Raw genomic sequence first — 72,089 nt, 5'->3', positions numbered from 1 at the left:
AAGCAGAGGGGTGTAGGTGAGGTGAAACTGAAGCGAGCGACAATCTGCTGCTGCCTGCCCCGCTGAGTTAAAAAGTTCCCACGCAAGACTCACGAAACACTGTGTATCGTGAGTCTACCGTGGGAACGTTTTAACTCAGCGGGCAGGCAGCAGCATATTGTCAATTATTAACCCTCCCGCGCAATATACCCTCACCTTCCCTTTTATGAATGGGGATTTAGTTCCCCTTTCTTCGAGGACCGACCGGAGGTTCCGCTGTCACCTCTGCGGGCCGCCCTCGGTGAACGTTTTCAAGGACCTTTCTTCAAGGACCGAAAAAATGGCCGCTATTCGGAGGTTTTCGTTATTTGGATCTTCGGATAAAAGGTTGTGCACCTGTAGTTTGTTTCTATATATCAGAATGCACATTCATATAAAAGTAACCCTCAATTTGCACTTTATCAGTCTATTTATTCATGTGTGTATATATTTATACAATGGTATATGGACACACTGATCTGTTTTGTAATAAATGCCTACTATGTTCTGTGTGCTGAAGCAAAGCAAGAATTTCATTGTCCTATCAGGGACACATGACAATAAACTCACTTGAACTTGAACTTGAATTTGCTTTGAACTAATTAGTTACTGTTGGAGAAAAAAGAAACTGCAGATGTTAAGACTCTTGCATAAAACACAAGGTGCCGGAGGAACTGTGTGTCAAGCAGCATCTGTGGAGGGAATGGACAGGCAATGTCCATTACTTCTTATTTGAAGCAGCATTCACGAATGCTACTTGATCAGTTGAGTTCCTCCAGCACTTCGTGAGTTACTGTTGAGGTATCAGAATAATGACTTTTCAAATCAAACATAAAATATTACATAATGCGTTTCATTTTTAGACACACTAAGTATGGTTATTTTTATCATAATTTGCATGGCTGCATCTCTAAATGTTACAACATTATGCAACAAAAACATTGGCTTGAATGGAACTTTAAGTAAACAATCAAACTGCTATAAAGAGCCACACCTAAAGCTGAATGGTACACAAAATTGCTGGGGAAACTCAGCGGGTGCAGCAGCATCTATGGAGCGAAGGAAATAGGCGACGTTTCGGGCCGAAACCCTTCTTCAGACTGATGGGGGGTGGGGGGGGGGGGGAGAAGGAAGGAAAAGGGGAGGAGGAGGAGGAGCCCGAGGGCGGGTGGATGGGAGGGTGGGAGGAGACAGCTAGAGGGTTAAGGAAGGGGAGGAGACAGCAAGGGCTAGCAAAATTGGGAGAATTCAATGTTAATGCCATCCGGACCCAGACGGAATATGAGGTGCTGTTCTTTTCTACACTAAAGCTGAGTGGTTTTCTTCATCTGATTCTATTTGTTCCTGTTCTATATTTGTTTAGGTAATGAGTAATTCATGAAGGAAGCAGCTTCAGGGCAATTGGTGAGTACTGAGGTTGACTAAATAAAGGCAGCCATTCAAAGCAGCCAAAATATTCCATCTTCCCTTCTTTTGGGGAATGTTCACCCTTCTTTATTCCAGCATTTGGTTTTGTTTGGTTTAGAGATACAACACGGAAGCAGGCTCTTCGGCCCACCGAGTCCGCACCGACCAGCGATCACCCACACGTTAACAGGATCCTACACAGGGGCCAATTTTTACGTTTACACCAAGCAAATTGGTGCACGGTGGCACGGTGGCGCAGCGGTAAAGTTGCTGCCTTACAGCGCTTGTGGCGCTGGAGATCCGGGTTCGATCCTGACTACGGGTGCTGTCTGTATGGAGTTTGTATGTTCTCCCCGTGACCGCGTGGGTTTTCTCTGAGATCTTCGGTTTTCTCCCACACACAAAGACGTACAGGTTTGTAGGTTAATTGACTTGGTATAAGTGTAAATTGTTAATGTGCGGGGATTGCTGGTCGGTGCGGACTCGGTGGGCCGAAGGGCTTGTTTCCACACGGTATCTTTAAACTCAAGTTCAAGTCCAAGTTCAAGTGAGTTTATTGTCATGTGTCCCTGTATAGGACAATGAAATTCTTGCTTTGCTTAAGCACACAGAAAATAGTAGGCATTTACTACAAAACAGATAAATGTGTCCATATACCACGATATAAATATATACACACATGAATAAATAAACTGGGTCTTTGATGATACTGCCAGCCTTTTTGAGGCAGTGACTGCGATAAATCCCCTCGATGGAAGGAAGGTCAGAGCCGATGATGAACTGGGCAGTGTTTACTACTTTTTGTAGTCTTTTCCTCTCCAGGGCGCTCAAATTGCCGAACCAAGCCACGATGCAACCGGTCAGCATGCTCTCTACTGTGCACCTGTAGAAGTTAGAGAGAGTCTTCCTTGACAAACCGACTCTCCGTAATCCTCTCAGGAAGTAGAGGCACTGATGAACTTTTTTGATAATTGCGTTAGTGTTCTCGGATCAGGAAAGATCTTCAGAGATGTGCACGCCCAGGAATTTGAAGTTCTTGACCCTTTCAACCATTGACCCGTTGATATAAATGGGGCTGTGGGTCCCCCTCCTACTCCTTCCAAAGTCCACAATCAGTTCCTTGGTTTTGCTGGTGTTGAGGGCCAGGTTATTGCGCTGGCACCATATGGACAGTTGCTCGATCTCCCTTCTATATTCTGACTCATCCCCATCAGTGATACGCCCCACAATAGTGGTGTCGTCAGCGAACTTGATGATAGAGTTTGCACTGTGGTTGGCTACGCAGTCATGAGTATAGAGTGAGTACAGCAGGGGGCTGAGCACGCAGCCTTGAGGTGCTCCCGTGCTGATTGTTATCGAGGCTGACACATTTCCATCAATACGAACAGACTGTGGTCTGTGGATGAGGAAGTCGTGGATCCAGTTGCAGAGGAATGCGCAGAGACCCAGTTCTACGAGTTTGGTAACCAGTTTGGAGGGGATGATTGTGTTGAATGCCGAGCTGTAATCGATGAATAACAGCCTGACATATGAGAACTAAATTAAACTAAACAAATTCATCTATGAACCTGTACTTTTTTGGAGTGTGGGAGGAAACCGGAGCACCCAGAGAAAACCAACACAGGTCACGGGTAGAATGCACAAACTACGGATAGACAGGCACCTTAGCCAGGATCAAACCCGGGTCTCTGGAACTGTAAGTGCTGTAAGGCAGGCTCCCCCGACAAGCCGTGGTCACAAGTGGTGTCAAGAAATATTAGTTAAAATGAGTTGTATATGGTATATGGTTCTTCATTTGTCACGTACCAAGGTATAGTGAAATTCATTTTTGTACACAGTTCATTCTTCTTCTTTCGAGTCCATGTTGTTATAAATGTTGACATCGCTGTCATCGTCCATCCTGAAAAGGACGCAAGCTTCCGGCGACAATCAGTGGGAGCCGTCACTTGTTACAATAGACGATGGTGGTACCAGTAGTAGAATTAGCTCAGGATACTTCCAGTTCCCAGTCCCGCAACGTGGACGCTTCTGCTATGGGGCCATACAGTTCAGTACAAGTATAACTATAAATAAGCACTTAGATTCATATTAGATAAGCATCTCAGATAATTATTAACAAATGAAAAGATCTACCTATTTTAATATTACAAATGCATGTCATTTAATTTTTCAAAATGTGTAATAAAATGATCAATTCAACATATTGATTGGATCATATGGTAATAGGTCAGAATTTTATGACAAGATCAGACAAGACAAGATCAATTACAATGCCGTTTACAGGAGCTTTCTGTGCGCAAATTGATGCAAATGTTTTCTATGCTTCAATAGTGACTGCACATAAATACCTCACTGGCTGAAAAAGGTTTTAGGAATCCAACAAGCAAAGTAATACACTGGAGAACTGCGAGTTTATCTCTGAGGCCACAAGAAGGAAGAAATGGCAGCAAAAAGGAGATTTATTTATCTTTCTGCAGCTTGCGAATGTCAGGAAAATGGTGATAAATGAAATGTAAATCTGAGACTTTGAGGTTTAGTTTCCACAAGAGTCTCTGATAAATAAACCAAATTAAAAAGATAACACTATGGACCCCGTTGAGAAATGATATATGGGCTTGTATTTTAGGTCTGGATTCTTGCACAATCTACTCTCTGTGGAGAACACATCCATCAACATACTGTAAACTGGAGACGCAAGAGTCAGCACCTTAGTGGGAGCACACGGCCCTGAAGCTGCTGACGATGCTGCAACAGGGAAACGGGGAACTGCGGTGGCTGGTGGGGGGCCACCAAGAACAAAGGGGGGACCCGGCAGGGGGATGAGGGGGAGGGAGTGCGGCGGCAGGCAGTAGACAGGACAGTTCGATGAACCTTTGAAACTTTGTCGACACCAAAATGTGGTGACACTTGTGTACTGTCTAGGTGAGGTCTACTATAGGATTTTACCGGGTTTAGTTTAGTTTAGTTTAGAGATACAGTGCAGAAACATGCCCTTCGGCCCACCGAGTCTGCAAAGACCATCGATACCCACACATTAACACAATCCTACACACACTAGGGACAATTTACATTTATACCAAGCCAATTAACCAACAAACCTGTAGGTCTTTGGAGTGTGGGAGGAAACAGAAGCTGTGTATGTAATATATATATCTATATTACTAAAAGTCTGATCTTGACCACTTCCTGTTGTTCTGTATATTGATTTTAGGAAAAACGCTGCCACTTACGGCTGTGATTTTTGGCCGTCATACTCAGAGTCCCCCTCCGCTGTGCAGGATTTTCCCCATCGATTAAAATAAAAGAGTTATTAGTGTTTTAAAAATGTTGAGATTTTCTCTCCTGAAGGCCCTGCCCACTGCAAATGGCGGTTGGTGGTGGTTGGTTTGAAGTGAAGCACTGCAAATGGCTGTTGGTGGTGGTTGGTTTGAAATGCTGCACTGCATTGCACTGCAAATGGTTGTTGGTGGTGGTGACTGGACAAATTCCTGTTTGCACTGTTTGCACTGTATATTGATTTTAGATAAAACGCTACCACTTACGGCTGTGATTTTTGGTCATCTTACTCAGTCCCCCTCCGCTCATCAACGGAGTCCCACTTAGTCTAGTATATATATATATATAAGTGTGTGTGTGTATGCATGTGTGTATGTATTTACATACATATACTGTATATGTAGGAGCGAAATGGAAAGGCCATGCAGAGTTGGTATCCAACAGTATTCATATGCGCGCGCGTGAGCACACACACGCATTTATAATGTGTGTGTGCGTGTATGTATTTTTATACTGAACCTTTTTTGTTTATTACGGTGTTTAAAGAGTACTACGTTTACATATCTGTTGTGCTGCTGCAAGCAGTCATTTTATTGTTACATCTTGGAACATATGAGTATAAAACACTTGACTCTTGACTATGACAGCGGTGTTTTTGTGAGAACCCTCTGTGTGCAGCTGGTTGCTGTGTTTCCTTCACTATAACTATGGCCAGACCAGAAAAACGTTGTTATCTATAATGTGCTTTGGAATGTTGGAGATTACACAAGTAACGGAGAAATTGAAGCCGTTTTTATTTTGCAAAGCCAAGTATCTGGGCCGCAGCCCCCATGCTACATCTGGTCGGAGTGATCTCAGTTTTGTTTCTGTTTTTTCGATCAGTTTTCAATAGCTCTCTTCTGTGCATGGCTGTTCCTGCTCTTGAAGTTATTCCCCACATCACTGGATTGGATAATAAGCATTCCCCACTGCACTCCAGTCAGATTTTATCAAAATAAACTTCTTAAGGGCTGTTGCTCAGAACACACACAGAAACAGATTCGTATCAGTAACACTCAGCCTCATGGTTTCCTTTCTGCACTGTAAGCAAATGGGGTGTGCAGCGCGGTCCAACAAAAACAGGTCACTCTACGGACATCTCCCTCGCTTCTCTCCCATCTCTTCGCCTTCACATGCCCCACATCCCTGTCACAGCTGTGTTCAGTTACTAGAACACCCTGGCTGTACAACAAGGATACGTAAGATGTATCACACTTCCAGATCGCTCTCCTAGAAGGGGGGCTTATTATAACAGCCCTGCAAAACCAGGCAACAGGGAGAAACCATGCATCAGATGAGAGAGACCCAAGCCTGTGATTATTATTTAATTGGTGTAGGTAGAACAAATCTGTGGATCGCACAATAAATGCATCGAACGCGGCTATAAGAAAAGTTCTTGTGGCTAGTGCTTCGTCTTAATCTTTTTTCAACAAAAATAAGATGAAATAATGATTTGGCACCTGAAAAACAAAAGCCCTGATGTTCCTATCTTGTTTTCTGTTTCATTTCAAAGGAGGTTGCAATAGATGTGATGATTCCTACATCTCCTTCATCATTTGGTTTAGGTGTTATACCAATCATAGATCTATACATCATGGACACAAGCCCATCGGCCCACCTTGTCCATGCCAACAAAGCTGGCATATTGGGCTCGCCTCATATCCCTCTAAACCCTTCCTATTCAAATATCTGTCCAAATATATTTTAAATGTTCTTCTCTTCTATAAGCTTTCTCTGGCATATCATGCCAGATGCAGACTAATGTTTGAATCTAAAAAAAAGTTGTTCTTAAATCTCTCCGCTCTCACTTTAAGCCGATGCCCTGTAGGTTTTGAATACTCGATCCCAGAGACAATGAATGTGAGCATTCACTTTTTCCATGCCCCTCATGATCGTGTACATTTCAGTAAAGTCACCCCCTTCGGTCTCCCATGCTCCAAAGAAAGAAGTCTCAGTCCATCCAACCTCTTCCTTCAATCAAATCCACAAGCCCAGGTAACATCTCACTGAAACTCTTTTGCACCTTGTCCAACTTAATGGCATCTTTCCTGTAGCTCGGTGACCAGAACTGCATGCAGTACTCTGTGGGTCCTCACCGATGACTTGTAGTTAGATCATGTTGTCCCAACTTTTGTGCTCAATGCCCTTCCCAATAAAGACAAGCATGCCAAAGGTCGTCTTCATCACCCTGTCCACCTTGCTCGCCACTTTCATGGAACCATGCACCTTTACGCCCCAATCTCTACCAGGCATCTCCAGTTAAGATTATATAAAGGAAAAAATATTGAAGCAGTTATGGCTATATTGTTTACTAGACCAAGTGCAGACCCGTTGGGTCTGTTTCCCCAACGGCGTTTGCGGGGGGGGGGGGGGGTTGAGAAGAGGGGAGGGAGGGGAGGGAGGGGAGAGGAGGAGGAGGAAACGGGATAGATTTGGGAGGGAAAGGAGAGCGGGGTAGGGGGTGAGAGATGGGGAGAGAGATGTCGGGGAGGGGGGATGGGGAAGATGGGGAGGAGGGAGAGGGGTTGGGGGAGAGAGGGGAAAGAGTGGGGAGGGAGAGTGGAGGGGAAGGGGGAGAGAAGTGGAAGAGTGGGGAGGGAGGGAGGGGTAGGGAGAGTGATGTACCTGCCTTCTCTCCATACCCCCTGATCCCTTTAGCCAACGCAGCCGTTCCCTACCCGTAGCCCCCACTGGGGGGGGGCGGCATCACACACACTAACCACCCCCACACACAGTTGGAAAAGTGTATAAACACCGTTCCCTACCTGTAGCCCCCAGGGGAGACGTGGTCGTCGAAGTCGGGTCCCGGCCGTCTTAAAATAGCGTATCTTGAAGTCGTCGAAGTCGGGTCAGTCTCGGCAACGCGGGGGGGGGGGGGAGGGGTGGCGGGGCGGCATCACACACACGAAGCATCCCCACACACAGAGCCTTAAAAGTGTAATGCCCCAACGCAGCCGTTGCCTACCCGCAGCCCCCACGGGAGACGTGGTCCTCGAAGTAGACCCGTTCCCGAAAGGTCGTTTTTAAATGACGTCGCTTGAGGTTGTGCTGCGGGCGCCAGCAGCCGTTATGGTCACTGGCCAGCAGGAGGCGACAAAATGAGTGAGTGGGGGGGGGGGGGGGGGGTGAAGGTTTTAATGAAAAAAATGGACATAAACATAACGAAATGTAATGAGGAGTGGATAGCTGGAAGGGAAAGTGAAATGTCTACCGAAATGGCTGCTTGTATGGGTGAGAAGCCAGCAACGATGTATTTGAGCATTGGGCATTGTGACATCACATGATGGAACGTTCACCATTGGCTGGGGCTCCTGCATAGGCATATGTAAACAAATATGGACATATGTGAGCATTGGGCATTGTGACATCACACGATGGAACGTTCAGCAGGGGCTGGGGCTGGTGAAGCTTCTGTGGGTGAGAAGCCAGTTTAGTTTTGAAATATTGGGGGCGGGGGGAGGATTTGATTAAAAACGTGTACTTAAACACGACGAAATGTAATGAGGTGTGGATACCTAGAAAGAAAAGTGAAATCTCTACCGAAATGGAAAAGACGTCGGCGATTCTGCGTCCGGTTTCGGAGTCGCAGGGAATCAAAGGAAGAAATGCGGCCGGAAGCCGTACATGTAAATGGATCCGTTCTGATAGGACGTCCGCGAGCGTCGGGCATCGCGATTGGACGTCTGCGAGCATCGGGCATTGTGACATCGCACGGCGGGAACGAATCGAAAGGCAGGAAGGGATCCGGACGCCAGCCGGACGGATGGGGCGAGACTTTTATATAATAGATAGATAGATAGATAGATAGATAGATAGATAGATAGATAGATAGATAGATAGATAGATAGATAGATAGATAGATAGATAGATAGATAGATAGATAGATAGATAGATAGATAGATAGATAGATAGATAGATAGATAGATAGATAGATAGATATTGAAGCAGCCTGATTAAGTGATTTGGTATTTTTATTAATGCATTTATAATTTATCTACCCAATATGACCAAAGTCAAGAGACTCAGGTTTCGGGACAGACCTAGAACTCATAATCTTTCCACTGAGAACCGAGAACAAAACTAACACCACATGGTCTGTACCGGCAGTAGTGATGCCGACAAATCTGCCCCTCTCTTTCGCCCCATTTCGCTCCTGACGTTTGGAGGAAAAGCAGGACGTCTTTCCCGCACAAACTTCACGTGAACCCTGACCAAGAACATTTCATATGAGTGGAAGGAAAAGCAGGGGGTGAATCAGGCCGAGCCATTCAATAACTGATGGGCAGATCAATAGCGTTAATAAAATAAAGGTTCCAGCACTGAGCCCTCGAGAGTCCGTCTATGCTTGTTTCTCAACAGCAGGAGGGGTATTATAAAAGTAGTAAAACAAAGACGGCAAATAAGTAACAAATGTTTGAACCCAGTGACTGAATCAGACTTGGAGGAACATTGAGATTATTGCCAACTATCCATGAAGTGCACTCAGTGACTGCAAACTCCCACCAACCTCCCCATATAAACTCACTACTCTCACAGCACTGACCTAGATTTTAAGCTGCAAGAAATCCACAAATTCAATCAGGAATTGGAAATCTAAGAATGAGAATTACCACATCACTTAAATTAGTCCAACCAAATATTTCATTGTATATTCCTTACATTGCTTTTGAGAAATAATTGATTTTTACACGATTTTGACAGATAAATAGAAGAGCCTTAAACTGAGGGTTTTGCTGACTTTTAAAAATATACAGTGTGCGATATTTATGTAAAACAATGTGATGATTAAACGTAAGTAAAAGTGAATGTGGTGTTGATTAACTTGATGTGATATTTGCGTAGATGTGTCTTTCTCACTGCCCACTGCCCACTGCCCACTGCCCACTGCCCACTGCCCACTGCCCACTGCCCACTGCCCACTAATACTCAAACGGAAGTCTCAACCAATTTCAGATTAGCAAGTCAATGAATCCATAAAAGGAGCAAAAAGTGGTTTACATCAAACTTGTTAAGTCGTTGCTAATTTTACATCAAGGGTGTTTATTTGTCATATGCACCGGATATGAATAGAAGTGATTACATTTTTACTTGCTGCAGCTTTACGGGCACTTTACACCCAACAGTAACAATGAAAAGTATACGATAAATGATCAGTTATTCGGTGTAAACAGGAACATGAAAGTGCAAAAAAACGTAATAGTGCAAAGTCCGTAGTGGTTAGGTAGGTTTGTGGTAGAATGCCCAGAAACGAGGAGATTACAGAGTAGATAGACGGAACAGTTGTCTCAATCGAAAACGTCACCTATTCCTTCTCTCCAGAGATGCTGCCTGACCCATTGTGTTACTCCAGCATTTTGTGTCTGTCTTTGGTGTAAACCAGCATCTGCAGTTCCTTCCCACACAGATTACAAAGAGTGCCCTGTCCATCATAGGTACTGACCTTCCCACCATCAAAGTGATCTATAGGAGGTGCTACCTCAGAAAGGGAGCCAATGTCATCATATACCACCTGGGCCACACTCTCATTTCACTCCTACCATTGAGAATAAGGTATAGGAGAAGGTGTATATGAAAATCATGACCACCAGCTTCTTCCCAACAACCATCGGGTTCTTGAACACAATCCAACACTAACCTCAACTATAAACTACGGGGTTTTGTGCTTCATTTTTCTTTTGCACTCTTATTGGCATGATTAGTTTATTGAATTTTTGTTTATGTTTTATCTGAATATTGCTGTAAAAAGCTTTATGCAATACATAGATGCAGGAGAAACTAAACTAAACTGTAAATATTGTGTTTAGAGGTTGTTAACCTGCTGCAAGTAAGAATGTCATTGTTCTGTGGTCGGTACATATGACAATTAAACACTCTTGGTTACAGTTGTGCGGAATGGTTCAAGAACTTGTAGGTTGCTGGGAAGAAGCTGAAGGTCACCAGTCTCAGACTTCTGTACCTTCCTCCCAATGGTAGTAACGAGATGAGAGCATGGGCCAGGTGGTCATTGAGGAATGTCGCTCGGTTCCTCTTGGCCGCCAGTATTATCAATGTCCTTTTACGGACGATGGGGTCTTGGTCCATTGTAGATGAGGGTGTCCGTGAAATCTCCAGCCAGTTGGTCCACGCAGGTTTTGTGAACATGCCCAGGTACACCATCAATCCGGATGCTTTCGAAGAGAAGGATTCCGTTATTGGTGTCTAGACTAAGATGACAGAGTTGTTTAGAGTTGCAGGAGTCCATGAAGGTACATCATTGTTCTCTCTTTGGAAGCGAGCAGAGAAAGCATTAAGCTCATCTGGGCGTGATGTTTCACTATCACTTGACCTACTCGGGTCATCTTGTAGGAAGTAATGGCTTGCAAGCTTTGCCACTGTTTGCCACTGTTTGCAACAGTGCCCATCTGAGCCTCCAGTTTGATCCAGAAATGTCTCTTTGTATTCTCAAAGGCCTTTTGGAAGTCATAGCTGGATTTCTTGTATGACTCCAGATTGCTTGATTTGAACGCTGCAGATCTGACCTAGGTCCATTCAGAAGTCTGATAACAGAGGGGGAGAAGCTGCTCCTGAGTCTGGTGTTGCGCACTTTCAAGCTTCCACTGGATGAGAACAGGGTGACGAAGGAATGATCGGGATGGGACTTTTGGCTACTGTTGGCTACTTTTGCAGTGGGAAGTGCAGATGAAATCAATGGTGCGAAATCTGGATTATTGTGAATGACAGGGCTACATCCACAACTCTGCAATTTCTTGTGATCTTGGGCAGAGCTGTTCCCAAATCAAGCTGTGATGCAAGAATGCTTTCTTTGGTGTATCTGTAGACGAATTTCCTCAGTCCCCTCAGGAAGTAGCAGCGCTGGTGTACCGCCTTGACCATTACGCTATTGTAGTTGCTTCACAACAGATCTTTGGTAGTATTAACGCCAAGGAACTCGAACCTCTCAATCATTTCCACTTGCGCACCACTGGGACATGTACTCCACCATGAACTATCTTCCTCAAGTGGTAATTTTCAAGTCTTCCATGTTTAGAAACTTAATTTGTTACATTGTGAAGTGTCCGGATGTAATTTCCTCACTAGCTATAAACGATTTGATAATCCTGTCGAAATCCAGATTTCTCCTAATCCTGGTTGCCATTACGCTTTGCGGTAATATTGGGCTACGTGGAACGCGGGCCTGCGTAATTGCTCCATCGCTGAAATAATAGCGCAGAGGCAATTAAGTTGGGCTAATTGCATACCTGGCCACATGAAGAATTCCACTGCCTCAAGTCATGTCTCATTAACTCCCCTCACACAAAATTCCTGATCCAAACACAACACTTAAATTCAGCATCCCAACCCAGCCATAAATGATTCCCTAATTATTTGCTTCATAATACTTAGCACAGCAAGTCTAATTAATCAGCTGCTAAATGTGGCCGAGGAAACAGGGAGACATTGTTGAAACTGTTGAGGAATTTTTTGATTGGCGAAAGGGGAATAAAGCTCATTGGGCCTCCCGGCCAATTATGCCCGCACTCAACAGTTAAAAATATTAAACCCCTCGGGATGTTTGACGCTATATATTATGCACTTTTGAAAAGTCCAGCATTGTTAAGCGACAGTTTCATATACTTACTGATTGACACTTCTATTAACACATAGAACAGTACAGCAGGAACAGGCCCTTCAGCCCACAATGTCCATGCTGAACGTGAAGCTGACAAACTGATCCCCTTGGCTAACACGTAATCCATTTATTTCCAATCATTGTACATCTGCATGCTCATCTACAAACCTCTTGAATGCCCTACTTAGCCTATTTTGTATTTCTGTTTTCAGAAATGTCTATTCAATTTTCCGAGAGAAACAAGGTTTTAAATAGCTCTGTGGAATTTGTAATCGAGGCATTTGAAACATAGCGTGTCTGAAATTAATAACTGTAGAAACAAAGAACTGCAGATGCTGGTCAATACACAACAGGCCAAAAAGTGCTGGAGTAACTCAGCAGGTCAGCAGCAGCTCTGGATAACATGGATAGGTGATGCTTCGGGTCGGGACCCTTCTTCAGACTAGTTAATCACTCTGTTCCTGTATCTACGAATCAAAGTCTTCCTTCACTTCTTATCAAGTAATAATTCCAGTGAATTTAATTCTTCTTATCGAGTCCACACACAAGATTAGAAGTTGTTTAGCCAGAGCAGAGCACACTTTTCGGTATCTACATACAATGGTGTCTGTCTTGTCGCTTCTTGTGCGCGGTGGTGGAAAGATTGGTGGAAACAGGGCCGCGACGTGAACGCTCCCTCCTTGATCCCAGTGAACATATTTTAATTAACTTTTTGCTTTAAAAATAAAACTGATTTGATCTGTGCTGGAGTTGACTGATGGTGAAAAATGGCTGGGGAGAAAGGCTTTCGATTCCAGAGGAATTGAGACAATTTCCTGACGGTACAATCGGTATGCGCGATCCAGCTGGGTGCATGCAATGGGAAAAGAATCATGGCCTCATCAGGAGTGGATGGGATTCTAGTGTGGTCAGGGTGGGCATAAACTAGCTGGAGAGGAATGGAAACCAGGGGGTAGAATCAGAAGGAAGAAACGCAGAGCTGGAAATAGAGATAGGGGTTTAGGTGAAGGGATATTGAGAATATCAAAGAGAAAGGAAAAAGCAACAGAGGCAGCTCTAACCAGGGTACAACAGTTCGGTTCAGTTCAGTTTAGTTTATTGTCATGTGTACCGAGGTACAGTGAAAAGCTTGCGTGCTAACTAGTCAGCAGTGTATAGATACATGATAAGGGAATAACGTTTAGTGCAAGGTAAAGCCAGCAAAGTCCGGTCAAGGATACTCCATGGGACATCAGAGGGAAATAGTAGCACAGCTCTCTGTTTGTGGTTGGATGATTCAGGTGCCTGATAGCAGCTGGGAAGAAACTGTCCCTGAATTTGGACGTGTGCATTGTCACACTTCTATACCTTTTGCCTGATGGGAGAGGGGAGAAGAGGGAGTGGCCAGGGTGCGACTCGTCCTTGGTGGGCTGCTGGCCTTGCCGAGGCAGCGTGAGATATAAATGGAATCAATAGAATGGAGGTCGGTTTGTGTGATGGTCTGGGCTCCATCTAGAATTCGCTGCAATTTCTTACCGTCCTGGATGGAGCTGGTCCCAAACCAAGCTGTGATGCATCCTGATAAAATGCTTTCTATGGTGCGTCTGGAGAAGTTGATGAGAGTGTAGGGGACATGCCAAACTTCCTAAGCCTTCTGAGGAAGAAGATGCGTTGGTGTGCCTTCTTGGTCGTTGCTCCAATATGGATGGTCCAGGAGATGTTGTTGACTCTATCGGAATTGACTCCATATTGACCCCAAGGAATTTGAAGTTTTCCACCATCTCTACTTCGGCACCATCAATGTAAACTGGGGTATGTGTACTGTGGTCTATGTGTAGCTGTAGTCCATGAATAGGAGTCTGACGTAGGTGTGTCTCTTAGCCAGGTGTTCTAGGGATGAGTGTAGGGCCAGGGCCATGGCATTGTCCGTGAACCTGTTGTGGCAGTAGGTGAACTGCAGTGGGTCAAGTCCGCTGGGTAAACTGGATTTAATGCATTCTGTAACTAGCCTCTCAAAACATTTCATGATGGTGGATGTCAAGGCCACTGGACGGTGGTCGTTTAGGTATGAGGTCTTGCTTTTCTCCAGCACTGGGATGATGGTGGTTTTCTTGAAGCAGGTGGGTACTAGAACCAGAGTAGGGAGAGATTAAAGATGTCCGCGAATAATCCTGCTAGCTGGTCCACCCAGCTACTAAGGACACAGTCAGGACCTTTGTCTGGTCCAGTTGCTTTTCATGGGTTTACCCTCAGGAAGGCTTATCTAACCTCTGCTACCATGGGGAGATGCACAATGGAGTTTGAAGGACCAGGTGTCTCTGCCCTGTTGGCTTTCTGCTTGAAGTGAGCATAGAAATAGGAAGGGACAGAGCATCGCTACATAAAAATGTATTCACATATACAGTGGACGTACGAGAAAGTGTAAGGGTATTCAAAGATCTTTATCTGAGTGAGTGAGGATGGGTGAGTTGGCACCACAGATGCAAAATAAATAGATGAGTAAAAGTGGTAGTGAGAATCAGCCGTGATCTTCCTGGGTTTCGAGCAAGCTCGAGAGGCACTGACCTACTCTTTCGTGTGTCCTACACTGAGGGTTGGAGGACATCAGCTCCAGAATTTTACAGAACATCATTTCAACTTTCCAATCCAATATCTTCGCCATAAAACGGAATTCTGATAAATGTTCGTCCAAAAGCAAATTAAACAACATTTTGCAGTCTGATTGAGTTTTATCACCATTACATTCCTGAGTGTAATAAATCTTGGAATTTCTCCCAGGGCCTGAAGGCTGCGATTAGTTTGTCTGAGCGTTTGCGAGCCATTTGGTGATATTGTGGAGAGTATTAAAAGTGTGTTGGAAGCTCAGCTCCAGCTCCCCCAACAAATAATGCATTAAATCTCAAGGCCAAGGCACCCACACACGACAGACCCACAGAGTCTGGTTTTGAGAAGTAGGCTAATGAATTTGAGCACAACTAGCTGGAACACTCCACAGACAAGGGGGTGAAAGTTGGGCTGCATTTTATCTAGTTTTAATTTATTCATATCAATAAATATAATTTACATCAGTCTTATTTTAGTCGACCCCCCCCTTCCCATTCCAATTTATGAAACTCCCTCTTCATTACCACGGCACATTGTGTAATCTTCCACCACACTACAGGCCAGCAACAGCGAACATACATCCTCGTCTGCAACTCGGTTGACGGTGAAGATAAGCTTGTAATCACTGAATGGCCTTCACATGTGCTCTTATAGAGGTGTATACAATCATGAGGGGGATTGATATGGTGAATGCACAGGGTGTGGGAATCAAGAACCAGAGGACATGAGTTAAAGGTAAGAGGGGGGACATTTAATCGGAAAATTAGGCGCATCTTTTTTGCTCAATAGCGTGGTGGGTAAATGGAACGAGCTGCTGCAGGGGGTAGGAGGAATTGGATTTAAACATTTTGATGGGCAAATGGATAGGAAAGTTTTAGAGGGATATGGCCAAAATGCAGACAAATGGGTCCAGCCTAGCTGGGGCATTTTAGTCGGCATGGACAAGTTGGGCCGAAGTGCCTGTTTCCAATTCAATTCAATTCAATTCAATTCAATTTATTGTCATTTGGACCCCTTGAGGTCCAAACGAAATGTCGTTTCTGCAGCCATACATTACAAACAAATAGACCCAAGACACAACATAATTTACATAAACATCCATCACATTGATGGAAGGCCAAAAAAACTTATCTCTCCACTGCACTCCCCCCCCCCCCCATGTCAGAGTCAAAGTCAAAGCCCCCGGCGGGCGATGGCGATTGTCCCGCGGCCATTAAAGCCACGCCGGGTGATGCAAGGTCGCGCACCGGGTCTTGGTGTTAGAGCCCCCGGCGCGCGCTCGCAGAGTCCCGCGGCCATTCCAAGCCGCGCGGGACGATGGTGTAAGGCCCCGCTCCAGGAGCTCTTCAATCCCGCAACTCGGGCGGGAGAACTCGCCGTTGCGGAAGCCCCGAAAAGCGGTCTTCCCCCAGGGACCCGCGGGCTCCCGGTGTCACTGTCCGCCAGACCCGCAGTTGCAGCCACCGAATCTCCGGAGGTCGGGCCGCAGCAGCGTCCACCACAGCTCCACCCGCTCTGGACTCGACCAGCTCCGCGACGGTGAGGTGAGTAGTCGGCACCACAGCCCCCGGTCTTCCTGTTGGAGGCCGCTCCTCGTTGCAGCCCCAACGACAACGGAGACCCGACAAAGAAAAGGTCGGGTCTCCCGTGCAGGGAGAGATTTAAAAGTTACCCCCTCCCCCCCACACCACCCCCACCCCCCCCCCCCCCCACACACATACCCCAACAAAAAATAACAAAAACCACATAAAAACATAGACATAAAATAATAAAAACGCAGACGGACTGCAGAGGCCGCTGCTGACGAAAGTCGCGCCGCCCACCGTCCATGCAGTATGGCTCCATGACTCTCTAACTATCAGAAGGGTTATGGGGAAAGCACTGTATACTAATGCCATCTTATTCTCTCTATATTCATGTCAAATCACCCATCCAACCTCCCACTTAGTTAAATAATTTAATTTGTCTAAGAGTGTTTCATGTAATCCTCATTAGGAGAAAAAAGTCTGATGTTACAGAGAGAAATGGAATAGATTTTAACATGGTTGTAATTTTTGGCATTAAGTATTTAATGTAAATTAAGAATTTGTTGGTCGACAAAAATGCTGGAGAAACTCAGCGGGTGAGGCAGCATCTATGGAGCGAAGAAAATAGGCAACGTTTCGGGTCGAAACCCTTCTTCAGACTGATGTGAGTGTGGGCGGGGGCGGGAAGAAGAAAGGAAGAGGTGGAGCTTGTGGGCTGAGGGAGAGCTGAGAAGGGGAGGGTAAACTAGTGACTACCTGAATTTGTTTCTGGTCCCATTACAATCATTTACAAAAGTTCTCAACAAGCTTTCTGATGCACTCTTGCACAAAATGTTATCACTCCTTGATGTGCAGTTGGCTAACACAGAAGAAATATCTCAAAATATTGTTTAATGAGCCTTGACCTGATACTGGGCATTTAGTTGGATCACATGCTCACACTTGCAACCTCTGACTGTTCTCCCACACTTAATCATAAGCACAGCTTTGGAGAAAGATCAGTGCTAATACTTTATATTATGTTCCAGTTCATTTGTTCACTCGGAATGTAAAATTGGTAATTATTTCAGAGAGTGGAGAAGAGGTTTGCCAGAATGCTGCATGGATTTTTAGGTGGCATTAGCAACAAGGACAGGTTGGGCTAACTAGTATTGTTTACTCTGGAACGCCAGATGTTGAGGGGAGACCTGAGAGAACCGTATACAATTGTGGGAGGCATAGATAAGGTAGACAGTCAGAAGCATTTTCCCAGGATGGATATGTCAGAGACATTGGGCGGCGCAGTGGTAGAGTTGCTGCTTAAAAGTGCCAGAGACCCGGGTTCGATCCTGATCCAGAGCTGCCTGTAGGGAGTTTGTACATTCTCCGGTTGACCGCGTGGTTTTTCTCCGGGTGCTCCGGTTTCCTTCCATGCTCCAAAGGCGTACAGGTTTGTAGGTTAATTGGCTATGGTAAGTTGTAAGTTGTCCCTAGTGTGCAGGATAGTGTTAATGTACGGGGTGATCATTGGTCGACATAGACTCGCTGGAACAAAGGGCCTATTTCCACGTTGTATCTCTAAAATCTAAAGTCAAGACTAAATGGCAGAGCTTGAAGGCGAGAAGGACAAAGTTTAAAGGAGACGTACGGGGCATTTGTTTGTACAGAGGGTCGTGGGTGCCTGGAAAATTTATGGTGAGAGGGAGAAAGTTCAAGAGTCAAGAGTTTTTTTTGTCAAATGTCCCAGATAGAACAATGAAATTCTTACTTGCAGCAGCACAACAGAATGTGTAAACATAGTACTCTGTAAAATATAATAATGAGAGAGAGAAAAAAAAGTCCAGTGTGTGTATATATAAATACACACACGCACGCACGCACACACACACACACACACACACACACACACGAACACACAAAAAAACAACAATCAAACAAACAATAATAATGATAATAACAATGAATGTGCAGGCCTGGAGCACACTGCCAGGGGTGGTGGTGGATGGAGATCTGATAGTGGCATTTAAGAGGCTTTTAGATAGACACATGGATATGCAGGGAATGGAGGGATATGGATCACATGCAGGCTGAGGAGATTAGTTTAACTTGGCATCATATTCGGCATGGGCATTGTGGAATGAAGGACGTGTTCCTGTACTGTTCTGTGTCTATATCCCTTCCTCCGTCTAAACATGCCAGGGCAATGGACCCAAGTGATTGAGGCATTTGAAGAAACTTCCAACATTCACCATTGGCCAAAGGGCCTGTTCTTGTCCTGTACTTTTCTATGTTCTATGTTTATTATTTAATGTAGTGGTTGGGTTTCTTAACGTGTGAATTTCTCATGATTCTGAAATTGCAAGTTAGCCAGTTAAGAACAAGGCATGAGTGGTGAACATTATGCATTCTAAATGACAGCAGGGAGAAGTGTATGGGTCAGTATGGGAATGGGAAGGGGAGTTCAAATGGTTAGCAGTTGGGAGATCCATTAGGCCTTGGCAGACCGAGCGCAAGTGTCTGGCAAAATAATAGTTTGACTTCTGTCATTGGGAAAATGCTGGAAATAATCATTGAAGAAGTGGTAACAGGACATTTAGAAAATCACAACGCAATCAGGCAGACTCAATGTGGTTTTATGAACGAGGAAACATATTTGAAATAATGCGGAAACAGGCCATTCGGCACCGCAAGTCCACACCGACCAGCGATCACCACGTACACCAGCACTATTTGAGTTTTTCAAAGTGGTAACAAACAGCATCGATCGGGGTGAGCTACTAGATGCAATATAGTTGGATTTCCAAAAGGTGTCGGAAAATATACCATTTCTGCTTCATGTAAATGCAACATGTAAATGGTATCAGCAAGCTGGGAAACTCTTGGAAGAGTTACTGAATTTAATTTATTTTAAAAAAGTGTTACTTATCCACATAGTTTGATCTTTCTTTAAGGAACACATCAGTGACTCCTATGTTCGCTACACATTACATCCACATAGGCAGATTTCGATTGGGCAAGGAACAGGAACAAGCAAAGAGGGCTAACAGTAGAAAATATATTAAAGTCTTAAAATTTTCCCAGGGAAACACTAAATATTACAAAGGCAGCCTTTGTCTCCTTCTTAAATAAGTGGTTTCTTTAGATTTTATTCTAGCAAATATTGGAAAATAAGTTGTAGTGGCCAAACAGGCTACAAATTAACTAAATTGAATTCATATGTTTCTCCAACAATCATCTGTTTCCTATTTGCTCTGTGCTGGCATAGTCTGGGCACATACTGTACAATGACAGTACTTCAGCAAACCCTCTCATTGAGACCACTGTGACAGTAAAAAGCCTAGTACCAATTTTAAGAATTTATGGTCTCTGCTGATGTGGACCACTTAATGTGGAAACTAGGGGCCGGAATGGGATTTACTAATTATTCAAATTGCCATTGAGGTTCGAGAGCAAATGGTCCAAATGAAACTAATCCCATTTGAAAAATTAGTCACATCAAGGCCCTAAAACAACGCCAATTTGAAATTTTTATTCGAAAGTATTTCATCAAGTTTGCTTCGTTTGTTATATGAGGTTTTCCAATTGCAGTAATTTTGTTATATGTTTTGTTTCAATTCGCATATAAAATGTTAATAAATACATTCTATAAATTCTATGCAGAAAAGTCAGTTGAGTATGGAATTGGTAACATTTCCATTTGGCTGGGCTCTGTGGAGTTGGTTTAGCTGCAAGATCTTCACTACTAAAGGGTGAGAGTGGGATTGTAATCAGATCCGTCTGCCTGAAGGCAGTGTGAGTGCAGTCAATCTCTCCAACATCACTCAGCTGTCCTGATCCACCTGTTTCAGAGTTTAATGCACACCTGGTTTCAGGCATCCTAACCACCTCTCTGAGACTCAATTTTCCTCATTATCCCTCGGTGATGATGCTCTCATTTACCATTGAGCATAGAGTCGTAGAGTCATACAGCATGAAAACAAGTCCTTCGGCCCAACTCATCCATGCCGACCAAAATGTCCCATCTAAGCAAGTCCTGTTTTAATTTAATTTAGAGATACAGTGTGGAAACTTCGCCCTTCAGTCCATCGAGTCCACGCCGACCAGCGATCGTCGTATACTAGCACTATCCCACACAATGTGAACTACTTAAAGTCCAGGTGATGACAATAGACAATAGGTGCAGGGGTAGGCCATTCAGCCCTTCGAGCCAGCACCGGCATTCACTGCGATCATGGCTGATCATCCACAATCAGTACCTCGTTCCTGCCTTCTCCCCATATCAAGGGATATGGGGAGAAAATCATCATTCCGTGCTCTAGATACAAAGAATCTCAAAGGCCCTTCTGCCCTTCATACGTGACTGTCAGCAAATGCATGGTTTGGGAATAGCTCCATCCAAGACCGCAAGAAATTGCAGAGAGTTGTGGACATAGCCCAGACCATTACAGAAACCATCACATCACATATATAGTCTTTTCACAAAATATATAGTCTTTTCTCTTATTGGGTAGCACAGAACAAAAAATATTTCACTGTACCTCGGTACATGTGACACTAATACACTAATACACTAAACTAAACTAAACTAAATATGCATTCGCTTCTTTAGCTTCCTCTGGCTGCTCATTCCAGATATGGACTACCCTGCGAGTGAAAAAATGCCCCTGAGGTCTGTCTTAAATCTCTCCCCTCTCACCTTAAGCCTCCGCCCTCTAATTTTAGAATCCTCTACCCAGGGGAAAATAGTGCTTCCAGCATTCTGTATCCTCCAACGCTGAGCAGCCACACGGACAGCCGAAGCCGATCTCTGTCCGTTCCAACTTTGACGGAGCATCGATGGAGAGAAGGAATAGGTGACGTTTCAGGTCGAGACCCTTCTTCAGATTGATGTCGGGGGAGGGCGGGAAAAAGAAAGGAAGTAGGAGGAGACAGTAGGACTGTGGGAGAACTGAGAAGGGGAGGGGAAGGAGAGAGAAAACAAGGGCTATCTAAAATTAGAGAATTCAATGTTCATACCACTGGGGTGTAGACTACCCAAGCGAAATATGAGGTGCTGTTCCTCCAATTTGCGCTGGGCCTCACTCTGACAATGGAGGAGGCCCAGGACAGAAAGGTCAGATTGGGAATGGGAGGGGGAGTTGAAGTGCAGGGCTACCGGGAGATCAGGTTGGTTAAGACGGACTGAGCGGAGGTGTTCAGCGAGACGATCGCTGAGCCTGTGCTTGGTCTCACCGATATGGAGTTGACACATTATATAGTGGATGCAGTAGATGAAGGTCGATCTATGCCTCTCATTATTTTAAATACTTCTATCTACCCTCAAACTCTGCCAATACCTAGAAAACAATCCAAGTTTGTCCAACCCCTCCTTGTAGCTACTACTGTCGAATAAAGGCAGTATTCTGGTAAACCTCTTCTGCATCTGCTCCAAAGCCTCCACATCCTTCCTATAATGGGGCGACCTTGGTCTGTGAGGTCACCAGCTGCTCAAAGGATGCTAGAAAAACATCAAAGGTGAACTAAGTGACATTTCACATATGATAATACATTATCAATCAAACATAAGATAGATCTGATCAGTCGGAAGATAGGCCGCGACCCAAAATGCCACCTATTTCTCCATTCCAGTGATGCTGCCTGTCCTGCTGAGCACCTCCAGCATTTTGTGTCTATCTTCGGTTTAAACCAGCATCTGTAGTTCCTTCCTATACGATCAATCGAACATGCTGGGGAAAATAGCTCTAACTGATCGGGAATTATCTTCCCAACTTCTAGAGAACACGATTCAACCCTGCGAAATATCAGTCAGCCTCATGTTCCCAAATTTCCAAGGCTTGCTTTTGCTGAAAATTAAGGAAGCGCAGAACATATCTTAAGTCTTTAATATTCTTGGCATAAACACAAGGCGGTGCATTGTTTGGGAAGCAGAAAGGGTTTCCTCATCACCATCTAATGCACTCAAGAGCTGAAATCCAGTAATGTGTTTGATTGAGAAGTCAAGGCCAATTTAATCTGTGATTGAGATTCAAATAAAATAATGTCTCCTACAGGCAGGTGGTAGAAGCTATAGATCTAAACATGGAATGAAATAGAAATATTTTATAATAGCCTCATGATACATTCTTCCCCCAGAAAGGAATGAATTGAATTTGGTTACTCCAGTTTTTTGTGTCGACCTTCGATACTCCAGCTTTTTGTGTTTACCTTCGAATTGAATTGCTGCTTTGTTTATAGACACAAAATGCTGGAGTAACCCAGAAGGACAGGCAGCAACTCTGGAGAGAAGGAAAGGGTGACATTTTGGCTCAAAACCCTTCCTCAGACTGAGAGTCAGAGGAGAGGGAAACTAGAGATATTGTATGAGGGGTACAAAGAGAATGTAGGTGTGACAAGTTGCTGCTTTGTTTGCCTGGGTATGAAATTGTACACAACTCATAATTATCCCATTCACTGCTGGCGTCTACCTTTGAAAGTGATTGCTAAATCAAGAGTTACCAGTGAATTGGATGATTATGAATTTTGTTCTTCTCACACCACACATTTGTGGCATCATTGGTGATTTTGCCTCATTGTATTAGATGGTAGTCCGGTTCATCCACTATTCCCTGCTTTTCAAAGTCAGTCTTGTGTTTATCCACAAGCTGTTTGTCCATGTTTCAGCTAACCAATCTGTGCACAAGTGCTGTATATACTCAACAGGTCAGGCAGCAACTGTGGAGAGAGAAAATGCTTAAGTCAATGATCCAGTGCATTTTTTTTGTGGAGAAAAAGATGCTGGCATATATATCAATTAAAAGTAAATTAATCAATATTTGTTTCCCATTAATATACCCAATGTTGAGGACAATTTAAATTATAATATTATACATGAATACAATCGTCGAGCTCAAATACAATAAGTAGGGTAAAGAGAAAGATACAATATGCAGATGATAGTTCTCAGCATTGTAGTGCAACAGTTCCAAAGAAAACGTCAAATGTTTGCAATGAAAGGAGCTATCAGAAGCATGAAAACAGAAGGGAAGAAACTATTCCTAAGTCTGATGGTGCATGTTTTCAAGTTTCTGTGTCTACTAGCGATGGGAGAGGGGAGAAGACGGAATAGCGGGGGTGGGAGTGGTGGAGGAAACTGGAGCACCCGGAAAAAACCCATGCACTCACAGGGAGAAGTGACAAACTCTGTACAGACTGCAGCCGTAGTCACGATCAAAGCCTGGTCTCTGGCGCTGTAAGGCAGCAACTCTACTGCTGGGCTATCTGCCACCAAAGTGATTCCTATTCTCCCATCCCTTTAAAGTTGCCCCATGAGCTATTATAGGAGCTAAAGTTGCTAAAGCTAAAGCTAAACTTGCCCCATGAGTGGCTCAAGGACCACGGGAGGTGGGCATTTAGGAGCGACCCAACCTGCGATGCCTGCATGGAATAAGTAGCATTGCATGGGCTTGCTCTCTGCAAGGGTTGTACAGGTGAGAGGTTAAGGAGATAGGGAAGCAATTGATGTATTTGAAGGCTTTGGAACGGGTTGATTGTAGCTCTGGGAACATACAGCAGCGGTTATGGCTGAACGGGATGTACTTTGCCTCAACGCAGGCAGCAATATTTCACATGGGCTCACGTTTCACTAAATTTTCTCGAGGATTTCCCCCACCGCAGTTTCCTTCCTCCAATATTTAATCTTGTGGTTCTTCTTTAAACTGTCCCGAGGGCTTGAATGGCTCTGTATTATGTTAACATGAAGTGGATTCTGTTCTTGAGGTTGAACCTCGATATTTCTTTCAGCTGGTGTTCAATGACTGACTGTAGAAGTTAGTTGGTTTCTTCTCACCATTTGAACACCACTTTTGTCAACATTCTCGTTATTTATATTCATTCCTTACTATTTCAGAGATTTAAATGATTAACTACAAAGAATTATTATTTTTCTCTTGAAATCACTGTGTTATTGTAGCTATTAACTTCTGCCAACTAGTTTTAAATTTCTAGTCATAGGGTCATAGAATCATAGAGTCACACAGCGAAGAAACAGGCCCTTTGGCCCATCTTGCCCACACCGGCCAACATGTCCCAGCTGCACTAGTCCCACCTGCCTGCATTTGGCCCATATTCCTCTGAACCTGTCCATTCAATGTACCTGTCGAATTGTTTCTTAAACATTGCAATAGTTCCTGCCTCAACTGCCTCCTCTGGCAGCTCTTTCCATGCACCCATCACCCTTTCTGTGAAAAAGTTACCACTCAGATTCCTATTGTTTAAGAAAGAACTGCAGATGCTGGAAAAATCAAAGGTAGATAAAAATGTTGGAGAAACTCAGCGAGTGAGGCAGCATCTATGGAGCGAAGGAATAGGTGACATTTCGGGTCGAGACCCTTCTTCAGACTGATGCTGCCTCACTCGCTGAGTTTCTCCAACATTTTTGTCTAACTCAGATTCCTATTAAATCTTTTCCCCTTCACATTACACCTATGTCCTCTGGTATTTTCGATTCCCGTACTCTGGGCAAGTTTTTATAAATTATCTCTGCCAGGTAATTTTATCATGATAAGGCCAAATGGTTTATCACTAGAAGTATTTTATCACCAACATAGCAATGTCATTGTGCAGTCAATAATGTGTCAGTATCTCCAGGAAAACTGTAAACAATTTGTAAAAGGCAGTGAGGGATTAAATGTGGAAGGAGATTAGTAACTAATTTCTGAGAATGGTAGACACTGCCTGGCATATCACAGTTACCTGACCTGACCCACCATCAAAGGTATCTACATAGGAGGTGCTGCCTCAAAGTGGCAGATAAGAGCATCAAAACCCATACCACCCTGGCCACCCTCCATTCTCACTGCTACCATCGAGAAGAAGATGCAGAAGCCTGAGAACTGATCTACAGGTTCAATAACAGCATTTTCCCCACAATCATCATGTACTTTAACGATGCACAACATTCACCACTACCCTACCTCAGAAATTACTAAGGACTTTGTTTTGGTTGCATATGATTTTATATTTATCTTAACTTTTAATATTTATTCACAGGGCTTGGACAATATGTGTTGTGCTTCCATTATGGTCCATTGCTGGGACACATTGTAAAGACTCCAGGATGTTTACTTTAGAGATACAACATGGAATCAGGCTCTTCGGCTCACCGCGTTCACGCCGACCAGCGATCATCTGTAAACTAGTTCTAACCTACACATACGAGGGACAATTTAGGGAACCCAGTAAATGTACAAACCTGCATGCCTTTGGAATGTGGGCAGAAACCGGAGCATCCGGTGAAAACCCACGCGGTCACCTATACCAACTCCATACAGCCAGCACCTGTAGTCAGGATCGAACGCAAGTCTCTGGTGCTGTAAGGCAGCAACTCTACCACTACATCACGGTGCCTCCCCAATGTGATTGCAGTTACATGTAGGCTATACAAGGTTAGGACAACAGAGTTCCTTCTCTGGATCTTTGTGAACCAGATGGCCTTTCGCAAGAATCCGATAGTTTCAAGGCTACTGTTAATGAGACTGGCGTCGTTTTATATATAAAAAAGTCAAAATTTATTTAGTCCCTGGAATTTAAACTCCCCAGCTGCAGTGGTGAGATCCAAAATCACATCTCCAGATTAGCGGACCAGGTCTCTGGGTACAAGTCTGGTAACTTAACCGCTTCACTGGCTTATAACTGTGCAGTGTTTATCCCAGGCAATGCAGAACTGATTTAGAGTGAAAGAATATCACATTCTGATTTTATGACTGAGTGAGCTGATATGCTTCTTAATTTTTAAGGGAATGCATTCTGCGACGGAACTGAACTGAACTGAACTGAACACAATGCCTTTGCTTTATCTTCATTTATCTAAGTGTGTGATCTTCCCTTGCCATCTCTGACTGGGAAAGGTGCTGAGATTTGCATGATGGATACTCCTGGGCCTATCTTTCCTCCCACTGACCATTATGTTCTTGATCACAACAAAACACAAACTAAACTAGGAACTATAGACTCTCTTTGGTTGCACCAAGTACATTGGGCTTTTTTTGCACTAGAGTAGGGTAATTAATTTATTGATTTATTTTTGATCATGACTATTGTGTACATTGACCATTTAAGCTGCTGAAGTGAGAATCTCATTCTTCTGTTGTTGGTCATATGGCCATGAACCATTCTGGACAGGCTCTATGCTGGTGGGGGGAAGGTGTGGAAACCCAAACGGCACAGTGGCGCAGTGGTAGAGCTGCTGCCTTCCAGTGGTGGAGTTGCTGCCTTACAGCGCCAGAGACCCAAAGGGCTTGATACTTTGCTCGGGTGCTATCTGTGAGGAGTTTGTACGTTCTCACTGTGACTGCATGGGTTTCCCCCGGGTGTACGTCCCAAAGACGTGCGGGTTTGTAGGTTAAATGTCCCCTACAAATTGTCCCTAGTGTGTAGGGAGTGGGTGTGAAAATGAACTGTAGAACTGGTTAATGTAATAGGTAGTGAAGGAAGGGGCGGTGGGAAGGGGGGGTGGGGGGGAAACGAGGGGAGGGGGAGGAGAATTATCATCTGATTTATGTTCTCCTTTCACCTTTGACTCCTGATTTGTCAGTACAGAAGATGCTTAGACTGAGTTGTACCTACAGTTCTACATTGATTTTGTTCACCAATCACATCCAAATAATTAATGCACCATGACAATGCTTTCAAACTTGGGTTACAAGCTGTGCTTCATAAGATTCTTATTAAGCAGGGCTGAGATCAATTGAATTAAACAGTAATGGGACAAGTTTACAAGACTGCTGGATAAGATAAAACAAAAGTCAGTTATTGTCAGTGAATGGGCCAGAATGATACTTGGTTTGCAGGGTTTATCATATTTCTGATGGTGTTCAACAAACTATAAGTCCATCATGAGAAACCAGTAACAGGATATAAGGGTCCTGACCCAAAATATCACCCATCCTTTTTCTCCAGCGATGCTGCCTGACCTGTTGAGTTACTCCAGCACTTTGTGCCTATCTTTGGTTTAAACCAGCATCTGCAGTTCTTTGTTTCTACGGGATATTTGTTATTTGCTTTACCCTATGAGGCGATTCCTGTTGGTTTTATTAGCTTTTATTGGCTGGATCGTAATTGTTTATGTGATGAAGGTGTGGAAAATGGAAGAGATGTTTTGCCAGAAGATTGGTTGTTGATGTGATGTAATGTTGTGGTTCACGAGGAAACTGCTTGGCTTAAGGTCTGTGGTGTATCTAGGTACTTTTGCCAATCCTCTGCAAAGGGCAGACTTACTGCATAAACATTGGGCACTCAAACTCTTCTTACTCTCCTGGTGGAGATAATGGCACAAATATCTTCAACAGATTAATGCTCCTATAATTAATATAATGATCAAAAGATTCCGGCAAATGACTGAGCTAGGAATCTCATAGAACATAGAACAGTGCAGCACAAGACCTTTGGCTCACTGTCATTATCGAGCATAATACATGATCAGCTAATTACCTCTGTCTGCAGATCAAGTCACGTCAACTTTATTTGTCACATACACATATAAGATGTGCAGTGAAATGAAAGTGGCAATGCCTGCGGATTGTGCAAAAACTACTGAACAGAATAGAACAGAACCAGTATTTACATGTTAGAAATATTTTTTTACAAAAGACACAACACAACAGTAAATTAGTACAGTAAATTAGTCCCTGGTGCGATAAGAGTTTAAAGTCTTGATGGGCTGTGGGAAGAAACTCCGTCTCATCCTCTCTGTTTTCACAGCATGACAGCGGAGGCGTTTGCCTGACCGTAGCAGCTGGAACAGTCCGTTGCTGGGGTGGTAGGGGTCCCCCATAATGTTACTGGCTCTGGATCTGCACCTCCTGGTGTAAACGTCCTGCAGGGGGGCGAGTGTAGTTCCCATAGTGCGTTCGGCCGAATGCACTGCACTCTGCAGAGCCTTGCGGTCCTGGGCTGAGCTGTTCCCAAACCAGTTTGTGATGTTGCCGGACAAGATGCTTTCTACAGCCCCAGAGTAGAACCACTGAGGGATCCTCAGAGATAATCCATATCCCTCCAATCACCGCATATACTTATGCCTATCTGAAAGCATCTTAAATGCCACTAACATATCTTCCTCCACCATGGCCCCCAGCAACAAGTTCCAGGCACCACCATCCTCTGTGTAAATAAACTTGCCCTGCACATCTTCTTAAAACCTTGCCCTTTCTCCATGGACTCTAGTGTTTGACATTTCCACTCATGGAGAAAAAGGTCCTATGTCTTTCATAATTTTATCTAAGGTCTCCCCTCAATCTCTGATGCTGCAGAGAAAACAATCCAAGTTTGTCCAATCTCTTCTTAGAGCTAATGCCCTCTAATCCAGGCAACATTCTAATAAACCTCTTCTGCACCATTTCCAAAACCTCTATATCCTTGTTGTATTGAGGTGACCAAAGCCTCATACAATACCCCAAATGCAACCCAACCAAAGTCCCATAAAGCTGCTACAAAGTCTCGCAAGAAAACTAGGGACTGAGATTAGTTCAGTCATGAGTGAATGCAACACTGCCAATCCTGCCTTGTTCTCAAACTAAGATCCCATCTATTTCTCCACTGATCCAAAGGCACTATTTCAAAGGACTGCCTTTTCTAATATTTATTTCCTAGCAGATGACAGTGAAATAAATTATTGACGATCATCACAGTGTTGTGAGCGGGAGATTCCTCTGCACAAAATGGTTACCCCTTTCGTAGGGACGAGGAACATCAGGGGCCGGATTACACAAAACGACACAAAGTGCTGGAGTAACGCAGTGGGTCATGCAGCGACTCTGGAGAACATGGATAGGTGACGTTTCGGGTCAGGACTCTTCTTCAGACATTGTCATATCTGCCTCTTCCAGGCAGCATGTTCCAGTCACCACCATTCTCTGTGTAAAACAAATTTGCCCAGTACATCTCCTTTAAACTCTACCCCTCTTGCCTTAATGCTATGGCCTCTTGTCTTTGACAGTTTCACCTGGGAAAAAGGTTCTAATAGTCTATCTTTTCTATGTACCTCCTAAAATGTGTATACTTCTACCAGGTCTCCCTCCAACCCCTGATAGTCCAGAGAAAAGAATGCAAGTTTGACCAATCCCTCCTATTGCTGTTTAAGAAGGAACTGCAGATGCTGGAAAATCGAAGGAACACAAAAATGCTGGAGAAACTCAGCGGGTGCAGCAGCATCTATGGAGCGAAGGAAATAGGCAACGTTTCGGGCTTCGGCCCGAAACGTTGCCTATTTCCTTCGCTCCATAGATGCTGCTGCACCCGCTGAGTTTCTCCAGCATTTTTGTGTACCCTCTCCTTTTGCTGCACTAGATCACTGTTCAAAAGTACACCATTAGATTGCATAGACACTGGGAATACAAAAGACACAATGGAAATGCAAATCTTTTTTATAGCGGAGACGCAGCAGTTGCAAACACCACCTTTTGGTTTTTGGAACTCAGCCAATGACTTGTTGCTGTTCTTGGATATTCTCAGCCTGACCACTTCCTTTGCACAGCTCCCTCCTTCCCCAACTCTGAGACTGCCCAGGAGGTCCTTTCTGGGAGAGATGTCTCCGAATGCCAAGTTCTCTCTGACCACCCTCCTCAACAACACCACATCCACCTTAAAAACACATCAATCAAGCCCTATATTATTTCATCACTTCATCGCCAGAGGTTCCTTTAACCATAAATATTCCATCCATTTTTAATCACCTTATTTCACGTACTCTACAAGTTTAATGGATCAGTGTTGGCCCTTGAGCTCTGCTGTTCGTGGGAGAAGAGTTCCTTTTTTTCTCTGATGAATGGTGTAACTGCCCACAAACCCAGGTCTGCTGTGTATATTCTGACTGGCTGAAGATGCAAACATAGACAGTGCACCAGACCTCCCACTTCCAGAAGTTTCAATGGGATCATTTTGCTGGGTTCAGGCTGTGGGATTTGGAATAATGGAGGAAATCAGTGCATCTGGAGAAAACCCTCATGGTCACAGGAAGAAGGCACAAACTCCCTACAGACAGCACCCAAGGTCAAGATCGAACGTGATTCTCTGGCGCTGTGAGACTGCAGCTCTACCTGCTGCGCCACTGTGCCATAGCTTATACTGAAAAGATCAGTTTTGGATTGAAGAGGTTTTCAGTGTATAGGTTATACATCCTTGCAAAAGCACCAAGAGAATTGGCTTGAAGAACTGGTTTAAAGCAGTATTTTTCAGAAATATTGTTGCTACCCCAAAGCTTATTGTTTCCACAGAGATAAACTGGAGTTTGACTTTGGCTGTATCCTAAAGAGGTTGTTGACAAGCTAGTCCTGCATTGTTATTGAGAACGTGATTTCCATTGAGTTCCTCTGTGCTGCGGGTTCTGTTTGTGGATTCCTGAACCCGAATCTTCTGGAGCAGACACCTTAGTATGCAGATGTGTAGAGACCTAATGTCAAGAATGTCTTGTTTTTTTTTTGCACAATCTTCCTTCTTTTGGAAATTGATGCGTCATTTAAGTATAATTTTGTTTCTTGTGTATTGTCTGAATCAATGTGATGTTGCTACAAGCAATGGTTTTCAATGCACCCATGCCTCACCATTCTTGTACATATGGAAAAAAAACCCCATGAATGATCTAGTCATAGAGCTAGAGAGAAAGGCCCTTTGGCCCATGTTGTCCATGCAGACCAAGTTGGCATACTAGGCTGGTCCCATTTGTATAGGTATTTTGAGCTGTCTTTGCATTGAGAATGAATGCGTGTGAAGTTAATCGCTAGGTTCCATGATGACAGCCTGTTTAAGGTTCTCGTGATTCCTAAATACCTGTAGCATGTATGTTTCGAGATGTGATGGTGAGATACAAGGAGCACTGGAGCTTTGGAAGAGAGGACAGGAGTAGGCTAGTCCCACCATTCAATGAGAGGTGGTGGACTTGTGAGCGACCTCTATCAAACATCTTGTTCCACATTTCTTTAACATGGTACCAGTGATGAACAAGAGTTTAACATTCTCATATTTAACATTAATACTTGGCCTGATAGTAACCACTGTGTGTGAGGAACCCTTTAGTGTTATTTTATTTTGCGTCTTTCCAAAAGCAGACAAATTTAAATTCCTGCGTTTATCTCTGATCTTCTGGTGAATTCCTGTTCCCATTTTGAATCACATACCCAGCACGTAAACCATAGGCATGGGTTTGGTGAGTGAAATTGTTCGATTTTATAACATTTCGTGGTGTTACAATTTGAATTTAGTTTTATTTGACTCATAAGTTCATAAGGTCATAAGCGATAGGAGCTGAATTAGGCCATTTGGCTCATCGTCTACTCCGCCATTCATTCGTGGCTGATCTATCTCTCCCTCGTAACCCCATTCTGCTGCCTTCTCCCCATAACCCCTGACACCTGTACTAATCAAGAATCTATCTATCTCTGCAATAAAAATATGACATGGTCTCCTAAGCCTTCCGTGGCAAAGAATTCCACAGATTCACCACCCTCTGACTAAAGAAATTCCGCTTCATCTCCTTCCTGAAGAAAAGTCCTTTAATTCTGAGGCTATGACTAGTCCTAGATTCTCCCACCAGTGGAAATATCTTCCCCGTATCCACCCTATCCAAGCATTTCAATGTTTGGTAAATTTCAATGAAGTCCCCCCTCATTCTTCTAAACTCCAGTGAGTACAAACCCAGTGACGTCAAATGCTCATCATATGTTAACCCACTCATTCTTGGGATCATTCTTGTAATCCTCTTCTGGACCCTCTCCAGAGCCAACACAACCATCCTCAGATATGTTTAGAGATACAGCACGGAAACAGGCCCTTCGGCCCACCGAGTCCGCACCGACCAGCGATTCGTGCACTCTAACAGTATCCTACGCACACTAGGGACAATTTACACATACACCAAGCCAATTAACCTACATACCTGCACGTCTTTGGAGTTTGGGAGGAAACCGAAGATCTCTGAGAATACCAACGCATGTCACGGGGAGGACGTACAAACTCCATACAGACAGCACCTGTAGTCGGGATCGAACCCGGGACTCTGGCGCTGCAAGGTAACAACTCTGCCGCCGTGCCTCTTTAAAAATAATTCAAATTGCAGACTGTGCCCGAAAATTGCTCACAATACTACAAATGCGGTCTTCCCACCACCTTATAGAGACTCAGCGTTACATCTATGGTTTTGTGTCCTAGCCCTCTCGAAATAAATGCTAGCATGCATGTTAGCACTCATTGACCGAGTAGCTAATTGTTCATCAAGGTTGAAACATTTTGTTGGGGTGAATGGCAAGTTTGGTGGGACTTAATTTCCCAAGGGGGTTCTGAGAACATAGCAGCTCCAAGCTGGGTGCGTCGTGGGCCAGGCTAGCTAGCAGTCCCACAGAATGGCAATCATTGTTCTCCATACCTCTGGGATTATGTTGACTTTGTATGTAACTCCGTTGCCAAAGAAAACACAACCAGAACAATTATGTCAAAATAAATCTAATCCAAAGTTGCTGAATAAGCATTTAGAAGGCGTTGGGTAGGGAACAGAGAGTACCCTAACCCAGATAGAACATCCAAACGGAGCAAGATGACATTATCTCAGCAGCGTTAGATGCCAATAACAGACATTTTAACCATCCAAATAATGTCTCAGTTTTCCACTGATTTAAAAAATGTTCCTGGAAGGATATCATTTTCAGAGAGAGAGATAGCCAAGAGTGCAGATTATGATGTTAGTTTTAGTTTAGTTTACAGATACAGTGTGGAAACAGGCCGTTTCATTCACTGAGTCCACGCCAACCATCGATCAGTCTACACACTAGTTCTATGTCATTCGTCACGCTGCCTAAAGAAGGGTCTCGACCTGAAACATCACCTATCCATGTTCTCCAGAGAGGCTGCCTGACCTTCACCTGAGTTTAGTTTAGAGATACAGATAGCTAGCACTAGCACTATCCTACACACTTGGGACAATTTACAATTTACAGAAGCCAATTAACCTACAAACCTGTACGTCTTTGGAATGTGGAACTTTAAGAGCTCTGACCTGGAGAGTAATATATTGAGTGCTCAAAGTTGGTCAAGGGCTAAATTGTTTCTTTTGTCTGATACAGACATGACAGACAACATTTTGTAATAATTCCTGTTAAATGCCCCTATTACGAAATCCATGATTTTGGTAATAGTGACTGTTGTCCTGTGAACGCAGGGTAGGCTTTGAGGAGTTGGGACAGGAGTTACATATCTAATGGACCATTGCCCAGTTGCAATGTTTACAGATCCTAAACTTGTGACTCATGCATCAACCAAGGGTTACGTAGAGTCATAGAACTAGTTCCCTACAGCAGGGAACAGGCCCTCCGGCCCACCTTGTCCATGCCGACCAAGTTGACATTCTTGTCCAGTCCCATTTGCCTGCATTTGGCCCATATCGCTTGTAACACATATGATACGATACGATAGAACTTCATTTATCCCAGGAGGGAAACTGATCCACCAACAGTCATAAAACCCAAAATGCATGAAACATGAAATTAAAGTGACGAGTGGAAAGGATTGGGGGATGTGCAAAGATTGGGGAGGGGGACGAGGGGAGGGGAGTCAGTCTACCTCATGACAGAAGGGGGCGGAGTTGTACAGTTTGATAGCCACAGGGAAGGAGGATGTCCTGTGGCATTCTGTGCTGCATCTTGGTGGGACCAGTCTGTTGCTGAAAGTGCTCCTCAGGTTGGCCAGTGTGTCATGGAGGGTGTGAGCTGTATTGTCCAAGCTCCGCATTTCAGATATACCAGACATGATTTGAATGACCAATCTGGCATCACCAAAGTTATTCATGGTGCCTTTGCCTGTTGCTGAAGCCATGTGTTAATGCTCCTGGGTAACATCAGTGCAGATATTGGCCTCCCAAGACATGCTTGGCATCAGGTTCACTTTCTTCTGGATGTTTCTGGTTTTTACTGATACGCACTGCGTTTTCCCAATCACCATGGGTTGCTGGAATTTCTCACGGAGTTCATATCATTGGGTTGTAAGCTGCCCATGTGGAATTTGAGGTGTAACTCCTCTAGTTTGTGTGTGGCCAGACTCTTGCAATGGAAGAGGTCACGGACCAAAATGTCAGAATGGGAACAGAAGTTGAAATGGTTAGCGACCCGGACATCCACATAGTTAGGATGGCTAAACACACTCTGAGATCCAGGTTCCCGTTTAGATCGGAAGACTTACACATGCAGCGGGATGGGACATCCATGCTAAGGTGGAATAGTGCTCCGAGCTGCAATTGAAATCGAGTAACGCTAATGCTTTCAACCGCGGTAACTCAATCTATATCATTATCATCGGCATCATTCCCACAAGAAGCTTTAAACAAGACGAGAGAGAGAATAATTTCCACAGCAAGCAGAGTAGTCCTTCACTGTAATGAAGTGTTTCTAACATAAAATTGTTCAAACAAGCGTAGCAGGTACCAAACGTACAAGTTTTTCTTTCATTCTTTCAATGTGTTATTTGAGAAAACTATCCATTGTTTTGCTTTGTGCATTCCTTTTAGAACTAAGCTCTTGTAAGTGGGTGTTACTGAGATATGCCTACTCCCTGGAGGTGATATTTCACACTGGTTAAATAAAATGGCTATTGCACATGTGTGAAACTGGTGCAGGGGGGCTGTGTGTGATTTTTCCATTGGTTACCCAGAGAAGTTGTTGCTTTTATTAGACACTCTCCCATGTACCATTTTGTATTCTTTAACTTGTGCGGATGTCAGTGTGTAAATGAAGTCAAGAGCCAAGAGTGTTTCATTGTCATATGTACTGGCAAGGGAATGAAATTCTTACTTGCTGCAGCTTTATTGGCCCATTATTGCAATTACATACAGATAAATATACAATAATCAATAATACAACAGACTATTAATTATCAATACTAGCTAACCAGACCATAGTAGTGCATGTTACCCAGAGAGTGATGAATCTGTGGAATTCTCTGCCACAGAAGGTAGTTGAGGCCAGTTCATTGGCTATATTTAAGAGGGGGTTAGATGTGGCCCTTGTGGCTAAAGGGATCAGGGGGTATGGAGAGAAGGCAGGTACAGGATACTGAGTTGGATGATCAGCCATGATCATATTGAATGGCGGTGCAGGCTCGAAGGGCCGAATGGCCTACTCCTGCACCTATTTTCTATGTTTCTATGTTCATAGTCCAATTAAATGCACAGGAGATCATAAGTGCTGAGGTAGGGTTGTGGTCAGTGTTGTGCAGTGTTCAAGAACTTGCTAGTTCACGATTTTCAAACTCCAGGTTCTTCTTCCCAATGGCAGCATTGAGATGTGAGCTTGGCCAAGGTGATGTGGGTCTTTTATGATATTAGCTGCCCTTCTGAGCCAGGGCCTCCGATAGATCCTTTCGACGGTGGGGAGGTCAATATGTTGACTGGATAATGGACCATGATGACTGGGCAATGTCTACAGACTCGATGATGATTCCATGCCTCCAGTGTAGTGCCTTGGCTGTCCCAAGGAAATGCAATTCAACTTTTCCTTCGGCCTACCTCCCTGTTCCTCCAGTGAATCATTAAGTTAGGGTCTGCTTCCCTGCTATGGTGGACTTTAAAAATCTCTCTGCTCCAAAGACGTACAGGTTTGTAGGTTAATTGGCTTGGTATAATAATTGTAATTTGTCCCTAGTGTGTGTAGGATGGAGTTGGTGTGCGGGAATTGCTGGTCGGCGTGGACTTGGTGGGCCGATGAGCCTCTTTCCCCGCTGTATCTCGAAACTAAACTAAGCAAAGCATTGAAACAGCAAACAGTTCCCGCGGTGCCTTGGCCAACGTTCCTCTCTCATTAACTGGTGATTGATAGCACTGGGCTTTACGGGGGAGAGTGTTGGCACGCAATGCATGCCAAATTTGCCAACCTATCAGTCATCTTATGCAGTGAAACTATGTCAGTGAAGTTCTGTGAAACATTTTCACATGATAAGCTGCTGTACAAATGTGTCCTTTTGATTCATTAACATTTTAGATTATTTCAGACTATTTACATTCTATATTGTTCATAATGTTATTGCTTCAGAATCGCACGGGCAACTAAAATTATTCTGTGACTACATTTCCTGGAATGTAGTTCTTGGACATGGAGTTATTTGGGTTAATACCTGCCCATGCATGTCAAGCCTTTCTCATGCTATAGGTTCAATCATCAGGGTGGTTCAGTGGATAGACACAAAATGCTGGAGTAACTCAGCGGGACAGGCAGCATCTCTGGAGAGAAGGAATGAGTGATGTTTAGGGTCCGGACCCTTTTTCAGACTAGAGTCAGGGGAAAGAGAAACAAGAGATAGAGTTGGTGATGTAGAGAGAGATCACCATCTATATCTCTCGTTTCCCTTTCTCCTGACTAGTCTGAAGAAGGGTCCTGACACAAAACATCACCCGTTTCTTCTCTCCAGAGATGCTGCCTGGACTCCAGCATTTTGTGTCTATCTTCGGTTTAAATCAGCATCGGCAGCTCCTTCCTACACACAGGGTGGTGCAGTGGTGCACCTGGAAGAATTGCTGCCTCACATCACCAGGTCCCGGGTTCAATCCTGACCTCGGGTGCTGTCTGTGTGGAGTTTGCACATTCTTCCTGTGGCTGCATGGGTTTCATCCAGGTGCTCCCATTTCCTCCAACATTCCAAATATGTGTGGGTTTGTAGGTTAATTAACTTCTGTAAATTGCCCCCAGTGTTTATGGGGTGGATGTGAAAATGGGATAACATGGAACTGTTCATTCTGGCCAAATTGGAGATGCCAGGACACCAAAATTGAGTAAAGGCTTCTGGGCTGCTAGGCCATTTGGTCAATTTAAATGTGACTGCTGCAGAAATGGGACAAGCTGCAGAATAGTGCCAGCTTGTCTAGCGCCTAGATAAGAGTTGCAGGAAGAGAATGGAACATCTGCAGATTCTGACAATTAGGTGTAAATTGCATGAAATGGATTGGATGAATGCAAACCAGACACACATTGTAAATATTGTTGCAAAGCTTTACTTTGCTAGATGTTGATTGTGTTGCGCCTTGTCTGGGTTTCTTGAATATCCAGGCTCATGGTGCATAATTCATCTCTGTTAACTTGCATCTAGAAACTTTGTCAGATACATTGTATTAGTCACTGTATTATTGGGTTAGGGAAATGTCTGTCATGTACTGTGTTAATCGATATCTGTAATTGGACTGTATAGAGACCACCCCCATGTGGTTCGATCTTCGATCTTCGATCTTCTGGGAGAATGCTTAGGACTGCGTGACCATTTGGAGTGTCTCTGCTTGCACGAGGCTAGGAGGGCTTGGCCAAGCAGATGCAAGGATCGAGCCCACGGTGGTTAGGTATAGTAGTGGGGAACTGTTATTGTGTTTTTCCAAAATAAAGTTTAGATGCGCAAGTGCTTGACTCAGTATTTTATTGACTGAAACTAGACTGGGGGGAAGCTTAGAACGAGCTATTTACAGAACTAGTGTGAATGGGCGATCGATGGTGGGCTGAAGGGCCTGTTTCTGCTGTATCAATCAATTAATCAATCAACCAATCAATCAATCAATCAATCAATCAATCAATCAATCAATCAATCAATCAATCAATCAATCAATCAATCGATCATCCATCTTTCTGGGGGTGAGGACCACAGCCAAAGAGTGGCTGCAGGACATGGTAGTCAAAGTGGCTGCAAGCAGTCTCTGGTTTGGCCTGTAGTGTGGCACAGAGGTGAACCATCTGACACCCATCCAACTCAGCTGTAAAAGGTTAAATATGGTTAAACAATCTTTCATTGATAGTTGTTCTTTTTGCAGTCGTGTGTTCAAGTCATTGTTTGAAACTTTCATTGTCCTTGCTTTGCTTCCGACTTCACAAGCTGGAGAATGCCTGTTAATTATCGTGACCATGTGGAATCTATTTTAAAATTTGCCTGTTCCACCACCCACACCCCATCTATAAGATGTACTGCACCCACTTGCCAATGTTTCTTTGAAGGTACGTCCCAAAACAATGACCACGACCTCCCCAAAGGACAAGGGAATTGGGGTAGGCCACCACATGCAGTTCTCTAACTTGCAGGGCGGCATGGTGGCAGAGCGACAGAGTTGCTGCCTTACAGCGCCAGAGACCAGGGTTCGATCTCGTCTACGGGTGCTGTCTGTACAGAGTTTGTATGTTCTCCCCGTGACCGCGTGAGTTTTCTCTGAGATCTTCAATTTCCTCCCACACTCCAAAGACAGACAGGTTTGTAGGTTAATTGGCTTGGTGTAAGTGTAAATTGTCCCTAGTTTGTGTAGGATAATGCAAGTGTGCAGAGATTACTGGTCAGTGCATACTCGGTGGGCCGAAGGGCCTGTTTCTGCATTGTATCTCCAAACTGAAAAAATCAAAACATACCTTCCACATTTGGAAATTGGTGGACACTGCCAGGTCCATCACATGTACTGACCTCCTCACCATAGAAGGGATCTATTGAATTGAATTGAATTGAATTTCCTTTATTGTCATTCAGACCTTTCAGTCTGAACGAAATTTCGTGCCTGCAGTCATACATACAATAATACAATAATAGACAACAGAACAGACAGTAAACACAAATTAACATCCACCACAGTGAGTCCACCAAGCACCTCCTCACTGTGATGGAGGCACAAATCTTATGGCTGCAGTCTCTTCCCTCCTCTTCTCCCTCTGCGCTGAGGCGATACCCCACCGGGCGATGGTAAATCAGTCCCGCGGCTCACCGAGCTCCGCAAACGGGCCGGTTCAAACACCGCGGCCCAGGGTGGTCGAAGCTGCCGCCCTCCAGTCCAGCGGACGCAGCTGTTGACGACGTCGTCCACTGGCCTGCCGCCGAACCCCGGACTCAGGCCGCCGCCGCCAGAACGCCGTCTCAGCCACCGGAGCACCGTTCCAGCCCCGAGCCGGGTCGCCCTCACGTGAGCGTCTCAGCCCCGCGCCAGGCCGCCCCCACGGGAGCGCCGTTGCCCTCGAGCTGGGCCGCCCCGACGGGAGCGCTGTTACCCTCGAGCTGGGCCGCCCCGATGGGAGCGCCGTTTCCCTCGGGCTGGGCCGCCTCCACGGGAGCGCTGTTCCACCCTCGAGCTGGGCCGCCCCGACGGGAGCGCTGTTCCACCCTCGAGCTGGGCCGCCCCGACAGGAGCGCCGTTACCCTCGAGCTGGGCCGCCCCGATGGGAGCGCCATTTCCCTCGGGCTGGGCCGCCTCCACGGGAGCGCCGTTACCCTCGGGCTGGGCCGCCCTCACGGGAGCGCCGTTTCCCTCGGGCTGGGCCACCCCGACGGAAGCGTCTCAGCCCCGCGCCAGGCCGCCCTCACGGGAGCGTCACAGCCCCTCACGGGAGCGCCGTTCCAGCCCCGAGCTGGGCCGCCCTCACGGGAGCGAGCCCAGGGCGAGTCCTGACAGGCTCTGCCTCCGGAGCCTCGAGGTCGCCAGCTCCGCCATTAGGCCTCAGCGCAGACGGAGGCAGAGAAGGGGGATACGACAAAAAAGTCGCATTCCCCCGAAGGAAGAGACAGCAAGCCCCGTTTCAACCGCCCACCCCCCCCCCCCCCCCCCACACATAAACACAACCTAAAAAACCAAAAACTTAGCTAGACAAAACGAAAAAAACAACACAAAAAAGTAAAAACAAACGGACTGCAGGCGAGCCGCAGCCGTTCACCAGCGCCGCCACTTCCGGAGGTGCCTCATCATGAAAGCAACCAGCTTCATCAAAGGCTCACACCACCTGCTCTCATTTCACTCCTACCATCGAGAAGAAGGTCAAAACCATATCCATTGGTTTCAAAATAAGTTTCTTCCCAACAACCATGAACATTTAAGGAACATTTAGACAGTTACATGGATAGGACAGGTTTAGCGGGATATTGGCAAATCACAGGAAGGCGGGACTAGCATAGATGGGACATGATGGCCAGTGTGGGCAGGTTGGGCTGAAGGGCCTGTTTCCACTGTAAGATTCTATGACCCATGAACACTAAACAGCACTAACTAAACTATGAACAATGGACTGTCTTTGATTGCACTAAGAACTTCGAGCTTTCTTGCATTGGTATTGGGGTTAATAATATATATATGTTTTTGCTTAATTCATATAATGCATGAGTATTGTGTTCAGAAGCCTGTTATGCTGCTGCAAGAAAAAAATCCATTGTTCCATTGTCAGTCTATAAGACAATAAAACACTATTGACACTTGACTTGAATTATATATCCCAGTCTTTCATTGTTGTTGGGTCCAAATCGATGACCTCCCTCCCGACAGCACATGGCAGCTTGTTCACCACAATGACTGCAGTCGTTTGTGAAGCTTGCTCACTACCATCTTCACAAGAGCGGTCAGTGATGGGCAAAGACACAACTAAAACTTGGGGGATCGGAAAGAATTTAGCATTCCGACACTAACACCATTCTGACACGCTAGTATTCGCGCGACTAAGTGGCCAATAATGGGATTGAGGAAAAAACTGTTCTTGTAGGACAATTTCCAGACCATTGGGGTGGTGTTTCTCAACTTCAATGGGTCTTTTGTGGGCCAAGCTGAAAGCCATATATTATCCATAAATCACATCGTTAAATAGTTCGCCGTGCCAGTAATTTTTGGTTTAATTGAGTGATGGTGTAAATCCAGCAAATGGCCCATGACCGTTGATGGAACAGGGCTGAGGGATGAGAGGTGGCTTGTATCAGCTTTGCTGAGGCTAATAGTGGAGAAGCCTATGTATGGCAGCAAACACTGAGGCAACACAACTCACACTCTGTGGCTACTTATCTGCTCCCTGGAACCTTTGCATATTAACCATGGTGCGAGCCATTAATGGCTCATTAGACTCATGCTGCCAATACTATTTTAGCAGAACAATATAAATGTTGTGAAAATGCTATAATTGACCCTGTATTTAGAACATAGCGGCACAGCTGTAGAGTTGCTCCTTGCAGCGATACAGAGAATGTGGGGGTGGAGTTTCACTCACTTTAAAGTGGCTGCCAGGGACCTGAGTTCGATCCTGACTGCGGGTGCTGTCAGAACAGAGTTTGTACATTCTCCCTGTGACCGCACGGGGTTTCTCCGGGTGCTCCGGTTTCCTCCCACATCCCAGGTTAATTGGCTTCTGTAAATTGTCCCTAGTGTGTGTAGGATAGCGCTAGTGCACGGGGTGATCACTGGTCAGTGTGGACTCGGTGGGCCGAAGGGCCTGTTTCAGGGCTGTATCTCTAAAGTAATTTTCATGCAGATGTGGTTCACAACTGGCAACAATCGGGTCACATTTCGGCAATGGTGCAAAATAACCCAACAATATTTGCCTCAGTAACTCACTCCATCCACAATTTATTCCAATCATGTATAGCATTAGATTAAACAATACTCCACTATCATATTTCTAGGGCAGCGTTTTAATTCAAAAAGCATTCCTGACTCTAACCTCAGAGGAATGATGTGCGCGGTTGCCATAACAGTACAGGCAACCTTTATGCAAAGGTTGGCACATTATAAACTAATCCGCTGGATAAAGGATTTGAGGCAGATGCAATTGTGGTGTGTAAAATGAAGTTAGATTAGAAGAGAAACCAGGTCAACCTTTTTTACAAAATTATATATGTATTCATTGCATTGGATGTGGCTTTCCATCCTAATTAGTTATTATCTACTCTTACTGGACTAAACTGTGCTGATTATAGTGTGACGGATCGAGTGCGTCATGTTTGGCAGGGACATTGTGGGCCGAAGGGCCTGTTCCTGTGCTGTGCTGTTCTATGTTCTAAGAATAGACACAAAGTGCTGGAGTAACTCAGTGGGTCAGTCGGCATTTCTGGAGAAAAAGGATGGCTGACGTTTCGGGTATGGACCCTTCTTCAGACCCGAAACGTCACCTATCCATTTTCTCCGGAGAGGTTGCCTGACCCAGTGAGTTACTCCAGCATTTTGGGTCTATCTTTGCATCAATTGCATCTGCCTCTGTGATATAAACCAGCAGTTCATTTAATTGCATCTCTAATCGCATTTCCTTGACAGTCAAGTGAAAACGTGTTGGAAAACTTTTCATATCTGAAATATAATTTGGGAAGATTAACTGTGAATTCAAGGGGGTGTAGATGGAGTTCCCACACAGAGTGGAGCCCCACATCACGCTCTCCCTGCAGATCTAACAATTTCTCTGAAAGCTTCAAGTCCTGGAAATTGTAGAACAAAATTGTAGCCACATTTTTGGCAGCATTTGATATGCAAAATGCACCAAATTTCTGATAAGTACCTGTAGTCTCATTTTCTGAAGGACACTCTGTCCACCAACATGTCACGGATGGCAGGAGAATATTGAAAATCCTGCATGCTTAGATAATCACTACACTATTGTTCCACTGCTGGTGGTTTTATAACAAAGCAGATGTGTCCATCATCTTACTGTTCTAAAGCAGTGGACATTTGCCGGAGACAAGAAACTGCAGATGCTGGAGCCTTGAGTAAAACACAAAGTCAACAGGTCAAGGCAGGCATCATCTGTGGAGGGAATGGATAGACGACGTTTCAAGTTGGGTCCCTTCTACAGACTGATGGAGTAGGGGGGAAGTCATAGAGTCATACAGCGTGGAAACAGGCTCTTTGGCCCATCTTGGCTACACCAACCAACATGTCCCATCTATACCAGTCTCACCAGTCCACGTTTGACCCATATCCCTCTAAACCTGTCCTATCTATGTACCTATCTAAATGTTTCTTAAATGTCGCCATAGTAGCTGCCTCAACTACCTTCTCTGGCAGCTCGTTCCATACACCCTCCACCCTTTGCGCGAAAAAGTTGCCCCCCAGCTTCCTATTAAATCTTTCCCCCCTCACCTTAAACCTAAGTCCTCTGGTTCTCGACTACTCTGTCTAAGAGACTGTGCGTTTACCCAAATTATTCACCTCATGAGGAAGGGGAAGAAATCTGTGGGAATTGTTTGTGTTTGAGGACTGACTGATGCCGTGCTGATTACTATCCAAAATCTGGTTGGTAGAGACCACAGTAGGCAAGAGAGAGATCTCTGCTGAGGAAGAGGTCTGACCAGACATATATCTCCTTCGTTCAGTTGCGCTGGTATTATTAATCTCTGTCCAGCTGAACTGAATCCTTCTGATGCGCAATAGAGCAGGGAAGATATTAAAGAGCTTGGATTTCTGATTAAATAATTGGATTTTTCTGAGCAATTTGCACAATGATAGCAGATCCCTTTCACTGCTTGCATAAGGCATTCTACACACTCACCGCCACTTTGTACAACATGAGTCAGACTTCCCTACTGAGTATAGAAGTTGGTATAAGACATTGGTGAGGCCACATTTAGAGTATTGTTTTCAGTTTTGATCACCATCTAATAGGAAAGACGTTGTCAAGCTGGAAAAGGTGCAGAGAATAGACACGAAATGCTGTAGAAACTCAGCAGGTCAGGCAGCTTCTCTGGAGAAAAGAAATCGGCGACGTTTTGGGTCCAAACCCTTCTTCAGACTCTTTTCTCAGAGAGGGTGAGGTTAGAGTAGGTTCGGAGAGTTGAAAAGTTAAGATGATTGATGTCCCACCGGCAGTTAGAAATGAAAAGGTCTAGAGAGAGTAGAAGGCCAAGAGGAGGGAGACCACTGGCGACAGGAGAAGGGTTCATCACTGGATGCGAGGAAGTGATATCTGGCTGAAGGAAAAGGTGCATTATTAAATAAAAAAACTTAAAGTAAACACAAAGTACAGTCAAAGCAATTAGCACAACCAAAGTTACAGGTGTACAATTACCAACAGGTAATAATAATAATAATACATTTTATTTAATGGGCGCCTTTCATACATCTCAAGGACACCTTACATAGTAATCGGAATAAAAACATATAATCGGAATAAAACAAGTAATTAAAGACATCACAGTGACACAAATTAAAAACAGAATTAAATCCAAAAACAGAAAATCAAAAACACAGTGTGAAAAGAGAGCAGCGGCAGCCAAAGCGCGCCAGCGTCCACTCTCTCTTCACGGCAGCCATCTTGGACACAGACCTACAGGACTACAATTTGACAAAAAAAATCATCCCCCCACAGTGGATAGCACTGTGGAGGAAGGCACAATGTCCAGTTCCCACCTCATGTTCACCCCAAAGTCAGGCCTATTGAGGCCACCGCAATTGCCTGTACGGAGGCCCGATGTCCCTGGCTGTTCTCACCGGGTGGTCTTGCCCCGGCGTCGGGGGAGTCCTTTCGGCGGCTGGGCCACCTGGAATGGCCGCTTCTTGGTTGGAGCCCGCGGCTGCCGAAGCCGACAAGGCCGCGCCGGTTTGGCGCTCCCAGGCTCCAGATGAAAAAGTCGGCGCCGCCTCTACGCACGCCGCCTCTCCGCTCCGCAAACCCGCAGCCCGGAGATGTTGCTCACGGCGGTCCAGCTCGCCAGAGCTCCAGCGCGGCGACCCAGGCAAGGCATCGCCCGCTCCGCTCCAGCGCTCCAATGCTGTGCCGCCACCCAGGCCGAGGTGCTGGGTGGTTCCCGCCAAGAAACGGTACTCCAAGCCCGCAGGTAGGCCACGAGGACGGGTCGACGGGCAGCCCGGAAAAAAGGCTGCCACACCGACCAGGTAGGGACCTATAAATAAAGTAACACCTACCCCCCCACATTAAAAGACCATATCCCCTACAAACAAAAAAACAGGACTCACTAAAAACTATTAAAAAAAACGAATTTAAGACGGACGGCTGCTGGCTAGCAGCCGTTCACCAAGATGGCTCCTCCTCCTGGAGGTAAAAGTTGAACACTTTATTAACTTATGTCTCAGTAAGAGAATTTTTTATTTTAATGTAGGAAATAATGCCCTGGCATTTGTAAAGGAAAAAAAAAACAATTAATGGAAAATAGTGCTCTTAAACAGACTGTGCTCAACTCTATCAAATTTATTCTTCAGTGGAAGAACCTGTGCCTGTGTGTAGATAATTTGTGGTGGGCACACGTCTTAGGCTGAAGGCCCAGCCAAGAATAAACTAGTCAATGCCATCTAGAATAGGAAAAGCAGTACTGTGATACGAGATACCATAAGTCAGCAAGTTAGTATTTCCGTTCTCCAATGAATGGTTTCAAGATGAACGTATTGTTCCGTCGGTTCCAATAGAATACAGTGAATGCACAGTCACATTAATTTAATCCAAAATGTTCTGAATCTTTGTAGACATATATATATTTCCTAGAGTCATCATCGTACAGCATGAAAACAGGTCTTTCGGCCCAACTCTTCCAGTTCCATTTATCGAGTCATAGTCTGACAGTGTGGAAACAGGCCCTTCAGCCCAACTTGCCCATGCTGGCAAACGTGTCCCATCTACACTAGTCCCACCTGCCTTCATTTCCCCATATACTTTAAACCTGTCCTATTCATGTACCTGTCTAATTGTTTCTTAAACGCTGCGGTAGTACCAGCCTCAACTACCTCCTCTGGCAGCTTGTTCCTTATCACCCTTTGCTCCAAGGAAAAAAGTCATAGCCTGCCCAACTATCCTGGTCTTTTCTTACAGCTTTATACGTTTTAGATACTCCCTTCTGAACTTTACAATTCAATCTGTCTCCACAACTCTCCTTGATTGCACTTCTGAGCTGCCAACCACCCATGTTGTAAAATAATTTCTTCTCATGTCAGTTTGGGAGGAAAGATTCTCCTTATTTCACTTAGAGTCATGCAGAGTGGAAACAGGCCCTTTGGCCCAACTTGCCCACAAGTCCCAGCTACACTAGTCCCACCTGTCCATGTTTGGCCCATATCCCTCCAAAGCCGTCCTATACATGTACCTGTCTAAATCAGGTACAGTGTGGGCCTCGGCGTCAACCTGGGCCTCGATGGCGGTGGGGCCTCGTGGTCGATGAGCGTGAGGGGGAGGGGAAGACAATGGGGACCCAGTGTGGGGGACCACCTTGAGGGACGGTGGGAGAACAAACGGAGACCCGGTGTGAGGGGAGTGGGGGGGGGGCACTCTAGTTTAGAATCCTCTGCCCAGGGGATAAGCCTGTGTTTGTTTGTTTGTTTGTTCATTTGTTCCGGTGAAGGCGCTGTACACACGGCAGCCGGACAACAGTCGCTTGTCTTTTTCTTTTTGTTTTCACTTTTAATCTCAAGTTTTTGTGTACCTTGTATATTGTGGCTGTCGGCAGACCAATTTCCCTCCAGGGATGAATAAACTTTATTCGTGTCGCATCGTAAATATATCTTGAACGTTGGAATAGTCCCAGCCTCAACGACTTCCTCTGGCAGCTTGTTCCATACACCCCCTTCCCCTCACGCTCATCGACCACGAGGCCCCACCACCCTTTGTGTGAAAAAGTTACCCCCTCAGATTCCTATTAAATCTTTTCCCCTTCACCTTAAACCTATGTCCTCAGGTCCTCAATTCACCTACTCTGGACAAATGGTACTTCCGCACCATTCCCTTCAAACATTTCACCTACTATCCACTTCCTGTCCTGTAGAAAGTCCCTGCAATCATGCTTTCAGCACCACCTTCCATTTCGTCCAAAATACACAATGGAGTTGGGCTGTAACATTCTGAATAATAAGGCCTGTAGATGCTTGAAATCTGAAACAATAGAAAATGCTGAAAACATTCAGCAGATCAAACATTTCAGGTCAAAGATCTTTCTGATTCTTTTTCCACAGTTGTTTCCTGACCCGCTGAGTATCTCCAGCATTCTCTGCCACCATATTGTGTTCTGTCTCTGACTATCTCCCTCCTCTAGCACGTTGTATCCTGATTTCAGCTGGAGATACTCTGAGGACTGTCTAAATTGCAGTTTCTCGTGTCTCCATTCGGAACCCAGGCGCTGCCTGTTCATGAGAGGACTTTGGTTTAACTTTCCCTATAAAGGTGCTACATCTGACATTGTAACACTGACTCAGTGCAGCACAGGGGTGTTAAACTGTATGAGCAGGCAGGGACTGGCTAAGCGCAGGCAGATGGGATTAGTTTGATTTGGTATGGTCCTGCCGTTTAGTTTAGTTTAAGATACAGAGATACAGCGTGGAAACAGGCCCTTCGGCCCATGGCGTCTGAGCTGTCCATTGATCACCTTTACACTATTTTAATGTTATCCCATGTTCGCACCCACTCCCCACACACTAGGGGCAATTTACAGAGGGGCACGGCAGCGTAGCGATAGAGTTGCTGCCTTACAGTGCTTGCAGTGCCAGAGGCCTGGGTTCGATCCCGACTGCGGATGCTGTCTGTACAGATTCTGTATGTTCTCCCCGTGACCTGCGTGGGTTTTCTCCAAGATCTTCAGTTTCCTCCCACATTCTAAAGACGCCCAGGTTTGTAGGTTAATTGGCTTGGGTTTGTAGACTTGGTGTAAGTGTAAATTGTCCCTAGTGTGTGTAGGCTTGCGTTAATGTGCGGTGATCGCTGGTTGGCTAGGACTCGGTGGGCTGAAGGACCTGCTTCCGTAATCTATCTCTGAACTAAACTACAGAGGCAAATTAACCTACAAATCTGTACGTCTTTGGAATTTTGGAGGCAACCTGAGCACCCGCAGGAAACCCACGCGCTCATAGGGTGACGTACAAACTCCCTACAGACACCACCCATAGTCAGGATCAAACCTGGGTCTCCGGCACGGTAAGGCAGCAACTCTACCACTATGCCTATGGTGGAATAAAGAACTAGTAGCTTTGTTGTACGTTCCTGTTTTATATATTTTGTGTTAAAATCTCTTGAAGCCAAAACGTTCTAGCCCTGAGGCAAGAATGAGTACCTTAAGTAAGCTGCTTCAATGTGCTGTTAAACATAGTCACGGCAGTCACATTATAGACTCTAATCTACCCCTACATAAATCTAGTGTGCTGGACAAAGGTGTATCCACTCTCAAGGTGCCAAAATCTGTTGGTTTCAATCTGGGGTGGAGAGGTCTGGATTTTTTCTCGCACTATACAGTTCGAAGCACTAATTGCTCCCCCGGCGGTCTTTATATTCAGTTGCATCTTCCAAATCGAGTGAATTGTGTCGTTTAGCTGGCCTGAGAACAATGGCTCCTCAGTGATGTTTAGTGGCAGAGTTTGCGAAAGGCACACTGTACATTTCACAGGTTAACTGTTGTTGCTGTCAACAGTCTGACAATGTTGCTGCTTTGCTCCTTCAATTATGTCAGGTGTTGGTGGAAGAAAATCATTACTTTTAACACTCGGCTTGTGTTTTTAATTAAACCTTTCTCTCAGGAGAGCGAACATTTTACCATTAGCCGCACCATGCGTTTCTGCTTCCTGGTCGCACAGTATTTCCTTTGTTCGACGTTCAAGTTGTGATGGCTTTGGACGAGAGGTCTAATGGCCTTTCCATGCCAACTTATCACCTTCTTATCATTAGAGGGACATAATACAGTTGGGAAGCAAAATACCGCAGGTGGCAGAAACCTGAAATCAAAACATAAAAATGCTCAGAATGTCAGGCCGTGTCGGTGGAAGGAGAAACAGTTTAATGGTGACACAGTAGCGCAGCGATAGAGTTACTGCCTTACAGCACCAGAGACCTGCGTTCGGCCCTGACTACAGGTGCGGACGGGTGTACGATGTTTGCACGTTCTCCCTGTGAACGTGTGGGATCCAGCTGCTCCGGCTCCCTCCCACACTCCAAAGACATGCAGGTTTGTAGGGTAATTGGCTTCTGCCAATTGTATATTGTCCCAAGTGCGTAGGGAAGTGCTGGTGTATGGGGTGGGTCGCTGGTCAGCGCAGACTCGGTGGGCCGAAGGTCCTGTTAAGTCTAATGTATTAGGTCTACGTGCTTTTGACAAAGTTCAGCTTGCTGATTCAAATCACTATGGTGGGGATTAATTATAGCAGCATCATCTATTGAACCATATTCTGTGAAACCGTATCAACTGTGAAACAGTTGACACTGTTTAGTGTTTTGTTGACATGTTTGTTGATGAGGGTCTGAGCTATAGGCAGAGGAAGAGCTGGCTGAGACTCTATTCCTTGGAGGGCAGCAGAATGAGGGGTGATCTTATGGAGGTGTATAAAAATCATGAGAGGAATAGATCGGGTAGATGCACAGAGTCTCTTGCCCAGGGTAGGGGAATCAAGGACCAGAGGACATAGGTTTTAGGTGAAGGGGGAAGGATTTAATAGGAATCTGAGCAGTACCTTTTTCACACAGAGGGTGGTGGGTGCATGGAATGAGCTGCCAGAGTAGGTATTTGAGACAGGGACTACTGCAATATGGGCCAAATGCAGGCAGGTGGGACAAGTGTAGATGGGACATGTTGGGCGGTGTGCGTAAGTTGGGCCAAAGGGTCTGCTTCCACACTCAATGGCTCTATGTCTGTTCCCCAATGGTCCTGTAGATTGCCTTGATTTGTGTTGGCTGATTCATAAATACAATGGACGTCCCTACATGTTAAATGTTTTTAAGTGGATTAAGATAATTTCTGACCCAGGTTTTAGACGGGTCTGCTGCCAGGTTTTGCACATTTAAAAATCATCCGTCTCTCCAGATCTAAATTGTGAGGTAATACATCTCTCTAACACACATGATACCTACAAATGGAGTTGGAATTTGCATGTAATCAGATTTAAAATTCACTTTGAAGCACTTTGTTCTGACCCAACACTTTGGTTTCTGTCACACTCTCTTTATCTTTCTTTTTCAGTGTCTCCCCCTCTCTCTCTCTTTCTCTCACTCTCCTTTTACACTCTCTCTCTTTCTCTTCCTCCCACCTCTCCCCCTCTCTCTCTTCCCCTCTCTCTCTTCCTCTGTCTCTCCCTGCTTGTATCTGTCTGTCTCTGTCTGTCTCTGTCTGTCTCTGTCTGTCTCTGTCTGTCTGTCTGTCTGTCTGTCTGTCTGTCTGTCTGTCTGTCTGTCTGTCTCTCTCTGTCTCTCTCTGTCTCTGTCCCTCTCTGTCTCTGCCCCCCCCCCCCTCTCTCTCTCTCTCTCCAACCCCCCCCCCCCCCCCCCCGTCTCTGTCTGTCACTCTCACTTTCCCTCTCTGATGGGCCAATGGAGATACTTTGCAAGATTCCTATCCCAGGGCTTCATTTTGACCCCAAATTTGGGTTCATCTCGATGACCAGCAGTCTAAGGTCACCGATGCATGGTCACTCCAAGTGTGCAGGATCAGATATATTTTGCCTCCAGTCATTGATACACACCATCTGAGCATTGAGATAGCTTGGGCCATATGACTCATCTGTGACCCCAGTTATGGCCAAGCATGGAGTGTCCCAGGGAATTGCATTTAGTCTCTGGAACTGACTCATATCTAAACAGAATCCACATGGATTGCATCATCTTCAGCCAAACCACCAGTGCAATCTGCTCCTTTCTCCCCAAGTGTTCTCACTGTTAAAGATCAGCTCGAGGCTTTTTCCGAAGGGTTGCATAATACCACTGAATGTGAAGAGCCTGCCGACTGGGAAAGTAATTGATTTGCGATGAGATTGGGCAACATGGACCACAAAATGAAGTGAAGACATGAGGAACTGCAAATGCTGGTTTACCAAAAAAGACACAAAGTACTGGAGTAACTCAACAGGCCAGGCAGCATCTCTAGAGAACATGGATGGGTGACATTGTGGGTTAGGAGTCTTGTTCAGACTGAAGACGGACCTTTCCCTTGGTGTATGGGAATTCTCTGGGACACTCCATGCTTGGCCATAACTGGGCTCTCAGATGAGTCATATGCACTGAGCTTTCTCAGTGCCCAGATGGTGTGTATTGTTGTCTGGGGCAAGATATATCTGATGTATCTTCTTCAGGCTGAAGAAGGATCCTGACCAGAAACACCACCTAACCATGTTCTCCACAAAAATAAGTGATTTGAGTCTCCGCAACTATCTAGATTTTATCCTGGACTATGAATGTCATGGTCATCTTACACCCTTGCCATTACCAAGGTGATGGGGCTATTACTATGGTGCTTAATCCGATGAAAATCACGATATCATGCGGGGAGGATCTCGTGCCCTGTTGTCTCAGATGACATTAAGATTCCTAGAGAATAGTAGTTTAGTTTAGTTTAGAGATACAACGTGGAAACAGACCCTTTGGTTCACCGAGTCCACGCCGACCAGCGATCACCCGTACACTAGTTCCACCCTAGTGGAGCTAACTCCACAATGGAAGAATTTCACAATGACAATGCACAACCCAGAACCTTCCCCCTGGAGCACAGAGGTGTTGTCAGTTGTGAAAATCTTTAATAATTGTTAATTCTCTACAACGGCAAAACCTTAGAAGAAAGAATGATAATAGCAGGATATGTATACAGATAACAAATCCTGTATACCCACAGATTTACCTTTGGTGACCCACAGACTATTCTTGATCGGACATTGCTGGCTTTATTTGGCACTAAGCATTATTCCCTTATCATGTGTCTATACTGTAAATAGCTCGATTGTAATCATATATTGTCTTTCTGTTGACTGGATAGCACGCAACTTTAAGCTTTTCATTGTACCTAGGTACACATGACAATAAACTGAACTGAAACTGAGTCTGAAGAAGGGTCCCGACCCAAAACATTACCTACCCATGTCCTCCAGAGATGCTGCCAGACCCGCTGAGTTACTCCCACACTTTACAATCTACACAAGACTCCAGCATCTGCAATTCCTTGTGTCTCCTTGCGCCCACAATCAAATTACTGTAACAATGTGTAACGGCATTAGAAAACGTTAAAACAAGTGGAATTAAAACGTCAACAAGTGGATAATCTTGCAACATTAAACAGACTTTCACATCCACACAATCCCTCCTCCACATCCCATTTGAAAGATTGTTCTCCCAGACCTCTATCAACATCCTGCCCTGTAGCCCATTTCCCGACAGACTGTCTGCTTTCTTGCAAATTTGTTTCCCATTTCCCACCGTGTTCTCCCTTGTCAGGGGGGTAAGTGAATGTGAAGGGGACTAGTCTGAGGTGAGGCTTCCATTGTAAAAATATAGTGGGCCCAATCAACCTGATTGTCACCTTCACCTCATTGTGGACATTGGACTTTGTGGAACTGGTGCGCTACAATGCTGACAACTATATTCTGTGCTCTGTATCTCCCAATTTGCTCCATCTATCGTACTTGAGTTTGACTTAACATGAGTCTGACATTGTATTTATGCATAGTATTATCTGATCGGATCAGAAAGAATGCAAAACAAAGCTTTTCACGCAATACTTGTGACAATAATAAACCTAAACATTAGCCAATAGTTCTGTGGTGAGGTAGGGGCTGGGTGGAGGCCAGATCTGATGTCCGGCCATGCTTCTGGTCCATCCTCAGGGACAGTCTAATAGAAAATAGAATATAGAATAATAATAATAATAATGGATGGGATTTATATAGCGCCTTTCTAATACTCAAGGCGCTTTACATCGCATTATTCATTCACTCCTCAGTCACACTCGGTGGTGGTAAGCTACTTCTGTAGCCACAGCTGCCCTGGGGCAGACTGACGGAAGCGTGGCTGCCATTCTGCGCCTACGACCCCTCCGACCACCACCAATCACTCACACACATTCACACACATTCACACACAGGCAAAGGTGGGTGAAGTGTCTTGCCCAAGGACACAACGACAGTATGCACTCCAAGCGGGATTCGAACCGGCTACCTTCCGGTCGCCAGCCGAACACTTAGCCCATTGCAAGTGCAGCACAAGAACCTGCCATTTTGCCCACAATGTCTGTGCCAAACATGATGCCAAAGTTAAACTAATCTGCTCAGCCTGCACGTGATCCACATCCCTCCATACCCTGCATATGCATATGCCTGCCTAAAAGCCTCTTCAATGTCACTATTGTATCTGCATTCACCACCACCCCAGGCAGGTTGTTCCAGGCACTCACCACTCTGGCACTCAGTTTTACTCCAGGGATAGTGGGCAGAAGTGATATCGAATGGAGCTGTCAATGCTGAGTAAGTCCAGACAAGTAATAATAATAATAATAATAAATTTTATTTATGGGCGCCTTTCAAGAGTCTCAAGGACACAAGTAGTTTGTCTATTATGTTTAAAAAATATCCCAGCTAATATGGATTAATTACTCGTATCTTTAATATTTGATCAATGTTTTACGTTTTTGATTAAATTGCATTTTTTAAAAGATGCATTTTTTTCACCTGTTCACACTAGTTCTGTTATTCCACTTTCGCATCCACTGCCTAGGGCGACACGGTGACGCAGCGGTAGAGTTGCTGCCTTACAGCGCTTACAGCGCCAGAGACCCGGGTTCAATCCCGATTACGGGTGCTGTCTGTACAGAGTTTGTACGTTCTGGGTTTCATGGGTTTTCTCCGAGATCTCCAGTCTCCGAACACACTCCAACGACCTACAGGTTTGCAGGTTAATTGGCTTGGTACAAATGTAAATTGTCCCTAGTGTATGTAGGATAGAGTTAACGTGCGGGGATCGCTGGGCGGCACAAACTCAGTGGGCCGACGAGCCTGTTTCTACGCTGTACCTCTAAAACTAAAACTAAAACATAAGGGCCAACCATCCAGGCAAAATTGACGTTTGTTCCAAACACAACCCAGAGCTAAAACCAATCTGCGGCCAACTTTCTTGAGGGAGCAGTGAGGGAGGAATGAGGCATGAGGGAGGAACTGGCGAAAGTTGATTGGAAAGGGACCCGAGTAGCCACGACCCGAAATGTCACCTGTTCCTTTTCTCCAAAGGTGCTGCATCACCCGCTGAGTTACTTTAGAATTTTTGTCTGTCTTATGTGTAGAATGTGCAGTTCCTTCCTACATACTGTAATGGTTCAATGGGACTTCATTATCAATGCACAACTAGGTGGAGTGAAATTCTATTTTTTTTTTACACATACAGTTCAGTAAAAATCTTACTAACCAGAAACACAATGATACTTAAGTACAAGAGTGTAAGAATAGGAGATTACACTCTGGCAGAACACAAGAGCCGCCACGTATCCAACGCCATCTTGTATCCTTCAAGTGCAGAGTTGTTAAAAAATATCAGCGTCTTAACGGCCATAAAGGTCCGTTGTCCTGGCGGCGGCACTGGGTCGGAGACGCTGGGTCATTGTTGGAGCATGAAACACAAGATGACTTTGGTGTGTGTTTTTATAGGTCTACCTGTTGCGGACTGGATGGAATGTTTTAGGGCAATTACTGCAGCAGCTTCTGCTGCCTTTGTGCAGTGGTTCGCTGGAGGTGACCTCATTCAACTTCCTGAAGATCCAGAATCTTGGCTACTACGTGGGCTCCTGTTGGGAGTAAATTGTAACAAGCAAATGCAGCTCGACATCAGGAATTAATATTCATCAAATATGGGATAAGCTGTTAAATTCTGCAGGTGACTTTACAATAGACTCCATTCAGTCCAAATACAAGTGGAAGCTAATTTCTCCCAAGTGCAATGAAGTTTAGTATTGATAGTAACTTACAACTTATAGCGTTTCACTACTGGTTAAATCCCACGCCCATTTCACAATCGTTTTAAATTTTATATACATGATGCAGTAAGGATTACTGGAAATTACAGTTCAGTGGGAACATATGTGTCAAATGTACGAGGCACAAGAGACTGCAGAGGCTGGTAACTGGAGCAATAAATGCAGAGCAGCTGGAAGAACTCAGCAGGTCAGGCAGCATCTGTGGAGGGAATGGACAGATGACGTTTAGGGTCAGGACTATCCATCTGGACTGAAAGAGGGGAGGGGAACTAGTCAGTCTAAAGAAGTGGGAGAGATGGGGGATTAGAGGGATGTAGCAGAGGAGGGGGTTGATAGGCAGAGGTGGGGGAGGGAAGAGTGAAAATAGCGGCAGAGGTGATGAGTAGAGAACAAAGGGCACTCTGGAATCTGATTCTGGAGTCTGGATCAGAAGGGAAGTTGAAGAGTGGAATTGAGTGAGGACAGTTGTTGTAGATGGGAAAAACAGAGGCAAGGGACGGGTGAGCTTCTGTATTGTGCCCCTAGTGTGTAGGATGCAAATTTGGGATAACATAGAACTAATGAATGGTTGATCGATGTTCGGCATGGAATTGGTGGACCATAGGGACTGTTTCCATGTTATGTGTCTAAACTAAAACTAAAACTGGACAATTGACAGACCTATAATGTTCTAATATTTACATAAATTTACATAAAATAACTACATGCTCTAATATTTCAGGTAATGTAATTGTAATAAATGTAACAGAGACACAAGGAATGTAATCATGTAATAGCGATTCAAGGTTGCAGGTGCTGGAATCTTGAGCTGAAAGCTAAGTGCTGGAGGAACGCAGAAGGTTGGGCAGCATCCGCAGCAGAAATCACAGATGTGGAGCAGTGAGAGAGGGTCTCAGAACTGGGTCGGAGAGAGGGGGAGAACTTCTTCAAAGTATCCATACCTTGAGTAGGTTCTGCAATGGAGCAGTGAAATGGAGACATAAGAAACTGCAGATGCTGAAATCTTGAGCAAAATACAAACTGTTGGATAAACTCAGCCAATCAGACAACATATCAAGGATAGACAGCTGGAGTAGCTCAGTGGGACAGAGAGCATCTCTGGAGAAAAGTATTAGGTGACATCGTGACCCTTCTTCAGACAGACTTCAGTCTCGAAACATCACCTATTCCTTTTCTCCAGGGATGCTGTCTGACCTGCTGAGTGCCCCTGTCCCACTTAGGAAACCTGAACGGAAACCTCTGGAGACTTTGCGCCCCACACAAGGTTTCAGTGCGGTTCCCGGAGGTTGCAGATGGTTGCCGGAGGTTGCAGGTAGTGGAAGCGGGTAGGGAGACTGACAAAAACCTCCGGGAACCTCCGGGAACTGCACGGAAACCTTGGGGGGGGGGGGGGGGGGGCACAAAGTCTCCAGAGGTTTCTGTTCAGGTTTCCTAAGTGGGACAGGGGCAATACCACCAGGGGCATTACTCCCCTGGTGGTATTTTGTACCAGGTGGACTAGCACTGAGAGCCCTTTTGTCCCTGGGTTAGTTCACCAAGTGTGACTGTGACCCTGGTATGAACGTTGCCGTTGGCCTCTGCGCCACCATGAAGGACGGGGAAACGCAAGCAGAAAGTTTGCTTTACTTATCTGATTGGCATATCCCCGTTGAAAGTTTGGCATGAGGAGAGGATGAGATTATGTTTGACTGTTTGCAGCAAAATGGCTCATTTAAGGTCAAAGTCGGAACACGAGAGATCTAGGAAGTACTGGAGAACTGCTGTTATCTCAGCCTGAGGCTTCCCAGTTTCAGGAGAACAGCCAAGATTAAATTTAATCAAACACAGAAATCCCACCAGGTGAAGCAAATCTTTATAGTTGCACAAAGGTTAAATAGTATCTATATAGATAATAAAACAACCCAAGTGGGTACAGTTAGAAAGTTCATGCTGACCGGTTGCACCATGTCCTGGTTTGGCAACTCAAATGGCCAGGAATGAAGACGCTACAGAGAGTGGTGGACACTGCCAGATCCATCACCGATGCTGACCTCCCCATCATCGAAGGGATCTCTAGGAGATGTTGCCTCGAAAAGGCAGCCACTATAGTCAAATACCCAGATCACCATGGCCACGCTCTCATCTCACTACTACCATTGGGAAGAAGGTACAGGAGCCTGAAAACCATGACCACCAGGTTCAAGAACAGCTTTTTCCCAGCAACCACCTGCATAAAACTAACCACAGCAAGTATGATCTTCCAATGACTATGTCTTTGGTTGCACCGCTAGTTGTGACCGCGTGGGCTTTCTCTGGGTGCTCCGGTTTCCTCCCACATTCCAAACATGTGCAGTTTTGTAGGTTAATTGGTAAGTTGTCGCTGGTGTGTTGGATAGAACTATTGTACAGGTGCCCCATTTGTTGGCATGGACTCAGTGGGCCAAAGGACCTGTTTCCACACTATCTCCAAACTAAACTAAACATTCAAGCTGGAATAGTGATGATAACCTTCCAATCCCCTGACACTTTAATTCTCTAACCCACTAAATGACCTGAAAGATAAAGCCATGCCTGCCGCCCACCAGAGACAGTCTCCTTTGAGAAATAGCCAGATCAAACCAACTTTCCTTCATTTCATGTTGCCCTGAAGGTAAAATAATTAAAATGACAGACCCAGGTTAAATGTTCTAGCGCGATTCCTATAAATCTGCTGATGGTCACGTCTTGATTATCTTTGTAAGTCAACGAATAAGTTGCCGAAATAAAGCCCATAAACAAAAGATGTCAGTTCATCAAATAAGATTGAACAAAATCAGTACCATCTGGACCTGTAGGAAGATGTCGATTTAATTAAGTTTTATTGCAGATAATTTTGGATAAACAAACAGCTGATCCCAGTATAATTCTGATCCAAATTGAGAATTACTTTTTTTAAAAACCACTTCCTATCAATCTCTTTTGTTTATCATTTCAGATGCAAGGAGAATAATTGCAGACGAGCTCCTTAACAAAGCGGAACTGTTCCCAATTGTATCTGTTTACTAACTTGTAGCGTTCTGAGCAGCCGGAAAGTCAGGTGGAAACCATTCTGATCTGAAAGAAAAAAACCGAAGTGCTGGAGGAACTCTCTGAATCAAGCAGCAACTATGGAAGGAAGGACAGATGCCGCGTCGGTTTCTGAACCTTCCCTGTGGCTATAGTAGCGAGTCTGTCAGAACATGGCCACAATGTTGCTTAATTGTCACATTACCTAGGTACAGTGAAATTCTTATTTTTTGAATACAATTCAGTAACAATCTTAAAGTCCTGTCCCACGGTACGAGTTCATTCCAAGAGTTCTCCCGAGTTTGCCCTGATTCGAACTCGGAGATTTATGGTAATGGCCACTCGTCGGTACTCGGGGCTCTCGTGGACATTTTTCATCATGTTGAAAAATCTTCACGAGTCTTCCCGTGCTTACCTGCCGTTAGCGAGTCATCCCGAGTACCTGCCGTTAGCGTTAAGAGACATCCTCGAGCTCCGACGTACCCGCTACGTTCATTCTCCGTGCTTGCCACGAGTTTGATTTTTTTTAAACTCAGGAGAGCTCTTGGAATGAACTTGTACCGAGGGCTTTTACTACACATTAAACACAAACATACTAAAGTACTAGAGGGTACGATTATAGAAACAAGGAACTGCAGACGCTAGATTACAAAAATAGACACAAGATTCAAGATTCAAGAGAGTTTATTGTCATGTGTCCCAGATAGGACAATTAAATTCTTGCTTTGCTTCAGCACAACAGAATATTGCAGGCATAAATAATACAGAACAGATCAGTGTGTCCATATACCATTGAATATATATATATATACACACATAAATAATCAGATAAAATGCAGTAGGCTAATTAAAGCTGATTTTGTTTGAGTTGAGTTTAATAGTCTGATGGCTGTGGGGAAGAATCTATTCCTGAACCTGGTTGTTGCAGATTTCAGGTTCCTGTACCTTCTACCTGAAGGCAGCGGAGAGATGAGTGTGTGGCCAGGATGGTGTGGGTCCTTGATGATGCTGCCAGCCTTTTTGAGGCAGCAACTGTGGTAGATCCCCTCGATGGTAGAGAGGTCAGAGCCAATTATGGACTGGGCAGTGTTTACAACTTTTTGCAGTCTTTTCCGCTCCTGGGTGCACAAGTTGCCGAACCAAGCCACGATGCAACAGGTCAGCATGCTCTCTACTGTGCACCTGTAGAAGTTCGAGAGAGTTCTCCTCGACACACCGACAGCGGCAATCACAGGAGGGGGAACTGTGAGAGAGCGTCTCACGAACTCCCATCAGAGAGAGAACATCTTTAAAGTAGGCATACTGTGAGATTTTACAGTGGAGGAGTAAAATGGTGACACAAAATGTGAATCGAAACGCCGTCTGTCCATTCCCTCCACTGATGCTGCTTGACTTGTTGAGTTTCTCCAACACTTTGTTTTGTGCTCAAGATTCCAGCATCTACAATTTATTTTGCTTCTCCTGCACCGAAAGTAACTCTACTGAAATCATAGCAAGCTGTCATTTCTAATTTACAGAATGTGAGAACGTTCTTCCAACTGCAACTATTGCAATGTTTATAAAACATTTGGGCAGGTACATGGATAGGATGGGTTTAGAAGGATATGGGCCCAAATGCCGGCAGGTGGGACTAGTGTAGATGGGGAATGTTGGTCAATGTGGGCAAATTGAGCTGAAGGTCCTGTTTTCATGCTGTATGACTCTGTGACCAGCAAAAGTAGCGAGTGCAACACTAACCTTTGTCCACATGTCTGCCAAGGTAACTCCCCTCTCCTGGACCCACCTATCACTTGCCAGACATTGTCCCGACCACCCACCTCCTTCCCAATTTTCTCCCCCCTTCCATTACAATCCGACTGTAGAAGGGTCCCGACCTGAAACGTGACCTATCAATTTTTTCCACAGATGCTGCCTCACTTGCAGAATTCCTCCAGCAACTTTGTGTTTTGCTCAAGATTCCAGCATCTGCAGTTCCTTGTGTCTCCATTTCACAATCACTCAATGCTTTATTACAATGCCCCAAGCTAGAATTAATTTATTATTGCTTCTTACTGGAATGTTGGTGAGGAGCATGCAATTTAAAATGTTCCAACTGCAGTGTGAAATACTCCAAAATTTTGATTTTCTGGCCCATTTCAGGTAGACAAACAAAACTATTATAAATGTCAACATGTCTGCAAATGGAGCATCTGGTTGCAAAATGCTGGAAGAAATGTTTGAATAACATCAGGAAAAGACCAATTTAAAATTGTTTCTCCTTAAATGCAGTTCAATAATTCTGGCACCTTCCTGATGTCTTGGGGACCACTTATCTAGTGATGAGTTTAGTTTAGTTTAATTTAGTTTAGTGATACAGCGTGGAAATAGGCCCTTCGGTCCACCGAGTCCGCGCTGACTAGCGATCCCTACACACTAACGCTATCCTACACATACCAGGGACAATTTACAATTATACCAAGCCAATGAACCTACAAACCTATACCCCTTTGGACCGTGGGAGGAGACCAGAACAACTAAGGAAAACCCACGCGGTCAGGGGGAGAACGTACAAACTCTCTACAGACAAGCACCCATAGTCAGGATCGAACCTGGGTCTCTGGCACTTTAAGGAAGCATCACTACTGCTGCTCCACCGTGCCAGCCTACAAATAAAAATGGAGGCACATAGAAACATAGAAACATAGAATATAGGTGCAGGAGTAGGCCATTTGGCCCTTCGAGCCTGCACCGCCATTCAATATGATCATGGCTGATCATCCAACTCAGTATCCTGTACCTGACTTCTCTCCATACCCCCTGATCCCTTTAGCCACAAGGGCCACATCTTCAGTAACTCCCTCTTAAATATAGCCAATGAACTGGCCTCAACTGCCTTCTGTGGCAGAGAGTTCCAGAGATTCACCACTCTCTGTGTGAAAAATGTTTCACAACTTTACAGAACCTGGCTTGCTGGGAACCGTATGGTGTGCGAGGAGCAGAGAGCAAGGATGTGAGTAATAATGGAGCTCAGGACACATCCACCCGTTGTAAACCCTGGGTCAACGTTGCATATTCTGTTATTATCATATTAAATTGAATAAGTTTGCAATGAAAATGCTCCATGCCATTTTTATAACTTATACATATTTAGTATTTAAAACATAGAATCAGAGAGCGAAACAACATGGAATTAGACCCTTCAGAGTCTGTGCCAATCTTTAATATTTTACAATTAAAAAAAATGATAAGATTGAGTTAACTTATAAATGTTATATTTCACATCAAAATGAAAGCAGAAAGCAATGAATTAAGCTATCTTAGTTTAGTTTTGAGATACAGCACGGTAACAGGCCTTTTGGCCAGTGATCCCAATACACTAGCACTATCCTACAGACTCGGGACATATACAATTTTACTAAAGCCAATTTACCTACAAACCTGTATGTCTTTTGAGCGTGGGAAGAAACTGGATCACCCAAGGAAAACCCACGAGGTCACGGGGAGAACGTGCAAACTCTGTACAGACAGCACCCGTGGTCAGGATCGAACCTGGGTTTTCTTGAGCTGTGAGGCAGAACTCTACCTCTGCACCACCGTGCCACCCGTATATATGTAGCAATTTGCTGACAACCGGACATTGAAATATTTTTGAAGAGCAGATGTAACTTATCTTCAACCTCTTTAGCAGCAAAATTCAACTTTGACTTGCCGTTACAAAACACATGTCAGAAAATTGACCGCAGATTCTTATCAACTTCATACATTCCATTCCAGTGGATTCCATAAAAACATTGTTACTTTTCAGTCAGGATGTCTCAGTTTAGTTTGAACGCTGTTTCTTAATCTTACCTCGACCACATATGGTGAATCTGTTTTGTACTTGAATATTTTTTGCACAACAAGCTTTGCACCATTCTGCTGTTTTGTAACTCGTCAATATATTTATTGTGTAGAAAGGAACTGCAGGTGCTGGTTTAAACCGAAGATAGACACAAAATGCTGGAGTAACTCAGCAGGACAGGCAGCATCTCTGGAGAGAAGGAATGGGTGACGTTACAGGTCGAGACCCTTCTTCAGACCGAAGCAGTCTGAAGAAGGGTCTCCCGACCCGAAATGTGACCCATTCCTTCTCTCCAGAGATGCTGCCTGTCCCGGTGAGTTACTCCAGCATTTGTGTCTATCTTCACTATATTTATTGTTGCGTCTACCATTACTGTACGTGTACTGTTTACATTGAGTTTCAGGTGAACAAAGAATGTCATTACATTCTGATGTATATGAAAATAAACTAACCTGAATGCAAGCCTAAACTGTAAATTCTCCACGGATGAAAAAGAAAGTTAAAGAATGTGCCTTTAAATGGCACTTAAAATATTATTTCTCTCACTTGTCATAGAGCAAAGCAAGCGCCTTGAGTATTAGAAAAGCACTATATAAATCCCATCCATTATTATTATTATAGGGCAGTACAGCACAGAAACAGGCCTTAAGGCCCACAATGTCTGTGCCAAACATGATACTAGATCAATGAATCTCCTCTGCCTGCACATGATCAATATCTCTTCCTTCTCTGCCTATCCATGTACCTATCGAAAAGCCTCCTAAATGGCACCATCTTACATGTCTCCACCACCAGCCCTGGCAGCGTATTCCAGGTACTCACCACCCTCTGTGTAAAAAAACTTGCCTTGCACATCTCCTTTCAACATTGCCCTTCTCTTCTTGAACCTCGTCATAAAGCAGGTCTTTGAGATCTCCAAGGATACACACAAAATGCTTGAGTAACTCCACGGGTCAGGCAGCATCTCTGGAGAAAGGGAATAGGTGATGTTTCGTGCCGAGAGCCTTCTCCAGACTGCCCTGGGGGAAAGGGTTCGGAGATGGTCAGTGTTAGCAGAATGCATTACTTCAAATAATAACCACATAAGTGTTATAGAGGCTCCTTAATAAGCAGTTGAATTGCCAAGAACCCTCCAGTCACCTCCAGGCTATCCCTAATACACACAACTCGTACACCAAAATTATATCTTATGGCTCTGTGGTCCTAGCCAATGCTTCAGTTTAAGACTCCACTCTGACCACCACACTGGTTTTTTATTGCTTAAATTATCCCCAGGGAAACGTTGCCCCCAGTTTGTTTGTGACGTGTTGACCACAACACAGTCCAACGTTTGAACAAAGTTTGCCAAATTCAACAGTGAATAGTACATTGTGTCCCAACTAAGCTGAACAGATCAAACTCTTCCCATGGCATCATTGTGAATGGGAATGTGTGTCACAGGCTTTTGTGAGATTTGAAAGATACCTTCACAATGACACTCACCACATTACCTTCTACCAAAGATAGACACGAAATGCTGGAGTTAGTCAGCGGGTCAGGCAGCATCTCTGGAGAGAAGAAATGGGTGATGCATCGGGTCGAGACCCTTCTTCAGGCTAGCTGAGTTTACGTGGACTCTCATTAGTCGAGATATTGATCTTAATTCACATTGTTCACTGCTGGTTGTGACCTATTCCATTTAAACCAAATTGTTTGCATACCATTTAGAATTGCTTTAGTTTAGAGATTTGGCAAAATATTTCTGAGGCCACACAAGCAGCACTATCTTTAATTGCCGCACTATTGCTGAATGTTGGGTTTAGTGCTTGGACAGTTTCTGCAGTCACCAGCTTCATTAGCAGAGTTAGATGTTGGCATCCTAGGCCCCGTTACTCTCCAACAGCTGCAAGCTTACATGGACATAGTTGGTAGTAACTCAGCTCTGCCACCAGCACTAAAGGGGCACGACCATTTGGCCCATCGCATCCATGCTGACCATCGATTCAAGTAGTTAAATAAAGCTGGTATCAGCCATAGAACTCATGAAGAAAATAATTGGTTCACTAATGTCCTTCAGCAAAGGAAGTCTCATAACGGTCTTTAAAATACTCCAGAAAGCTGATGAGTTCAGATTGTGTGATAAACTCTGAGCTTGCCATGTGTTATAAACTTATAGTTTGTTGTTCTTCAGTAACACTACATCACTGTATGAAGGGACAGGAGGGCCACACTCCCTCTGATGGTGCTGCCTCGCTCTGACACCTAATAAAAGCCATCAAAGAACAACCTGAATGTATATGGCATCAATATCCAAGGCTTTTCCAGTTCACAGGAGCATTAGCAATCAGGATTTGAAACTGAGCTTCCTGCCAGTCTCAGGTGAAGGGTGAATTTTAATGCGGAAAAAGAAGGGGAGAGGTTTAATGAGAGGACTGCAGAGTTAAGGCCTTTGGCAGTGAAATGCCTGGTCACAGTGGCAGGGTGAGTAAAGCTGGGGAGCAGACTGGTGGAGATCTCAGAAGGTTATATTGCAGAAGGGGATGGTGGAGATAGGTGGGCTGGTGGGAGAAGCATGAATAGTGGAGGAAGGAGTAGTGGGGACTTGAGAGAAACCTTTCACACAAGGACAAGTGGGGCAGTCAGGACCGGACTGACTGAAGGCAGGGTCGTTCCTTACATTTACCAAGATCCTGGATGAGGACCTGAAGAGTCCAAACCTGCAAGGATACAGATCAAACACACGGAAATGGGATTAAACCAAACTATGTTGTCTGCTGTGTACACGATGGGCTGAATGGCCATGAATCAATAGACAGTATTTTGCTGTAACCCGCTGAGTTACTCCAGCACTCTGTGTCCTTCTGTGCAAATCAGCATTGTCATTCCCTTGTATCCCCAATTCCATTAACTGATCTCAATCTTTAATATGGTCAAGAAGAGATATTCCCAGCCCCCCCGTCGATACATAAAGCCAAATATTTATCATTGTCACTTGCACCAACAAAGAGTGAAACAATGTGTTTGCTTGTTATCCAGTCAATTCGTTATCATTGTAGAGTACATCAGGTAGTGCAACAAAGAAATAGAGTGCAGAACATATTGTTACAGCTACAGAGAAAATGCAGATAATAAAGTGCAAGGGCTGTAAGGAGGTAGATTGGAAGATCGGGAGTTCATCTCTATGAGAGCTCTGTTCAAGATAGCAGAGAGAAGAAGCTGGTCCTGAATCTTGTGAAGTGCACATTTTTGTATCTTCTGCCTGATGGGATAGGGGAGACAGGAACAGACAGGGATGTACATGATTATTTTGGCTGGTTTACCCGGGGCCGCGTGAAGTGTAAAGGGAATCGAGTTGGGGAAGTGCTGGGTTGCATAAAGGACAGTGTGCTATGTTCTCAACTCTCTGCAATTTTAGTTTTGTGGTCTTGGGCAGAGCTGCTGCCAAAGCAAGCTGTGATACAGTACACCCGGACAGGATGCTTCCTATGGTGCATCTGTAGAACATGATAAGTGAAGCACAATAGAAAGCATATTATTTACAATGGTCAGCTCAGCTTTAAATGTCCAAACCTTGTCCCAAGACCGTGCTCTCCTATCATATTGTCCGTTTACTCATCAAACTCTCATATTGTCCGTTTACTAAACACGAAAGAGTCTTCACTGATGTCTGATGCAGTTGCAAATACATATGTTTGCTAATGTCTGCATCAGGTTATCCTTGACCTATGTTCACTTAGGTATCTTCTTCCATCTTGTAAGATATTATACACATTAGCTTAGTTTAAATTAGTTTAGAGATACAGCATGAAAACAAGCCCTTGGATCCACCGAGTCTGCGCTGACCATCATTCACCCGTTCACACTAGTTCTAAGTTATCCCTCTTTCACACCCTGTCCCTACATACTAGGGGCAATTTGCAGACGCCATTTATCCTACAAACCTGCACGCCTTTGGGATGCGAGGGAAAATCGGAGCATCTGGGGAAAACCCTTGTGAATACAGAGAGAACGTGCAAACTCCACCTGAGGTCAGGATCGAACCCGGGTCTCTGGTGCTGTGAGACAGCAGCTCTGCCAGCTGCGTCTCTGTAAATTGCCTCTATAGCGCAGGGAATGGATGTGATAACATTTACCGTAACTGGTGCAAATGGGTGATCGATGGTCGTCGTGGACTCGGTGGGCCAAATGGCCTGTTTCCATGTTGTGTCTTTCAATCAATCAACTCAACGAAAACAAAACAAATTGATTTAATGAAGACTGGGATTCACTTCAATGGAACAACTTGTCCTTTGTGTGATTAGAATCACACACTTATTAAGGGTTTGCTGGGCATTTGAATTCTCAGAAAATCCTGGCTTCCCCTATTTCAGAGGCCTCAGCTGTGAAACATTACTTTCCAGTTATTGTCCATGTCGTTCTCGGAGATGTTTCTATCTGTGGTTCGCACCCTGGCGTGATATCACAGTCGGGCACATCATATGATCTGCTGCTTTTTATTTCCTCCTTTAATTGGGTCAAGCTGTTTAAATTAGTCAAAGCCACCATAGTCCCCTGCAGTCTTTACAGCCACATCTTTCCGTGAATTCCAAGGTCTTTACGGATCCCTCCACGCTTGCCTTGTGGCCCACATCTACAGGAGAGTGGGGAACGGAGTGAGGGAGAATATATAATGTGGATAAATGTGAGGTTATCCATTTTGGTGGCAAAAACAGGAAAGCAGACTATTATCTAAATGGTGGCCGACTAGGAAAAGGGGAGATGCAGCGAGACCTGGGTGTCATGGTACACCAGTCATTGAAAGTGGGCATGCAGGTGCAGCAGGCAGTGAAGAAAGCGAATGGTATGTTAGCTTTCATAGCAAAAGGATTTGAGTATAGGAGCAGGGAGGTTCTACTGCAGTTGTACAGGGTCTTGGTGAGACCACACCTGGAGTATTGCGTACAGTTTTGGTCTCCAAATCTGAGGAAGGACATTATTGCCATAGAGGGAGTGCAGAGAAGGTTCACCAGACTGATTCCTGGGATGTCAGGACTGTCTTATGAAGAAAGACTGGATAGACTTGGTTTATACTCTCTAGAATTTAGGAGATTGAGAGGGGATCTTATAGAAACTTACAAAATTCTTAAGGGGTTGGACAGGCTAGATACAGGAAGATTGCTCCCGATGTTGGGGAAGTCCAGGACAAGGGGTCACAGCTTAAGGATAAGGGGGAAATCCTTTAAAACCGAGATGAGAAGAACTTTTTTCACACAGAGAGTGGTGAATCTCTGGAACTCCCTGCCACAGAGGTTAGTGGAGGCCAGTTCATTGGCTATATTTAAGAGGGAGTTAGATGTGGCCCTTGTGGCTAAGGGGATCAGAGGGTATGGAGAGAAGGCAGGTACGGGATACTGAGTTGGATGCTCAGCCATGATCATATTGAATGGCGGTGCAGGCTCGAAGGGCCGAATGGCCTACTCCTGCACCTAATTTCTATGTTTCTATGTTTCTATACATGGTGCACCCAGCCACGCCTACAGAGCCATAACACATCATTGTGGCTCGATTCATGTCTGCAATGGGAGAGGCCCAATTTTCTGGCTGGGAGGCAGCAACAGCAGTGGGTGGCGGACAAGAGTGTCCATCTCTTGGGACAATGGGGAGGCAAGGAAAGGCTTCTCCTACCTTCCTTGCCCTGAACCCTTGGAACTGAAATTAGTAAATTTAAGTCGGGATGCCGAATGCAGCGTGGATTACCCATCCGTACAACTTGCCTACCAGGGGCTCCTCACACAAAGAAACTCATCTCTACAAATCGCAACCAACAAATCACCATCACAATCTAGAAATTGTTGCTATCGCAACGTTTAAGAAACATTTCGGCAGATACATGGATAGGATGGGTTTAGAGGGATATGTGACAAAGGCAGGCAGGTGGGACTAGTATATTTGGGTCATGTTGGCCGGAATGGGCAAGTTGGGCCGAAGGGCCTGTTTCCCCTATGTAAGGCTCTATGACTCTAACTATTAGGGGTACAAATGCAGCATAGAGCCTAGAACTGTACGGGAGATAGAATGCTGGAGTAACTCAGCGGCTCAGGCAGCATCTCTGGGGAAAAGGAATAGGTGATGGCTCGAGTCGGAACCCTTCTTCAGACTGCACAGCACAGCACAGCACAGGACAATACAGCACAACTGACAGTACAGAACAACAGTATAGCACAGGAATCAGACCTTCATCCCACATGTCCGTGCCGAACATGATGCTGAGTTAAACTAGTCTCCTCTGCAAAATACAAAGTACTGGAGGAACTCAGCAGGTCAGGCAGCATCTGTGGAAGGAATGGACATGCGGCATTTCAGGTTGGGACCCTTCATCAGACAAATTGCACGTTCCTCTGCTTATTATTCTATGTTCCACGTTCATGTCTGTGAATGTACTTCACCAGCTGTAATCCCAGGACAGCAACACAACTGTTTTTTTAGGCATTTATCTTACCATTATGGATCACCTTGAGATCAGAATTCTTGTGACATTGCCAACGTTTCTCGTGCAACTGGTCCCTTGGTGGATTGAGGTCATTTCCCGTGGGACCTCAGCTGACATTCCCAAATGATAACGTGAATAAAATAAGAAACCAGAAAAGGGAGGGGGTGGGGGTTGGGAAGGTGAGTCCCATTGAGGTACAGGATCAATGAGCTGAGAAGTCACGTTGCCCTCTGTGTTTTATCTCATGTTAATAAGTAACAAAACTTGCCTGAGACTAGAACAATACGCAGCTTCAGAGATGCCATCTCTTGAAGCACTTAATGAAAGATCAAAAACTTCACCTGTGTAAATAGTCTCAGTGATTTAATCAATTAACGAGTAAAAGTTTGCCAAATCTGGGCTGATGGATCCTTGGAGACACAAGAGATGGCAGATGTTGGAATCTTTAGGGAGAGACAGGCTGCGGGAGGAACTCAGGGGGTCAAGTAACATCTGGGGAGGGAAATGGAGAGATGACATTTCAGGTCGAGACCCTCCTTCAGTCTGGTGGGTGCGTGTCGAGTTTGTTTCGCGATTCCCCGCCTCTTATCAGGTCAAAGTGAAGCAAAGGGATCTGATCATCTTCAGTGTTTTTATAATGAATATAACTGCTCAAAGAGAGTGGACAATTAATCTTAGTTTCCATCTTTATTGTTTACAGCAGTCACTGCAGTATTGTATATTATTGTCACGTGTACTGAGATGCAAAGATTCAAGATACTAAGTTAAGCGCGTAGCTTTTGTTTGTGTGGTAGACAGTAGTTTCAAATCAATTATACACGACTATACACGAGTACATTAAACCATTACACAAGCACAGACACAAAGTGCTGGAGTAACTCAGCGGGCCAGACAGCATCTCTGGAGAACACAGATGGGTGACATTTGGGTCGGTATACTTCTTCAGACTGAATATGGAGAGGGAGGGGAAGAAAGCTTGAAGATACGACGGGCAGGACAAAACCTGGCAAGTGATAGATGGATGCAGGTGGAAAGTGCAGCTTTCACCTCAAACAGTCTGAAGACGGATCCCGACTGAAACCGTCACCTATCCATGTTCTCCAGAGATGCTGCCTGACCTGCGGAGTTACTCCAGCACTTTGAGTCTTTGGAGGGCGGAGTTACTCCAGCACCTGCAGTCCCTTGTGTTTACATTACCCAGGTACAACAGGTAGTGCAAAGAGAAAAATTCGACATCAGAGTGTAGAATATAGTGTTACAGATTATAGTACTTTGGTTACGGAGGGAGTGCAGGATCCGTAATGAGTTAATGTTGGATGTTCAGGACAACACTCTAGCTTATGGGAGGTCTGTTCAGTAACCTGGTAACTGTGCAGTGAAAATTATTATATTGTACAGGCTGATTTCCGGAGGCAATGTGACATGTAGATGGAGTCAATAGAGGGGAGACTGGTTTGTGTGATCGATTGGGTTGCCCGCAAAAGAACAGGTTATAAAAGAATCATGGCAATGAAAACTATAATGAGAGGCAAGGAGAGCCTAGGAGAAAAGATTAGCTGCCAACATAAACATTCATAAAAAGTATTCTCTTTTCTCGGCACATAAATACTAAGCGGGTAATAAATTTAGATGAGTGGAGCCTACCAAGGTCAAAACCAGAAAACTGCAGATGGATGCTGAGGATAGTGTTAAGATGCAAAAAGAATACTTTGCACCTGCATTCAACAAGATGAGGGTGCTTCCAAATAATAATGAAGGAACAGCACAAGGTGGCACAGCGGTAGAGTTGCTGCCTTAGAGCAGCAGCAACCCGGGTTCGATCCTGACTATGGGTGCTTGTCTGTATGGAGTTTATATGTTCTCCCTGTGACCGCGTGGATTTCCAGTTTTCTCCCACACTCCAAAGACGTTCAGGTTTGTGGGTTAATTGGCTTGGTATAAACGTAACAATTGTCCCTAGTGTGTAGGATAGTGCTAGTGTACAGGGTGATCACTGGTCGGCGTGGACCCGGTGGGCCGAAGGGCCTGTTTCCACTTTGTATCTCTAGTCTAAAGTCTAAAAAAGTAATTGTTGGGAACCTACTTATGTAGAAAACGAATAGCTTGAAGGCATTGGGAAAGTTGGGTGAAATTAAAGTAGATAGGTCCCCAGAATCAGATATGGTGCATCTGCAGATTGTAAGGAAACTAGGAAATAATTTGTGGGAGGCACAAAATATCAGCGGGACAGGCAGCAACTCTGGAGAGAAGGAATGGGTGACGTTTCGGGTCGAGACCCTTCTTCAGACTCAAGTCTTCAGTCTGAAGAAGGGTCTCGACCTGAAATGTCGCCGAATGGCCTACTCCTGCACCTATTTTCTATGTTCCTTCTCTCCAGACATGCAGCCTGACCCACTGAGTTACTCCAGCATTTTGTGTCTACCTTCGATTTAAACCAGCATCTGTGGTTCATTCCGACACACTGAGAAATGGTGGGAATCTGGCTACAGACTTAGAAAAACAAATTGCTGGAGTAATTTAGCCAGTCAAGCAGTGTCTCCAGGGACATGCCCTCCAGAGATGCTGCCTGACCCATTGAGTTATTCCAGCACTTAGTGTATTTTTGTGTAAGCTAACATCTGCAGTTTCTTGTGTCTCCACACACCTACAATGCTCCATCTTTGTAAGGGTAATGGAAAGGAGCAAGAAATGCTTTAGCAATACAGCTCAAATGACGTGAATGCACAAGTAAAGATGTCAGAAGGAAAAGCAGACACAATTTTGACATTGATAGCGTTTGTTTACTTTCTATTTGCTTCAATGTAGAAGCAATGGCATTTCTTTGTTGAATATATACCAGTGTAGAAACCTGAGCAGCAAGTACATATGTCTTTGATTATATTCTTGCAGAATACATAGCAACTGAAACAAGTCCTGATAGGACGCGAAAGAAAAAATCTTGGATCCAGAACTTACTTTTCACCAATGTCCTGTGGCGAATTGATTGTACTGTTAAAAAACAGAACAAGGAATGTCACACTTAATAGCACATCACAGAATTCAATAATAGATGACTTCATAAACTACTAAAATTAAAACTCGTATATCCAATAACACACTCCCCCCAAAGAGAAACTGACACAACATTCCCCATAATATGATGCAATTATTTTCTTAAATTGGCGGACAAAACATTACATACATTATTACAGATTTAGCTTTATCCAGTAAGACTGCACTTGTTATTTAAGGGAATTCATGACTCTGTGTTAGTTCTTTGTTGGCACTTAATTTTCAGTTAAAATGACACAGCACCTGATGCACTGGTCACAATTGATGTTCAGGTGCAAGGAGCAGCTTAGTTTTATAGGCAGGAATCCAGAAGTTGCTGCTAAGATGGAACGCACAAGGAACTGAGTCCCGGGTTTGATGCTGTCTGCGGGCACTGTCTGTACAGAATTTGTATATTCTCCCTGTGACTGTGTGGGTTTTCTCAGCTGCTTATTTCGCCGCACATTCCAAAGACCTGTAGGTTTATAGGATAATTGGCTTGTATAAATTGTCCCTAGTTTAGTTTAGTTCAGAGATACAGGTGGAAACAGGCCCTTTAGCCCCCAAGTCCGCACCGACCAGGGATCACGTTGTACACTCCCACACCCCCAGCACTATCCCACACCCCCAGCACTATCCCACACATTCAGGACAATTTACAGAACTCAATGACAGAAACCTACACCCCTGCATGGTTTTGGAATGTGGGGGGAAACTGAAGCTGCTGGAGAAAACTGATTTTTTCTCAGAAAACTGAATCAGAAAAATCCCTGCTGTACTGTTCTATGTTTTATGTTCTGACTGAAGAATATGGTCGATTATGTTCTGGGGTGGGAGATTGCAACCTTCACGTGGTCCGCCCTGTTTCAACGAATGCAATTAACCCGGCGTGCACAATCAAATAAGTTTAAATAGAACAAGTTGTCCTACAACTTT

The sequence above is a fragment of the Amblyraja radiata genome, chromosome 33 (assembly GCF_010909765.2).
Source record: "Amblyraja radiata isolate CabotCenter1 chromosome 33, sAmbRad1.1.pri, whole genome shotgun sequence".
NCBI lineage: Eukaryota > Metazoa > Chordata > Chondrichthyes > Rajiformes > Rajidae > Amblyraja > Amblyraja radiata.
The sequence above is the reverse complement of the archived record's forward strand: the minus strand, read 5'-3'. Positions refer to the sequence as shown.